Genomic DNA, 72,089 nt, shown 5'->3' with positions numbered 1-72,089 from the left:
AAGTAAAGACCGTATACCAAGTCCAAGATCCCATCTTTTTCTTGAGTACTCATTCAAATTGAGGAAGATCAATGTATGTTGCTCAGCATTTAATTGATTTTCTGTTAATATATTTCAATATATTTTCATGTATTTCATTGTATTCATTGTCTTTTTTTCATTGTAATTCAATGTATCTCGTTGTATTCCATGTATTTCATTGTATTCACTGTCTTTTTTTTTATTGTATTTCAATGTATCCCGCTGTATTTTATGTATTTCATTATATTCACTGTCTCGCTATATGCCATGAATGTATTCATATGTTTTTTTTAATTAATATAATTTATGTATTCAGATGTATTATATAATTTCTCTGAAGATTGCTATATTTTTGGGGTATTTTTCGATTGAGAATCTTTTTTATAACCGAATATACAAAATTTGTGTGTTATAATTGAGTTTGTTGAGTTATATTAGGAGTCTATTATGTTAATTGATTCACTTTCCGTTTTAAAACAGTGTAATCCCCTATTTCACGTCGTGAATACAGTTGAATACAATAATCTGTCCAGCTGTAATCCCATGTTTCACTCCATAAATACAGTCGAATACACTCGAATACAACAACTGATTAGCTGGACTTCCCTGATTCACGCCTATTTTTGCTACTGTATTCATGAATATAATAGCTTAAATACATCAAATACATCTTATAACCACACAAAAGGTATCTATAATCCGTAATATAATATAGATGGCTAATTACTACCAAAAGATAGTGCTTTATGAAATTTTCTCTTTTTTCTAACCATTTGGCCCAAAATTCGTGCATACAAGCCCAACTCCTCTACTACTTCTTTGCTAGCCCGCTAGTTGGATGATGCCTCCATAAATAAAGGGAGTTTTTCTACCCACCAAATTAATTATCTTTTTTACCCATTGCAATTTTTGTAGGTAATATTATTAGTGAAAGGTGAAAGGGTAATCGTGATTGTGGCTATACTTTCAAAAAGTTAAATGGAAAGTCATAAGAGGCAATTGTTAAACCGTGACGTTAAATTGTGCCCAATAATTTATTCTTGACACATTACCTAAGGAGGAGGGAAGCGAGAACTTGAGAAACACAACAAGAGGTGAAATCGTAGGCTGCCCATATAAGTTAAGTATCGAGAAGAGAGAAATAATTATTATTTCCATCATATACTTTTAATACAATAAATAACATCTCCATGGAATTCCATCTAACACCTCTTTTAAGCAAAAAATTTGTAAAAAATGAGAACTTTATTAAAATATTTAAAAAGGATCCAGTTAAAAATTTTAAAAAATAAAAAGATAATCCAATTATAACATCTTATTGTATATTATAATAAAATATTATTATAGTAAACTATATACTATTGAATTATATATTATATACCAAAATAGCATACAATATATGAAAATGATGTTTTATGTTCTTTATTCAACATTATACTATTACATTAAAACAGTATAGTATTATGGTATATCGTATACCATTACAGCATATTGTTGTAGTATATTGCACATTATTAAAATATATCGTTATGGTATATTATATACTATAATAGTATACAGTTGCATTGTAGCTATATACTCCTACAATATATTGTATAACGTAATGGTATATTGTTAGGTAACTGTGTTCTTCTTCGATTATTATAGTATACCCTTGCAGTATATAGTATACTATAATAGTATATTGTTGCAATATAGCTATATACTCATACAACATATTGCATACCGTAGTCGTATACTATTAGGTAACTGTGTTCTTCTTTGATTTTCAGCTGAAAGATTCGATCTCAATCACCTCAAATCAACTTCAAATGTGATCAAATTTCTGTATGAACTTCTAGAAGGTACTACAAGCAATATTTAAGAGTTCGAAACCTAAATATTATTTTTTGGGACTCAAAATACATTAATAAGTGTAAAAAAAGTTACCTTTCTATGTATAGCGTCTAAATACAAGACGCTATACCTTAACGGTAACTTTTGCCGTTAAGGTATAGCTTCTTGTTTTTAGACGCTATACCGCCTGACGATAAGACTGTCATATATAGCGTCTTCATTTCATACGCTATACATAGCGTATGAAATGAAGACGCTATACCCCTAATTAAATAACGCCCTTCGTCTTCTTCCCCGACCAGAAACTCTTTCCCCCATTTTTTTANGCCCGGACAGATCCGTACCCGGATCGCCTAATATTTCTTCGGGACATCATATAAGATCTATGGAACCATTGTCACTGCCCCGCCATGCGTCACACAAAAGGTGAAGAACGTAGGTCCCACATCGTACTGGAGCATTGTATTATTGTGATTTAACTCCACCGTCTTCAATTTTTCACACAAAACACTCACTACATCGAGGTATTTCGATTTATTTTATGTCGAAACTTGTATAATAATGTATATTAGTTAATTGAATGTGTTTCCATGCCGTTTTGTGTTTTATTTGTGAAACTAGTATGTTATATTTATCCGGACTTAGATTAATGTGTTCTAAAATAAATGTAAAATTGAGATTTAATTTTTTTTTATGTTATTATCCGAATTTAGATATTAGCGTTTCCATGTCGTTTGTGTATTATTTGCGAAACTAGTATGTTATATGTATTTTTGTGAATGTTATGTAATTAAAATGTATTTGTTGTTTACATTTAGTTTATTTATTAGCGTAGTAAAATGTAGAAACTTTTAGCGTAGTAAACTGTATAGTATTTTAGCATAGAATCTCTCTAGTTTAAGTATTTCTTACACTGATAGATGAAGATATATACTTTGTACAGTTAAATAATCAAAATATTGAATTTGACACACATAAATATTCATGATAATTTGGTGCTACTGGGCCTCAAATATCGAGCCTGGAACCCAATAGGTATATATATTTAAGAATTTAAATTATAAAAAAAACACACACAAAATAATCAAAATATTGAATTTGACACACATAAATATTCATGACATTTTGGTGCTACTGGGCCTCAAATATCGAGCCTGGAACCCAATAGGTATATATATTTAAGAATTTAAATTATAAAACAAACACACACAAAATAATCAAAATATTGAATTTGACACACATAAATATTCATGATAGTTTGGTGCTACTGGGCCTCAAATATCGAGCCTGGAACCCAATAGGTATATATATTTAAGAATTTAGACTATAAAACAAACACACACAAAATAATCAAAATATTGAATTTGACACACATAAATATTCATGATAGTTTGGTGCTACTGGGCCTCAACTATCGAGCCTGGAACCCAAATAAATATATTTTGTATAATTAAATAATAAACATACAATTAATGTTGTTTAATTTACAGTTAACGACATGGACATGCCGCCTATACATCCCGGCCCTTACTCTCGTGTGACGACCCAAAGGGTCATCACCTTTATTCCTACTCACTCTGTATCTCTGAGGCCGTGAAAACCTCACTTGGGGGTTGCCTCGAATTTGTGTGCGCAGTCCGGGCGCGTGGCCGGAACGTTTAAATATGATTTTTTGAGAAAAATAATAAAACTTTGATGTTTTAATTGATTAAGTTTGACTTCGGTCAACGTTTTGGACAAACGGACTCGGACTCGTGATTCGACAGTTCCGGAGGGTCCGTAGGAAAATATGAGACTTGGGGGTGTGCCCGGAATCAAATTTCGAGGTCCCGAGTCCGAGGAATGAATTTTTACGTGAAATTGTTTTCTAAAAATAATTAAAGAATTGAAAAGTGTTATTTGTTTAGTAGACTGTGCTGTTGGGCTCGTATTTTGTTTCCGACGCCCGGCACAAGTCTTAAATATGAGTTAAGCAATTGCTGTGAAGTTTGGTTAGATTTGGACGTCATTTGATGTGTTTTGAGCTAGAAGCAGTAAAAATTTGATGTTTCATGGAAATTGGAAGGAAATCATGGGTCTTGAGGCCTAATTCGATGTTGTTTTGGCGATTTGATCGCACGGATGAGTCCGTAGGATGTTGTTGGAGTTATGTGCATGTTTGGTTTGGAGCCCCGAGGGCTCGGGTGAGTTTTGAGTGGGTCCCAAGAGGGTCTTAGACTTAAAAGTATCAGAAATTTTGCAGGTCCAGGTGTTGCAGGCCCCAGCACGGCCGCGGCCATTTCCGCGCGGTCCGCGCTGGAAGCCGCGCGGCCGCGGTGCATTTCTGCGCGGTTCGCGTGGCTAGGTTCAGAGAGCCAGTAGTCCTAGGTCGCCCAGCGCGGCCGCGTGCCATATCAGCGCGGTCCGCGCTGGGAGATTCAGTGAGTGGGAATTTTGGTCCATTCCTCCAGCGCGGCCGCGCACCAAATCAGTGCGGTCCGCGCTGGGTAGGTTCAGAGAAGTCATTTTCTTCATTTCCTCGGCGCGGCCGTGAGGCATTTTTGTGCGGTCCGCGCCGGGTCTCCAGTACAGTATATAAAGTCGGGATTTTCAGTCATTTTTCACTTTTTCAAAACCCAAAACATAAGAGGCGATTTTCCAAACGATTCTACTTCTTCAAAACGATTGGTAAGTGATTTCTAACTTATTTGGTTTACTCCCTAACATCTTTAAACATAATTTCAACTTCAAAACAAAGATTTTAATGGGGGAATTTGAGAATTTAGGGTAGAACTAGGGTTCCTAAATTTGGGGGTTTTGGACCTCAATTTGAGGTCCGATTCCAAAATAACTTATATATTTGAGTTCATGGGGGAATGGGTAGTCGGGTTTTGGTTCGAACCTTGAGTTTTGACCACGTGGGCCCGGGGGCATTTTGGGAATTTTTGAACAAACTTTGGGAAATTTCATTTTCATGCATTCAAATTGATTCAAGTAGCATTTGTTAATACATTCAAGTAATTTGTGATTAGATTCGAGCGGTTTGGTGGTGGATTCGAGGGGTAAAGCTATATTAGAGGATTGAGTTGAGTTTGGAGCATTCGAGGTAAGTGTTTGTTCTAACTTTGGCTTGAGGGAATAGGATTAGGATATTATTTGCTACTTGCTAAATGTGGAGTACGGTGTATAGGCATGGTGACAGTTATCTATGCACCGGAGTCTAGCATGACCGTGAGTCTTAACTGCTTTTAATTCGAATGACGTGACACAATTTCCCGGTTAAATTGATAAATTTCATATAATGTGAACGGTTGAGGAAGAATTGTGATTGGTATATTTTGGAGCGTTGGCTCGAACAAGAATGTGATAGTTGAGAAGTGATTTAAAATAGGATGTGTTGTGATTATTCCCTTGCCGGGACGTGTAGACTATTATTATGTACTCTCCCTTGCCGGGATATTTGGGCTGTTAGCTGTACCCTTGCCGGGTTAAAGTGTTATGTTGTCGAATTCCCCAAATGGGGCCTCCTTTACAAAGCCCGACATTTTGAACTATGATATGGGATCGTGTGGCACGCCGACCACTTATATATTATGAAATGGGATCGCGTGGCACGCCGTCCACTTATATATCTATTATGAAACGGGATCGTGTGGCGCGCCGACCACTTATATATTATGAAAAAGGATCGAGTGGCACGCCGTCCACTTATGAATTAAGAAATGGGATCGTGTGGCGCGCCGACCACTTATATATGAGCTATGGTATTGAGATAGTTTCGTCGTTATATCCGTTGATCTGTTTTCGCTGTATTTTTTTTCTTTCCCGAGCATGCCCCCTTCCCCTTTTTAGTTGACATTCTCTGTTGTTATTTCTGTTGCCTTTGTATATATATATCTGTACAGGTTGTTTTTGGTAGGTCCTGTCTAGCCTCGTCACTACTTCGCCGGGGTTAGGCCAGGCACTTACCAGCACATGGGGTCGGTTGTGCTGATGCTACACTTCTGTGCTTTTTGCACAGATCATAGTACCGGAGCAGGAGCCTTTGGTCAGCAGTAGGAGCGTTGGGAGCTTACTTCAGTCCGGAGATTTTCGAGGTAGCTTGCTGGCATCCGCATGGCCCGGAGTCTCTCTTATCTCTGTCTTTCGTTTGATTTCCCTTGTATCGAATTAGACAGTACAGTATTCTTATTCAGACTTTGTTTTTAGCATTCAGTAGAAGTTCGTGAGTTAGTGACATCAGATCTGGGTAGAGGTGTATTTGAATTTCCGCACTTGGTTTCAGTTATTTATGTATCGAGACTTCCGCTTTTATATTAATTGCCTCGTTCTTCTTTATACTGTTAATGATGTTGAGAGAAATGTTAAACTAATTGGCTTGCCTAGCTCCTATTAGTAGGCGCCATCACGACTCCCGAGGGTGGGAAATCCGGGTCGTGACAAGTTGGTATCAGAGCCCTAGGTTACATAGGTCTCACAACTCATGGACAAACTCGGTAGAGTCTGAGGGATCGGTGCGGAGACGTCTGTATTTATCCTCCAGAGGCTACAGAGTTAGGAAAACTTCACTTCTGCTCTTTCTTGTCGTGCGAATCTGTTTCCCCAAATACTGATTGTCTTTCCACTCTGTTCTTTCGCAGATGGCGAGAACACGTGCTTCCTCTTCTACCGCGCAGCAGCCCGAGCCCCCAGCAGCAGCTCCTACGAGGGGCAGAGGGCGAGGGCGAGGCCGTGCCAGAGGCCGAGGCCGGGGCAGAGCTCAGCCCCGAGCAGCAGTCCCAGAGGTGGAGCCTCATGTTGATTATGATGAGGAGGTTCCAGCCCCAGCAGCTCCGGTGGGCCCAGCTCAGCTCCCAGATGGGTTCATAGCCACCCCAGTTCTTCAGGACGCTCTGGTCAGATTGGTAGGCTTTGTGGAGAGCGTCACTAGAGCGGGTTTGCTTCCAGTAGCACCAGCCACTTCTCAGGCTGGAGGAGGGGTTCAGACTCCTCCTACACGTACTCCGGAGCAGGTAGCTCCCAGGCACAGGTTCCCGTGGTTCAGCCAGCGGTGGGGTATGTCGATGTCCTCTTCGTTTTGGCGACACACAGTTCATATTTTGTTTACATTCATTCCTATATGATGAAGATAGGATCTACAAGGTAGTCGATTGTGGTAACATTTCCATAGAACAAAATTTTAATTTGTTGGGACAGTGAGTTTCCAGATCCAACTAAAGATTTTGGAAGGAGTGTAGTTGGGTTCAATGAGGTTGTAACAAGAAGCTGTAGAGAATAAACCATTACTATTGGGGTCCCAAGTCAAAAAGTCATAATTTCTTTCTAGTGGTAAGATGATGGAGTGAATTTTTTCAACTAAGTTGTTAGGCAAATTTATTGAGATTTTACTAAGGACCAAGTGTTATGAGTGATGAGGTCTTTAATAGTAAGAGAGCAATCTTTTTTTGTAAGAGGGCCCTCAATGATATTTCTAAGGCAGGGGCTTTTAGGAATCCATTTTGTATCCAAAATGCCAAGGGAGGAGTTATGTCCTATATACCACAAACAACCTTTTATACAATAGTCCCAACCTTTTAGGATATTTTTCCAACAAAAAGATTGACATTTACTAGGGGAGGATATATATCATTGTCTGAGAACTTTGGCCCAAGGGGTGTGAGGATAGTTTAGGAATCTCCAAGCAAGGCCTGTTAGGAGGGCTATATTTTTTGATTTAGCTTTCCTAAGGCCAATGCCACCTTTGTTTTCTTCTAGGGTAATGCTGTTCCAATTGAGGAGGTGAAGTTTTCTTTTAGAATCATTTGGACCCAGATAAAATCTCTTTGATGTTTGTCAATGGTTTTAAGGATTTTTTTCGGGAGAAGGGTATATTGCATTACGTAATTAGGTATGCTAGCAAGGGTTGAAGAAGAAAGGGTGGTACGACCTGCCATGTTAATACAATTAATTTTCCAATTTGCTGGACGATTTCGCATATTATCAATATGAAGTGAAAGTCTTTGGATTTTGGAGCAGAATCTAGGATGGGGAATCCTAGGTATATTCCAAAAGAATCACTCCTCTTTACCAAGGAAATTAGCGGTAGCAATTTTAATATCTTTGGGGTTGTTCTTAGAATTTTTATTGATAGGTTGTGTTGGTTTATAAATTGCAACGTGTATGATTTCGTATGTTACAAAGCTAATTTTATTATTCAAATATTATTTTGTTATACTAGAGTTTCAAAAATTAATTTGTAAGCTCATTAATGAGTTAACTTGTATTTAGTTTCATTACAAAATGAACATAACTAATAAATGTTTTACTTAGTTTAGCAAAAAACTTGGTTAATAATCACTAATAATTAAAGATTCATATTTATTCTATTTTTTTGTCATAGTGTAAATTTGACTCAAAAGGTTCCCATCAAAGTTAGAAAAAGGAAAGTTTCCATTTCATAACACGCATTTTAAAGGACAAGAGTTTACAACAACAACAATTAGGCCTCAGTCCCAAAGTAGTTGGGATTGAGAATATGAATCTTCATTCCTTCCGTTAAGCTCCACTCATAAATTTATATTTATAATAATAGATTTCTGTTTGTTAAACTTGTCTATATCTTTTCTACCATCTTATTTAAAAGAAACTTTACAAGCATTTCAATATTAGAATCTTATTTTTAGATTGCCGGCGTTGTTTACATTTAGTTGAGTTCGTTGCTTATTGATTTATTGATGCAAGTAAATTGTAGCTTATTGTACTTTTGATTAGTCTAGAAAGAGTAGTTGAATCAATGTACATTTTAGTTTGGATTAGAAGAAATTTTCAGATAACATATTGAAACCGTAATTAAATAAAAGAGAAAAAGAAACTTTCTTGGAAAAATGCATAAGTAACCCCCAACTTATGACCAAAGTCCCAACTACATACTTTTCATTTTCGGGGAGGCTTCCTATTTAGTGTTCTGAAAAGCAAGCGCTTCGTCGCTCTAAGCGAGACGAAGCGAGAAGCTGTCGCCTTTTCCTTGCTGAAGTGACACGACCAGCAGAAGCGATCGCTTCAGCCAAAAATGCGAGAAGCGACCAGAAGCGAGAAGCGCTCGCTTCTGGTCAGAGGGGTCATTTTGAAAAAAAAAAGGGTTTGGATCTTTGTTTGTGTTAAATAGACCCAAAGTGAAAAGACCCTTATTTGTCTTGCCATATATTGAACGTTAGTAGCAACAACCAACTAGGTTCCAGTCTCCAAGTAATTTTTCTTCTTTTATTATTCTTCCTCCTCCTCCTCCTGCTTCTTCTTCTTCTTCTCCTTTTCTCTTCTCTTTTTTAGTTTTTCTCGTCCAGTGTCTGCGCTAGGGCAGGCATTGGTTCCCCCCCCCTCCCCTTTTATTCTTCTTATTCATTAATTTTAATATGTATTTTAGTTTATAAAATTAATTATTTTATATATATATATATATATATATATTTTATTCTTCTTATAAATATATATATTTATGTTTTCAGTTTATTTGACTTTTAATGTGTATTTCAGCTTATAAAATTAATTATTATATATATATATATATATGTTATACTTTCAGTTTATAAAATTTTATATGTATATATATATATATATATACTTTCAGTTTATAAAATTATATATATATATATATATATATATATATATATATATTTTAAGTTTATTTGAATTTTTTAATGTGTATTTCAGTTTATAAAATTAATTATTATATATTTTTTATATTTTCAGTTTATTTGATTATGTATTTTATTATATTAAAAGGGATTTAAAAATGTCCCAAAGTTTTTAAATTGAACTTTTTGATTATTTATATTTTGTCTTTGCAAGGTTTACATTATGTTTTTTAAAAATTGCGTTTCACTTCAATGAAGCGTGCGCTTCGCTTTTGAAGTGAGGCCAGCCCCTGTCGTTTTTTTGCACTTCTCGCTCTCAAAAACACTGGTCCTATTACTTCCCGAACTATTTTAAAACAGAATTGTTACACCCTTGAAAGGCCACAACCACATGATCGTTGAAGCCACGCGCCAAGTACATTTCATTAGGATTTTTTTTCTTATATTTTTTGATAATGTAACATGTATATTTGTATTAATCAATCTTCAGCACAAAGGTTGTGCTGGAAGCCAAAAGAAAGAGTTTACAAAAGCCTACAAAGCTCCCTATTATAATCCTTGCCCTTCTTACAAGGAATCTAGGACTTGTAAAATCGACTCTAAGTCGTCACTATATTCTGCTTTACACCAAAAATAAAAACGAAGAATACAAATCATCTTAATTTTCTAAATAGAGCTAATTGTATCCTCGAAGCATCTTGAGTTCCTCTCCTTCCATATTGTCTACCAAATAGTTGCAGGGACAATCTCCCTCCTGCAATCAGTTGCATAGCTTCAGCGTGTTAAAAAAGTTTGTTATTCTGGACAGCTCCCAATCATGTAAAGGTCTTCTGAAAGTGATATTCCATGCTTGTGCCCCCCGAAGTTCATATACTGTAACTTTATGTTGTTGATTCAGGGCATAAATGTGTGGAAAAAGATTCATAAGATAACCAATTCCTAACAAGTTATCTTCCCAAAAAAAAGTTTTCCTACCATCCCTTACTTTGAATTGAAGCTTGTCAGCAAAATTTGGCCACAGGTTCCTTATAGTTCTCCACAAGCTGGTACCATAAGCATTGTTTACCTGCTTAGTCATCCAGAATCCTTCCTTTCCATATTTAGCCTTTATAATCTTGCTCTACAAAGCTTGTTCCTTCCTAGTAAACCTCCAAAGCCACTTCATCAAATGACTTTTATTCTGCATTCTCAAGTTCCTGATCCCCAGACCTCCCAACTTTTTGCTGAGGGTCAAAGTTTTCCATTTGACTAGATGAAAGCCCTTCTTCTCTTTATTTCCATGCCAGAGGAAGTTTCTTCTCAAGGTGTCCAGTCTTTTCTCTACATTGGCGGGTATAGAAAATAGGGACAACATATATGTGGGGAGAGCATCTAGCACAGAATTAATGAGGACCAATCTACCACCCAAAGAAATGTAGTTTGATTTCCATCTTGCTAGATTTTCTTACATTTTTTCAGGACTCCATTCCAGATATCCTTGGACTTGCTCTTAGCTCCCAGAGGCATCCCCAAATAAGTGGTTGGGATAGAGCCAATTTCACCTCCCAGAATTCCTGCCAGCAACTGAATATTAGATACCTCATTAACTGGAAAGATCTGATTTTTCCTCCAGTTGATGTGAAGCCCAGAGATGGCTTCGAAAATTATAAGAATCACTCTTAAATACTTTACTTGGATCTCATCAGCATCATAGAAAATGAGGGTATCATCTGCATATTGAAGATGAGTAACCTCCAACCTGTCGGTTTGGTTCCTGCCACATTGAAGCCCTTAATCCATCCATTGCCCTGTGATGTTTTTAACATATTGTTTAACCCTTCCATGCCAAGTATGAATAAGAAAGGGGATAAGGGATCTCCCTATCTCAAGCCCCTTTCCGAAGGAAAAAAGCCTTCAGGAGCTCCATTGATCAAGATGGAGAACCTGGCAGTGCTTATACAGAATCTGATCCAGTTGATCCATTTCCTACCAAAACCAATCTTCCGGAGAGTTCCAAGCAAAAATTCTCAATTGACATGGTCAAATGCCTTTTCAATATCTAACTTGCATATAATTCCTGGTCTCTTCTCCTTGAGTCTGGAATCTACACACTCATTTGCAATCAAAACTGCATCTGTGATTTGTCTTCCTTTAATAAATGCCATTTACTGTGAGTCTACCAATTTGTGCATCACCCTTTTCAATCTTTCAGTGAGTAACTTGGAGATCAATTTATAAATGTTGCATATGAGACTGATAGGCCTCAAATCCCGTAACTCCTTGGCACCACTCTTCTTAGGCACCACATAAGTGGCATTGAAGCTCTTTTCAAAGAACTCTGAGAATGAAAGTTCTGGATAGTAGCCATTATGTCCGATTTTACCACGTTCCAGCATTTGATAAAAAACCCATAGTGTACCCATCCGGAACCATTTTGGAGTGTCTGTACTTCAACTTCGTTCTCCTCAAAAGCATTTTGGAGTGTCTGTACTTCAACTTCAGAAATAGAGGGGCAATTGTTCATGTTGTAGGTAGGTCTCCATACTTCTGTTTCAGAGTACAATTTCTAATAGAAAGCAATAATCTCCCTTTTGATCTCAGCCGGTTCTTCAATACTCTCCCCATCCACCTCTAATTTGCTATTGTTATTGAATCTTTTATGTACATTGGCAGTTCTTTGGAAGAACTTGGTGTTCCTGTCTCCTTGTTTGAGCCATAGTGCCCTAGATCTTTGCCTCCAAGCTATTTCTTCCTTTGTAGCAAATTCTTCGAATTCAAAGGAGAGATTTGCTCTCCTGGACATCTCCTCCTCATTAAGGTTCCTCCGTTGTTGGATAGCTTCCAACTCCGCAATTTGGTTCAATATAAGGCTTTTCCCCCTCTCCAGGTTGCCATAGCTATTCGAGCTCCATTCTCTCAATTTTCCTTTTAGGGCTTTTAGTTTGCAAGCAAGTATGAAATCTAGTCTTCCTTCAAAAATGAAGGATGACCACCAGCTCTGGACTCTGTCAGTAAAGCTTTCAGTCTCCAACCACCAGTTTTCAAACTTGAAGTACGATTTAGTGTGCTCCCAGCTGCCACACTGTAACATTAAGGGGGTGTGATCAGAATAAACTCTAAGAAGAATTTCTTGTTTGATATTTTTAAAGCACTCATTCCACTCCATCGAAACCAGGAACCTATCAATCTTTGAGATGGTCTCCTAACTGTTCCCTCTAGCCCATGTATAGATGCCCTTTCTAATGGAAGATCAACCAAGTCCATGTCTTCTATGAATTTAGAAAATTTTGTCATCGATTTGGTAATTCTGCTGCAATTCCTCTTTTCAGAGGGAAATCTGATTGTGTTAAAGTCTCCAGGAACTACCCAAGGCCCTGTGAACAGACCTCAAGTACCCCTATTTCCCACCACACTTCCCTTCTTTCTCTTCTGCAATTAGGGGCATAAACTCCTGTCATGTACCAATTAAAGTCTTGTGAATGTGACTCAAATTTGCAAGTCAATAAGTGAGCATCCGTGGCTACTACCTCCCTTTTCCAAACTTTACTATCCCATAGCATTAGGATACCACCTCAAGTGACACTAGCCTCCAATTGCTCATATTTTATACCCCTGACCCCCCAAATTTCTTTGACAATCCCTTCTATATCCCCTTCTATTTTCGTTTCTTGGAAACAGTATACATCAGCTTTCCAGTCAAGAATCAAGCTACTAATCACCCTTCTCTTCTTCCTACGATTCAATCCCCTCACATTCCATGAAATAATTTTCACATTCATTGACCAATGATTGAGATTTCTTTCCCCCTATTCCTTGCCCCAGAACTTTTGAACTTCATGTCGAAAACCAGGCCCTTTAACTCTTGGCTTCCTTTCCTTTTAGGAGTCACCATATTTAATGCTTCTGCTTGTGCTTCTTGCCTCTTCGCATGTCTGCATCTGTCAATCTTCTGAAATAAAGCCAAGGCATCCTCTTCACATCCCTGGAAGTCAACCCCAAATTGTTTGCTGAGTTTAATTACATCTGATGAACCCTTAAGGTTGCGTCCATCTCCCCCTCTATAATAGTCACTTTGCAATTGTATCTTCAGAGGTTCAGCTTCCTTAATTGCCCAGTTATCAGATTCAGTTTGCACTATCATTTGCATGTCCTTGCTGCCTCTCACCCCATCAATTTGAATACCTTCACCGTCGATATTAGTCATAACATCCTCATATTTATCACCATCTTCATGATGCATCTGTTGCTCTCTCTCCTGTATGATAGAGAAAGGGATTTCTCTTTCTTCGTTCTTTTCCACTTCAGAAGTTTGAGCAGTGTTAAGTGGGAAGAAAGAGATTCATTCGATTTCATCGACTAAGGGATCCATTTTATTCCAATTGGGTGTAGTGAAATGGGCCAATATTAGAAATTGGGCCTCCTCACTTATAATAGAGTCGAAAGGCTTCTTCTGAAGATTAGGCTTTGGGGGATAGGTAGGTTTGTGGGCCAGAACTCTTTGGGCCCCTTCACGTAACCCTTCCACTTTATCAAATTTTGAAATTGGCACATTTCTTGATGTTCCCACGTGACCGACCCTATCATTAATACCCTTGTACGCCTTTTGTACTTCATGATAGGGTTTTATTGCCCAGCGGTCAATACACTGCTTACTTCTCACATCATCATCTTCTTCATCGTCTTCTCCGGCACCCACCCTTGTTGGAGATTCACACCAGATCGGAATAGTAAAGTTTATTCCCTGGTCAACTATTACCACTTCCTTCGATGCTTTCTCCCCATCACCTCTAATTTTAATCCTTGCTCATTTGAGATGGTTCTTTAAGGAAGTTTCTTCCTCAGTTTCTAGCCAACCACCACAAAGATCTCCAATAGCTTTGAATATTTTCTCAGTCCAGAAGTGCTTCGGGGGACCCATAGCTCTAATCCATGTCCAGTCTCTTATTTGGTTGATTGAGCAACAGCCGGCCGTCGGCGACCACCATTCCAGATGAATTTTTGCTCGCTTCCACCTCCATTCCCCTTTAAGGATGTGTTCTGCCATGTACTTGTTAGGAAATTAAAAAAGAAAATTGGGTCCGGTCATTTCGTAGACATCGACTCCAAAGGCTTTCTTCCAAGTGTTCACTAACCATCGCCGGATGTCGGCAAGGGTTGGTTTTTCGTCCAAGCCCTCGTCAAAACTCTAACAATGCACCTGCTCAGCAAACCATCATTTGTGTTGATATCACCATCAGAGATTAATATTTGTTGTTGGGACCATGTGTAACGTGGACTTCATCGCACTCCGTTGACTGCCATTTGCTGACTTTAACGGACGAAGCATAGGAAATTTTTGGATCTGCCTTCTTGGGACCATTTGTAATAAATGGCCTTTTATTTTCATTAATGAAGTTCCTGATCTTAAATGCGATTTCATTCCATCCCGCATTAAATGTAACTTCTGGAATAATGGTTCCCTTATTTTTTTTGTTTTATCATTCTATTCTTTTTTTTCTTTCTTTTTCTTTCCCTTCTCTTCCTCCAATTACGTACCTTCCCAAAACGTGACCACCCCCACTCCCACAAAATTCTTTCTAGATTTTCTTTTTTTTTCTGTCAATTTTCTTTTTTCAAATCTGAAATTATTGTTTAGTTTGTGGTTATGCAAGACGAATATAATCATAAATGGTGGGATCTGCTGTTAATATGATGGACCGTTTGATGAAAGTTCTACAAAATTTGGCTGGAAAAAATAGATTTCGATGATCGAAAAACTTTCCAGCGAAGGACTTCTTCACAGCGTGGTTATTTTTCTTGCAATGTTATTTTCCGATAATAGGAAAATTTTCTACAACCACGAATCCTTCACAGATTTGTTTACTTCTCAATTCATTTAGAATGAATATGCAATTACCGAGTTGTTTAAAATTTTTATCTTCTTAAAAAGCTAGTTACACTATCTTCAACTGTTGGAATAAATGGATCTATGATCTATAAGGAGAAAGCTTGTGGAAAAGAAAGCATTTTGCAGAAGATGGATGATGAATAAGAAAAGCTAAGGTTGAAGACGGACAAAACTAAGCTAAGACACAATCCTAATTTTGACTACACTAAGGCAGTCAATGAGCCACGTCATCTGTACAAGGACCCTCTATTTATATACATGTATTTCTAGAAAAGAAACAAAAGGAATAAAAGAATGGCCTATGAAATTTGTACACTTGTCCTAATATTACTTGTGTGTGTCTAACAAAATAACTAACACATCATTCCTTCTTTAAATGACACATTACGTGCATGTGAGAATCTTCCAGATTTTGAGTGTAATTTGGACGGACCAGATTTAATCTATCAACATAACTTTGAGCAGCTGAGATGAAGCCACGTGGCTCATTGACTGCCTTAGTGTAGTCAAAATTAGGATTGTGTCTTAGCTTAGTTTTGTCCGTCTTCAACCTTAGCTTTTCTTCTTCATCATCCATCTTCTGCAAAATGCTTTCTTTTCCACAAGCTTTCTCCTTATAGATCATAGATCCATTTATTCCGACACCCCCCCTCAAGTTGGAGGGGGTAGAAGACACACCCAACCTTCCAAGAATTGTTTTGTGAGCAGGCCCTGGTAAGGGTTTGGTGAATAAATCAGCAAGTTGCAATTTTGAGGGAACAAAAGATAGAGAGATGAGACCGGAGAGAAATTGTTACCGCACAAAGTGGAAATCGAGCTCGACGTGTTTAGTCCGTTCGTGAAACACGGGATTCCGGGCAATATGGATGGCAGCTTGACTATCGGAGAAAATAGGCACAGGAATCGAAGGAGGAACTGAGAGATCTGTGAGCAAACGAGTCAACCAGGTGAGTTCTGCAACCAAACGCTGCATGGAGCGATATTCCGCTTCTGCGAAAGAGAGAGAGATAAAAGCTTGTTTCTTGGATTTCCAAGACACAGGAGAACCACCTAAACTGATAAAGAAGCCACTAACAGAGCGGCGACTATCCCTGCAAGAGGCCTAGTCGGCATCACAGAAAGCCAAGAGGTCCAAAGAGGGATTAGCATTGAGAAATAGTCCTTGGCCGGAGGTGGAGTTAATGTAACGAAGAACACGCAAGACGGCAGTGAAATGACCAAGGCAAGGTCTTTGCATGAACTGACTGAGAGTGAGGACAGCAAAAGAGAGATCTGGGCGTGTGTGAGTCAAATAGTTGAGCTTACCCACTAAGCGACGATAAAGAGAAGCATCAGCTAATGGAGGACCAGAATCAGCAATCAATTTGGAAGAGGGATCCAGTGGTGAAGAAACTGAAGGGAGATTGGAGCAGTCAAACTCGTGGAGCAAATCAAAGGTAAATTTCCTTTGAGTAACAATCATTCCCTTGTCTTCTCGCAAAATTTCCATCCCTAAAAAATAATGAAGTGGTCCAAGATCCTTCATTTTGAACTCAGAATGTAAAAATATTTTGAGGTCTGTTAATTCAGCTAGATTATCTCCTGTAAGTAGTATATCATCAACGTATACTGCAACAATGGAGATAAGATGACTTGTTCTCTTAAAGAACAGAGAATAGTCATTAAGAGAAGCAGAAAAACCTTTGAAACTGAGTGCCCCTGCAAGCCTGGCATACCACTGCCTGGAGGCTTGTTTTAAACCATAAAGAGACCTCTTAAGTCGACAAACATGGTTGGGACTTGGGGAAGGTAAACCAGCAGGAAACCTCATATAAACTTCTTCTTGTAATTCCCCATGTAAGAAAGCATTGCTCACATCAAATTGAGAGATAGACCAACCTTTCTTGACAGCAATAGAAAGCAAACATCTGATTGTGGTCATCTTGACAACTGGAGAGAAGGTTTCTGTGTAATCAATACCTTCTCTCTGAACATCACCCCTTATAACCAATCGTGCCTCGAGTCTTTCAATAGATCCATCAGCATTGTGTTTGACTTTATAGACCCATTTGTAGGGTAAAGTCTTTTTCCCAGTAGGCAAAAGCACCACATCCCAGGTAAGATTCTCTTCTAGAGCCTTAAGTTCTGAATTCATAGCTTGCACCCAACCAGGGTGAGAACAAGCCTGGGAGTAGGAGGTAGGTTCTGTAATAGAAGATACTGATTGGAAGAGGTGTTGATTAGAGCTAGTGAGAGCAGAGAAAGCAAAGGGAGAGGGGGAACAAGGAGAGGTGAGACAGGAAGTGGTGACATCAGTGAGGTAGATGTTGTTGCAGACATAATCCTTAAGATAACTAGGTAGAGTGCCTATGTTATCCCTATTAGATCTCCTAAGTGGAACAGGAGGAGAAGGAGGTATAAGTGAAATGGAAGAAGTCGGAACAGGGGAAGTATCCTGGTGAGAAGAGGAACTAGGTGAAACATCAGGTGTAGGGCAATCTTGTGGGACAGGGGAGTTAAGTTGTGAGGGAGTATCTGAGGTGGAAGAGGGTATAGGAAAAATAGGATTAGGGTATGTAGAGGGATTGTCTTGAGGCATATGGGAGAAGGGAAAGATGTGTTCAATGAAATGAACATCCCTGGAGACAAACAAGTTCCTGGTGGTGAGATTTAACAATTTATATCCCTTTTGACTAGCAGGATAGCCCATGAATACACATGCCATGGCCCTAGGATCAAACTTTCCTCTGTTATGTGACAAGGTAGAAGCATAACAAAGACAACCAAAACTTCTTAAGAAAGAATAAGAAGGTGCTTTACCAAACAGTAGATGATAGGGAGTATGTCCTTTGAGCCTCTAGATGGAAATCTGTTGATAAGAAATGTAGCTGTTAGGATGCATTCTCCCCAATAACAAAGAGGCACCTTAGATTGAAAAAGTAAAGCTCTAGCAATTTCTAACAGATGTCTATGTTTCCTCTCCACAATGCCATTTTGCTGAGGAGTTCCCACACATGAAGTCTGATGCAAAATACCTTGTGACAGTAAGAACAATGAAGCTGCAGTACTGCTTCCCAATTCTAGAGCATTATCTGACCTGATAATCTTGACCTTAGAATTAAATTGCCTTTCCACCATACTCAAAAAATATTTTAGAACTGAAAATGCACTACCCTTTGTGCTCAGTAGATAAGTCCAAGTGGCTCTACTGAAATCATCCACAATAGTGAGAAAATACTTGTATCCATTATGAGTAGGAGTTCTATAAGGACCCCATGTGTCAATATGTATTAATTCAAAAGGTTGTTTTGTTTTGATATGACTGAGTGGAAATCGTAATCTAGACTGTCTTGCTAATGGACAAACATCACAATGATAACTAGAGTTAGAAACAAATGAAATGGAACTGATATATTTCATTGCATTGAAAGGCAAGTGCCCCAATCTTACATGCCATAGTTTTACATCAGATTCTGATTTTGCTAAAATAGGAAAAGGAAAAGAAGCTGAAATAGAATTAGAAAAAGATGCAGGCAACAATCTATTAGCTGAACTAGAAAAAGAAGTTGCAATGTTGGAAGACAGGGTTCTAGGTTCTGTGACACTAGGCTTCAATNTCGATATTGGCAACGTTTTTAGGGAGCTCTTTGGGAGCGAAATGACTGACGCGCTAGGAGTGGTCTTTAAGAGCCTGCTTTCGAGTCACCCGGTGAATTTACCAACCCTGTTCGACTTCATCGCTACGCCCCTTACCTCTTCATTGGGAGCAGGTTGACTACAGAGGGTTCCCCCCTAATTGAACTCAAGCTTCTTTTTATGCTATTTGGAGCGAAATTCACTAGAACTAGAAGGAGTGAATAGCTACAATTGCTTTAGTGAGTCTTAGGCCCCTAACCGGAAATACGCTATTTGGACTACAATGACTTTTGCACCAACTCTTCTGGAAGCAGGGGCCGAAACAATGCTTTAGCGGTAGGAGCGGAATCCCCTTTTGGTTTGGAAGGTTGATATAGCAGAAATTAAAGTTTTAGACCCCTCCCTATCAGTCCCAGAAACAGGCCTTCAAACGCGTTTTTATGGCCAATGCTGAGATTCTTTAGTTCGACGACCCAGGCTTTGTCTCGGAATGCTAAGATTGAGAACACTCCTAGCCCCACAGCTCTTTGACCTTCCCTCTGTTAAACAGCTCAGCGACTTGGGAAAGAGCTTGCCCACTGCACACTGATTGATCCGATAAAGCAAAGCAACCTGGCCCACAGCTCTTTGTGTTGGGGCTTGATTCCCAGCCGAGATAACCATTTCATACCTCCCCTGATCCTTGAAATTGCCAGTTGCCAAGGTTTGCTTGCTTGCCTTCTACAGCTTAATCCGCAGGCGAAGGAGCAGCAGAAAGAGCTTTTGCGGCAGCAGGTCTCAAGGGAGACTAGCTCTACAGAGCCTTACTGCTTGGGATACTGTGCCATAAATGGGAATAGGTCCATACGATCGAATAGGGTCTCTGCCAACCAGTGAGGAGGGCTTTACGCCTGTCCTTGAAGGTTTTCAGTGCCAGTAAGGAAAATGACCTTCACGTTTGCGTCGCCCTTTAGAGAAATAATTACCTTTAGGTTAGCTTTCTTTCTCTGCTCTCATTGCCCCTCTTCTTATTTGTAAAGTGCCATTCTTTCCTCAGCGCAGTCTGGGCCTTTCTGAGTTAGGGAGGTTTCTTTCTCTCTCTTCGAAAAGAGTGTCTACTTCATCCCATAGTCGTTTCATTCTAGTGAAATAAGTAGCAATGTCAGCAGTTCCTTGTACTAAATCAGCAAGTTCCTTTTGCAGGTGGTATAGCTTGGCACCATTAGGTTGCCCAAATCTGTGCTCCAGATCTAACCAAAGGTCCTTAGCAGTTTTTGAGTAGAGAACACTGTCACCAATGACCTTGGTGAGGTAATTCAATAACCAAGAGGTTACCATGTGGTTGCATCTGCTCCAGATTGAGTGATTAGGATCTGTAAGAGGTGGCATAGGGCATGAGCTATCAATGAAGCCCAATTTGTTCTTAGCTGACAATGAGATGAGGATGGATCTACTCCAACCAGCATAGCCACGACCATCAAATGGTGTGTTCGCCAGTATCATACTTGGTGCATCAGAAGCATGAAGGAAGAAAGGATGAGTAGAATCAATGGAGTTTCCATTGCCTGTTGTTGTTGAAGAAGAAGGGGTGTGTGTGAGTGGAGTTTCATTGACATCTGAACCAGGAGCCATAGTTGAAGAAGAAGATCAGAAAATCTGGAGAAAGAAAAGAAGAAGACGAGGAAGAAGAGCTACTGCTCTGATACCATGAAAAAAATTGAGAGTATAATTAGAGAACTTTTCTGTATTTCTGAATAGTATCATCTGTACAAGGACCCTCTATTTATATACATGTATTTCTAGAAAAGAAACAAAAGGAATAAAAGAATGGCCTATGAAATTTGTACACTTGTCCTAATACTACTTGTGTGTGTCTAACAAAATAACTAACACATCATTCCTTCTTTAAATGACACATTACGTGCATGTGAGAATCTTCCAGATTTTGAGTGTAATTTGGACGGACCGGATTTAATCTATCAACATAACTTTGAGCAGCTGAGATGAAGCCACGTGGCTCATTGACTGCCTTAGTGTAGTCAAAATTAGGATTGTGTCTTAGTTTTGTCCGTCTTCAACCTTAGCTTTTCTTCTTCATCATCCATCTTCTGCAAAATGCTTTCTTTTCCACAAGCTTTCTCCTTATAGATCATAGATCCATTTATTCCAACATCAACTTGGTGCTTCAACGTTGTTTTGGTGGCTTACTGTTGATTTTGAAATTGGGTATAGGGTGGCCTCTTGATGGATTATTTTTTTTTTTGGGAGGGAGGGGGGGGGGGGGTTTGCTAAATACGGCTTGTGGTAGTGGCAGAGAAATTTGGAAGTTGCAACGCGGTGGTGCCATCGGCCATGTTGCTAGTCAGGTGGAGGAGGAAAAGAAATTAAAAAAGAGATAGAACAGAAAAGAAAAACTAAAAAGCTATATATATTTAATAAAAGGCATATTAAAAATAAAATTTTAATTTAGATACCTTTAGTTAGAATAGTTTTAGTTAAATAAGCAAAGAGGTAATTCCTAACTTACATTATTCAAAGACTATGAAAGTGTAAAGTAAAAAAGTACTTCCCACTATATTTATATTAAGTTGTTAAATGGGAAGGTCCTAGGAAAAGAAAAGAGAAACTTAAAAAGAAAGGAGAAAAACGAAAGTAAACTCCAAAAACAGAGAAGACATTGAGGAAGAATAAAAGGTGGAGCAACAAAAACTAAAAATAAATAAGGAAGGAATAACAGGAGAAAAAAAAGAGATGCTTCCATGATTAAAGCTACTGAAGTTTAAGTTCCTACTAAGTGCATTCAACATAAACTTTTGGAGGCTAGCAGCCTAGCTCATACCTACATAAAGGGGTTACATTCACAACAAGAAGAAGCAAGAGAGCGCCGAAGATAAAAATTTCAAGAATTTCTCTATAAGTTGCAACTATTGAAGCATTTTTACACAAGTTTCAAGTATTCGAAGATCAAGAACGAATACAAATCAAATTAGAGTATTCAAGATAAAAATTTCTTGTTAGTGGTGATGGTGATAATATAATCATAGTGCTCATATCAAATTCAAGATTAAGCATCAAGTAAAATATTGATCAATCAAACTCAAGAACAAACGATCATCCTTGAGCCTAAATATTAGGATCTGTTATATTTTTCTTATCTTTGATTTTGTCAGTCACGAGATTTATTGGTACACCTGTTTTCATCTAAGTTGCTCGGGTTCGGGTGCGAGTATCCGATACGGGGACGGATTCGAGTATCGGATTCGGCAAAATCTAAATTTAAAAGTCGGGGATGCGGATCCGAATATGAATACGAGTGCGGGGATTCGGCTAATAAAAAATAGAGCTATAAAAATATTGTAAATTTTGAGAGATATTTTGTGAAAAACTTACATGAATATTGTAGAATTCAATCTTTCATTCTCCAAGATGGACAAAAAAAAAAAAAAAGAAAAAGAAAAAAGATGGACATTATTCTTTCATTCCCCTAAATCTGTTTTATTTTTGATTTTGAAAAAGCAAAATCTCAATTTTTCTCCAAAATTTGTCGATGGACTCCGGTCAAAGTGTCCGAAGTCAGTTGACCGAATTCAGGACGTATCCCGCTCCCGTCCCCGTCTCGTATAGGGACGGGGACAACACCAAAATCAAAGAGTCCGCGCAACTTAGGTTTTCATCTCTTCCTCCAGAAAATGGTTTAGGAATTTCTTCACTAAATCATCCATCCTTCTTTAGTGCATTCTCTGTGAAGTAATCTATCAAATAGAATAAAAGCTTCTTCACTGCACCGGGTAACTAACTAGTTATGTGGATGGATAGATCAGTAGACTTGATCATACGAAAGATAAATTGGAAGTACTTTTTTCCTTTGTTACTGTTGAACTTGTTTCACCTTTATCTTGAATAAATAACATACACAAAGTAAACCATGCTTGATTTGTGATATAAGATGTAACTTCATGCCAAACATTTAGCTTATCCAGTAGGCTATTTTGAAGAGGGTCCTCTGCACTTATGTGTGTTGCCTAATAATTTTGAGTAAAATTGTCAAGGTAAATATGAGGCTTTGATAATTTGATACAACATTTGGTATTTTAGCAGGTTTCATTTGCTGAATTTCTCAAGGACATTCTCAATCTTTTGGATTTCATAGAAAGATTAAAGAATGGACGTGATCAAACTGCTCTTGACATGGACGAAATTGATAAGCTGACATATATGCCGGCATTTTTTCAGCTCTGTTATTTCATTTTGGATGGTTTTGATGCCGAAACGTCTTGCATGTCATATGAGGTTCATGAACTTGTTCAGTCACTACTTTTTCATCAGAGTGGAGATGACATGCAGGTTAAATTAAAGGATCATGTCATTCCTCGCCTCCTTGAAAACGTTCTAAGTTATGTCAGCTCAAATCTTTATTCTAAATCAAGTGCCACCATGACTGACGATCAGTTGGTTGAATTTTTGGATGCCCTCCTCGTGAATCTCCATTATATACCCAAGTGTTGTGCAGAGTTGATTTTCCCATTAATGTCTCAATATGAGGTTCTTCAGAATGTATGTGGTAATGTAAGAGATTTCCATGAACAGATCCAGTGGAGACGGGGTGGGGCCTGTAGCTCAGAGGATTAGAGCACGTGGCTACGAACCACGGTGTCGGGGGTTCTTGAAAGTAAATGGTTGCGTTGAGCATGAGATGGTTGAACATGTTTTACCTCAGTTTCAACTTATGGCTGAGAAAGTAGGACAATTTTGTTTGTATCTTTTGGTCAATTCATTTGGTGAACGATATGATTCTGACGAAACATATGATTCAGATGATTCTGATTTAACACTTGATGTAGCTCGAGTCAATTCCATGCTAGCTCATCTACTTGTGGAGATTATTCCTGCTGAACTGGAGGTTAGGCACATATGTTCTACAAATTTGAAAGCTCAAAGTCCGAAGAAGTTGGACGCTTCATTAAGCAGCTCATAGAAACCTCTCCAGACATTCTTAGAGAATATCTCTTTCATCTACAAGCGATGATGGTAATTTTTCTTACTGCTAGCACTTCAGCTCGAAATATTCATGTCATGATAGAGTTCCTATTGATTATACTAACTGATGTGCCCAAGGGTGTTATTCATCAAGACAAATTGTCTATCCTCTTGGCACGTGTTGGAGCACTTACCAGGAAGGTATCCGTTCTTGTTCGCGACTTAGAAGAGAACTCAAGGAATGAAGAGAATATGAATGAAATACACTGTGCATGTCTAGACTTCCTAGAAAATATTGAACTCCTGAAGGAAGATCTCAAGCACGTTTTCTTGAAAGCCCCTGTAGACTCATCTCAACTCTGCTTCCCCTTGAGTGATGGACCACTTTTCATGACTCTTCTACTTAGAAACTTAAATGACTTGCTCACTTCCAATGCTTGTTCAGTTTCTTTGATAAAGGAAGAAATTGGGCTAGTGAAAGAAGACCTAGAATTCATAAGATCGTTCTTCGGGAATGTTGAGCAAGAATTAAATAGAGATCTTTGGACTCGTGTTCTAGATGTGGCATATGAGGTGGAACATGCCATTAAATCAATTCTTGTTAGAGATCATGGTCTATTGCATATGATCTTCTTACTTCCCAATATCATAGAAAAGATCAAACTTATCAAAAAAAAAAAAAAAGTACCGGAGATGATCTCCAAGAACAGGGGTCTTATTGTTGTAAACTCTCCCAACAAGCCAGTTAAAACTAGCGAGTTATCAAGAGCTGGTCAAATAATTGTTGGTTTTGAGGAGGAGACAGAGTGGATAATTAAGAAGCTCACCGGTGGACTAGCTGAGGTAGATGTCATTTCCATAGTTGGTATGCCAGGCCTTGGGAAAACTACTTTGGCTTATAGAGTATATAATGATAAGTCTGTTGTTGATCATTTTGACGTACGTGCTTGGTGCTTAGTCGGCCAAGAACGTAATGTGAAAAAGTTGTTGCAAAAAATATTTAATCAGGTTATTGGTTTAAAAGAAAGATTCAGTGAAGATGGCATAGATGATGACATTGCTGAAAAGCTACAGACAGAACTCTTTAGAAAGAGGTACCTTATTGTCTTGGATGACTTGTGGGATACTATACAATGGGATAAGCTAATAATGGCTTTTCCTAAGGTTAAGAGAGGAAGTAGAATTATTCTAACAAGTCAAAAAAAGGAAGTGGCTTTGGAAGGAAAATGTTGCAGTGATCCTCTTTATCTTCGATTGCTTAGACTAGAAGAAAGCTGGGAGTTATTAGAGAAAAGGGTATTCGGAGAAGAAAGTTGCCCTGATGAACTATTGGAAATTGGAGAACGAATAGCCTTAAGGTGTGAAGGGCTCCCGTTGGTACTTGATCTGATCGGTCGAGTCATTGCAAGGAAGGAAAAGGATGAGATTTTGTGGTTTGAAATTCTAAATAATTTGAATTCCTTTATTTTTAAGGATGAAGAGGAAGTGATGAAGGTCATAGAATTAAGTTATGACCATTTAGCAGATCACCTCAAGCCGTGCTTGCTTTACCTTGCAAGCTATTCAAAGGACGAAGATCTTATAATCTCTGAATTGAAAGCTTTATGGAGTGCTGAAGGACTTGTGGAACAGACCGAGATGAAAAGTGTGGAAGAAGTAGTAGAGGTTTATTTGGATGAGTTAATTTCGAGTAGCTTGGTAATAGTTTTCGATGAGATAGATCAGTACCCGAGTTGCCACATTCATGATCTTGTGCATGATTTTTGTTTGAGAAAAGCTAAAAAGGAAAAGTTGTACAAGTTCAAGTGCTTCTTCTTCTTCTTCTTCTCTGATGCTACGTGCAATGACCATTCACTACAATCAACATCTCCATTCGAATAAAAACTTTGACCTGTTCTATCCAGGGAAAAAAAAATCCTTATGTTAAACACCTCCTCTCTTTGAAGGTAGTGGTGGATGATAATCTTTTCTACAACTGTCACCTAAGACACTTGAGGCTTCTTAAAAGTTTGGATCTGCGCGGAATGAGTTTGACAGATATTTTGCTGAATGAAATAAGCATGCTTGTTCATCTGAGGTGCTTAATGATTGAGACAGAGGTAGTTGCTCTCCCTCCATCATTTTCATACCTCTGGAATCTAGAAACTCTTCTGGTTACTAACCCGGGATCAAGTATGGTACTATCACCTAGTATTTGGAGTATTGCAAAGCTAGGAAATGTGATCATGAAAAGTTGTTCTATTTCTGATCTGTGCATCGACGAACCAACTGTGTTAGAAGGGGACTCAAAGTTGGAGAATTTAAGACTTTTATGGGGGCTCGTCTATTCCTATTCAAAACACACAGGGAGCTTTTTCAAAAGGTTTCCCAATCTTCGAAACCTTACATTCACCATTAATGAAGATCCAAAGGATTGTTCGGCAGAACAGATTTGTTATCCAAGATTGGATGTCCTTAATGAACTTGAAGAAGTTTCTGTATATTTTGATTGCCCTTGGCCCAATAAACATACAGATTTTCACTTCCCTTCCAGCTTGAAAATATTGAGGTTGACAAGGGTTTGATCTGACATCTGATTTACTGTCAAAAATTGCGCGACTGCCCAAACTTCAAAACCTGCAGCTAGAAGACGCAGTTATCCTGGGGAATGAATGGGACATGGAAGAAGTCACCTGTGAGAATCTCAAATTTCTAAGATTGTATAAGGTGTATTTTTCTGAATGGAAGGTTGGAGAGGAATCGTTTCCCATGCTCGAGGCATTACAAATACTAGCCTGTACTGAGCTTATGGAGATCCCAGACAGTTTTGGGGATATTGCTTCTTTAAAGTCTATCACACTCTGCTCCAGCCTCCAACTTGAGGATTCAGCCCTATATATTAAGGAATATGTGAAAGAAATAACGGGAGATGACAAGCTTATGTTATATCACTGTGAGTATATACGAATTTATTATTCATTAAGCTCCTTTTATATTTTCTTTTTCCAATTACTTTAACCTGTACAATTTTCTTTGCAGGGAATGTATAAAGATTGGCCAGCACATCAACCTGGAGAGGCTTCAAATGATGGACCTTTCCTCAGACATTTATGCCTTCTTTCTGTTGTTTTATTCCATTCTGGTTTAGCACTGATTTTTCGATTGGACATCTGTTCAAACTATCGTATTGATATCTTAAATATCCACTTTCCTTTGAGTTTAAGGTAGATCCAACAGAATGTTGATCATGATTTTGGAGCTTAGAAACAGGCACAGATTGATTTGTAACATGTGTATGTATATGTAGGGTAATGGCACAAGCCAATTCTCGTCTTCTAAAGTTTCACACTCTCTTTCTTAAGTTGGAAACAAATGTCAATACCACACAGATAAAACCAGTCAGTAAAGCCTTGGTATGCACCCCCATTTGCAGCACTTTATTCCTCCTTCTGATCATCCCAAATTCCCAATCATATGTTCGTTCCAATGAAACTGACTGGTGCCAAATTTGTAGGGAACTCAGCAGTTCAAATTTCCCAACTTCACTGATATAAATAAAAATTGGAAATTATAATACAAATCCAATGCACCACACAGTGCCTTATAAATTCACGAATAGATATTACAACTACATTAACTAGCTAACGCATTGAGATGAATGAACCAGCACTGCAACCGACATGGCTCCAGACCAACATTGATACTTGTATCGGAAATGACAGAATCCGAATGAAGAAATTGAAGAAGAAGAAGAAGAGAAAGAATCTGAGAGAGAGAAGAAATAGACAGAAGAGCACGAGGCAGTCAAGCGGCTTGAGTCAAGCCGTGTCTAAGTAAAGCTATGGCTCCTTGGTGTGAATGAAAAGGCGGTACTCCTATCACAACAAGGCAAGTTATGTTGGCGAACCACTTTATGCCGGGGGAGGAATCATTTTTGTAGTTAAAAAACCTTATGTACCTAGCTCACTGGAAGCTAAGAGTCTTATAGCTATAGCTCAAAAACGGGAATGGATGATTACCAGATTTTTCACACCTCCTGTTTCTCTTTTTGTTGTCATTTATAAGATGGGCACGAGCTAACACTGAGACATTGCTGAGCACGTGATTTCTCACCAATTCACGTACCAACAAGCATTGCAAATACTGCATTGGAGAAGGAGATACAATAAAAATTAGTATAGGACTCTAAAATCTCAATACAATCATTGTGACAAAAGAGGCCATAAAATGGATAGTTGCAAGTTTTATTACAGCACATGGGGTTCAAACAAGTCAAGCAACAAAATTAGGCAGCAACCTACACCTATGTTGTTCGGACTCTCCGAAAAATGTTGCCGGGTGCGTGTCCGATCCTCCAAAAATACGTGCCGGGTGCGTGTATTTTTGGAGGATCCGACGCGAGTGCAGCATCATTTTGGAGAGTCCGCGCAACATAGACCTACACATCGGAGGAGTCAAGGTAATTTTCAAAAATATTCTTCCATTAGCTAATGCTATATTTCAAGTACTATCAACAGCGCGAGCAAGCACTCTGGTAATTAGCATTGAGTTAGCCATTTCTAGCCATTGAGTTTGACGGATCATTACCCTTTCGTCACCGATACATAAATATTTTTATGTATATTTCTACATATTCATACCCCTTGGATTCATCGCAGGTTTACTTCTTTATATTTTGACCCCTTAGTGACCGGCTCTGCCACTGCTTCGGGTATGTGCGCATATAATGATAAGTCTAAAAAAGTAAACAGAAGAGGTATTAAGAGCACTAAAAATGACAAGTTGGGAATGGAAAATACAGGTAAAAAAAAAAGATTAAATAGACAAAATTAAGGGAATGCAAGGATCATCTTAATCATCTAGCTATTCCAGTTTTCACAAGCCAAGTCTGAAGTCCCTAATACATAACTGGGCAGTCCGGTACACGAAATATCCCGTGTTCACGCACGACTGACATCAATATTCTTCACAATTAAACGGTCTCGTCTGCACAAGAAGTATTTAGTTCCTATAAGAAACGTAACAAGAAAAATGCTACGATTTATCATTTTGGTCCAAGATTCTAATCATCACAAAGTTTCATCAAAGTTTTACTCGTAAAACGGTACAGTTTAATTTGTTACATGGTTTATAGACAAGCACACTAAATTGACCCAAAAATGACTAATAAATTAGATTAAAAATAAGAATTAGCGTTAAAACCAAAGCAAATGGCAAACCTGGCTCCTGGAGCGATGCTTCCGAGGATGAGAATAAGAACAATGTTAAACAGTAAGTAAAATTATTGTATTGAGCTAGAGAGTAAAATACAGCATAAGTCTTGCCAAGAGTTTCGTGTCCTTATAATGGTTGTTGAAATTACTATTTATAGCTAGGGTTTTACAAAGGAAACCTACAAGCTGCACCAAACCGACTATAATTTGGTTTGGTGTTAGAAAAAAAACCCGATCATAATTGGTTTTGTTTGGTTTTAACTAAAAAAAAGTCAAATCGAAACCAAACCAACCCGACATTACATATATACAAGTTTTAAAAATATTTTATACATAAATAATTATTCTAATGTAATTTATAAATAAAATTTAAACTCTTTAATAGTTCTCTCTTTTAATGTATTATTTCAAGCTTGTACTTAGAACTTTGGATGGTCAAATAATATGTTTTATAACCCATAAAAGTTAGTAACTCAAATAAAGCCCAAAGCAAAATCAAATCAATATTAATGTTAACAAAAAAATTCAATTTAATACTAGAAATGACAATAATATCGGAATATTTATTTTTTTAGTTTCGCATTGATTTAGATAGTGAAAATGCATAACTCACTTTATATATTATTTAGTCATGTAATTAATACTTAGTACTTATTAGCCATACCTATTTTAACATGACTTAATACTTTTAGATTATGTTTATTTTTATTATGACTTATTAATTAGCAATATTTATCTTACGCGATTTATTGAGTATTTTAGTTTAATTATGACTCATCTCATATTATTTTGTATTATTTTTTGGGTAACATCTTATATAGTTTTATCCTAATAGGACCTAAGAAATACTAGAGCACAAATTATAAATTTTATTCTATGAAGATTTTGTTCGGAAAAAATCCGAAAACCCGAGAAAACCGAAAAATTCGAGAAAAATTGTGATTGAAAAACCCGACTTCTGTTGGTTTGGTTTATAAATTTAAAAATTCGAGACAATTGGTTTGATTTGGAAATTGAAAAATCTGAACCAACCGACCTATGTACACCCCTATTTATAACTATACCTAAGAAACAAGATCCTAGGATCAAGCCCACTCTTAAATGATACTAAGGGGGCCGTTGATAAATATGTAACGGCAGACCATGAATGCCAACATTCTCTGCAACGGCCGCCTATTTAAAACTAGGGAATATTCTTCTCTATTTGGTAACAAACATTCGACCCGCTCTTCGGGGCCTATCCGATGTCAATTGTAGCTATTATTCCCGGCCTTGGTTCTTACTCGATCTGTCTTCCGTCTGCCTACGGTTCCACGTGTCATGCAATCATTTGATTTTATCCTATACAGATAGTCCCCTTACTTTCCGGTAGCATATCTTTGTGTCACCGGAAAATTGGTGAAGATCCCTTTCTTGGAGGGAAATCTTCTAAAAACCTTCTGAACAGTCTCTAACGCTTGACAAGACGTACGTCTTCTCTCATTTAATACCCCGCACGTGTTGCCCCACGATTCAATAGTATTTTTGCCGATTCTCGAGGTAATCATGACCATAATATTAACTGTCTATATATTTACTTATACTCATCATTTTACCTCTTTCACTTCTAAAATTTTCGTAAGTTCTTTATCCTCTTTGCACTTAACTTTCTTCTGCTTTTATCTCTCTGCGATTCTCTTCAAAAAAAAAAACTCTATCATCTTCTACCAATATGGCTTCTTTACCTAAATCTTTAATGAACTCTGGTCTTCTCTTTGGTGGAGGCCCGAAGAGAAGCAAAGATAAAGAGGTCGATGATGATCTAGACCAGGGGACGGTCTCCGATCAAGATTGATCCATCAGGGAAGTTCCTTTACCTCACATTTCTTTATTTTGTATGCCATGAGGACATGTCTTCTTTTTAAGTGTAGGGTGGGGGATACTTCGGTGTATGTGTATATATGTAAGAACATGATTGTTTTATGTTTTCTTTTGTTTTGTGGCTTTGAGTAGCAGTCGAATTAGGTGAGTCGACTTGTCCCGACGACGGATCTCATTCGACGGGTTTCTTGAGGGTCTAAGTCGACCTTTAAAAGAAAAACCAGAAATATGTTGGACTCTTCTTGATGACGGATCTTCTAGACAGTTTTCTTGAGGGAAGTAAGTCTAAAGAAAATACCAAAAAGATTTTCTGTTTTAGGTAGTGTAGTAACTCCCTCTTGGTTTTTCTTTGGGCCGCGGTTCTTTTCCAAGGGTTCTGCTTGAACCGGGTGTAGTTAGTTTTTATTTATTTTGTTTCTAGTTTTTATTTGGTACTTATGGGCTATGAGCTGAGATAGGAAGAGAATCCCTTAGCGTTGTTACACCTGAACACAATAGACACTAGAGTGTGACGCTTAGTCTCAGTTGTTGATTCTTGTTAAAGTGCCTTAAATTGTATGTTTATAACTGACTTGAGTACTCAAACGAGAGTGTTTTGATAGAGTGAGTCATGTGCCATGTGTGTGTGAGTTGTATTGTATTCTATGCTCTGCATTTGATGCCTAGAACTTGCCCTGTGTGTTTGCAAAGAGAAATAGTAGCTTTATTTAGTCTTAGAAGTGATATAGGCATTTCTTTGTTAAGCCAGATATATAAAGTAGACCCACCTAAATGCGATACATAGTAGTTAACCCCGTTGAGCCTATAAGCCTATTTCTTTGGCAACCACATTACAAACCTTATCCAATTGTTTGAAAGGCCCATCTGTTTGAACCCCTTTACCTCCCATGAGCACTTGAATGGTTATGAAATATGCAAAAGTTAAAGTGTGGGGTGGTGGTTTGGTTTTTGAGTGGAACCAATGAAATAGAGAAAAAAGGTGCAGTGTTTTGAAAAATGAAAGAATAAGCGCCACTTAAAAAAAAGAGAAAAGAAAATAAGTAAATGTAGTCCTTGATAAGTGGTGACTTGATACAATTGCACCTAAAGAAGTTGGGGTGTTATAAATAGAAGTGTGGTGGAATGTCTGGTCTGACATAAGTATGGTTCTGAATGCGAAAGTGATTGTATTAAAGGTGCTTAGGGAGGTTAGTCACTATATCCAAATATATCATACCCGTCCCGTAGCCTACATTACAACCAAATAAAGTTCTAATTGATCTGAGACTGAATGAGCTCGATTAGTAGAGTAGTACACTACGGGCAAGCCTATGGTGCATCTTTGTGGCATATGAATGTTCTTTCTAAGAGTGAGTGAATTTTGTCTATCTGAGTTCCTAATTCTTCTTACTATTATTACTTGTGGAACTACTCTCTTGTGTGATGTGAGGGCATTTGATTTACGAAGGAAAGGTAAGTCTTGACCTCTGTATAGAGTAAATTGAGTAAGTATGAATATTGCATGGCACGTGAGAGTCGACTCTTGAGGCAAATATGTTACACTACTAGACGCAACTTTGGTGATATGTTCTTGGTGTGATACGTTAGGGAAATTCTTAGTGAAGGAACCTTTGTAGAGTATGGTGGATTGCTCGGGGACTAGCAATGATTTAAGTGTAGGGTGTTGATAATAGGCTAGATTCATGTAGTTTGGCGACTGTTTATGCCCCAACTCGACTATGCTTCACTATTCTAGGAAGGTTAAATGACGATAAATGGCTCTAAGTGTGAATTTTATGTTTTGCAGGAGCAAGTCGTGCTTATGAGGACATAGGACAGTGTTTGGAGCTATATTACACTACTACAAAAAAGGTCTTTGGCTGCAATAAAAAACAGCATTGGCGGCAATAACAGTAGCCACTATATCATTTACCGGCAATTAATCTTTAGCTGGTGATGCCGGGGTCGGTAAAACCTTTAACGGCATTTCTGCCAAAAGCTAGTAAAAGGTATGACTTATTGCCGCTAAAACCCATCTGCTTTAACGGCAATTGTTTGCGGCAATTATTATGGCTGCTAAACCCATTCTAAAAACGACTGATGATGCACCTTTAACGTCCATTTTTATAGCCGCTAAATTCAAAATATTTGTCGCTAAAAGTCATACATTTAGCGGTAATTGTTTTGTGGAAATTAAAGTGGCAACAATATCTCTTCTANAAGTAATTCAACGCTCATACCTATTCAAGACATTTGAAACTCAAAGATAGTGAAGAGTCAAAGGAATGAATCTGACAACAAAAAGGAGCCCAGATACAACATTTAATGAGTATTAATTATTGGAAACGTTAGAAAATATGTATTTAATGTATAATTGTATAACGTAACATTTAAAGTCATTAATTGCCCATAATAGCATTATTAGGACAAAGGTAAGGCTCGTATCCCAAAAGAGCTATAAAAAGGGGAGAAACAAACAAATGTAAGGGGGGTGCCTATTGGAATATACTTTGATTTACCAGCTTTCATACTTGGTTATTCTAAAATTTCTTTCTTTATTTACTTTTTTGATTATCAGTAACCTGATTCTTCTAATTTCTAGCTTTGACTAAAAATTTATTTTTTGGTTAAACACAACATATATCCTTAACTGGTTTGGACTTTCAGGGGCAACTACACCATAACCCATCACCGATGGAATACAACTAGGATTGCAATTTGATCCCAATTAGGAAACAAAATTTATGCCGCCTTTCAACGTAATTGATCCCACATCGTAGGTAGCTTTTCAGATGCCATCTTTTATAAACCTATATAAACTCATTTGCTCGTAATTGTTGAGCATCAATTCGCAGTCTTCGCAAGCCACTTGAGTCTAGTTTTGCGGACTCGTAAGCATCAACGCGAAGGTAATTTCTTCTTCTTTTCTCTTAGCTTTTCTCCTTTGCTTTTTTGAGGTCAAATGAGAACACTACTACAAAAAAGGTCTTTGGCGGCAATAAAAAACAGCATTGGCGGCAACAAAAATAGCCGCTATATCTTTTACCGGCAATTGATCTTTAGCCGGTAATGCCGAGGTCGGTAAAGCCTTTAGCGGCATTTCTGCCAAAAGCTGGTAAAAGGTATGACTTATTGCCGCTAAAACCCATCTACTTTAACGGCAATTGTTTGCGGCAATTATTATGGCTGCTAAACTCATTCTAAAAATGACTAATGATGCACCTTTAACGTCCATTTTTATAGCCGCTAAATTCAAAATATTTATCGCTAAAAGTCCATACATTTAGTGGTAATTATTTTGTGGCAATTAAAGTGGCAACAATATCTCTTCTAAAAATATATTAGTATGCCCCTTTAACGTCCATTTTAATGGATAGTAAAGTCAATCAAATTGCTGCTAAAAATAATCTTTAATTGGAATATAATGGTTACAATATCCCTGTATAAACGTCTTAATCCTGTTAAATTAGCACTAAAATTCACAAGCTATAACGGTATGTTTAGCCACCATTAATAATAGCTACTACATTCGACCAAAAAATAATGCAAATAACAAAACATATTGATATTAATTCATAAAACTATAGTATATCTCGTTAAATATTAACAAATAAAAGGAAGTACTAATCCAAAATATTAATATCACAAAACCTTAAAAAATAACTCATATTGTTTGAAGTAAATAGCTAATGTCAGTATATAACTAATCTTAACGAATAACAATCTTCAAATAATCTCTGAAACTCTTCGTCATATTGAAATCTTCCACCTGCTAAACTGTATGACCTGAAATTATAAAATAACTATGTCAATAGGAAGTATGTTGCCAAACAACAAAGCTGATAATAGTTTGCGAGGTTATGAAACTAAAAGTCCATAACCAGAAAGGGACACAAGCAAAATTGCAAGAATCTGCTTCATTAATGTCCCAAAAGTATGTATAGTCTCATCTATGAAGTATTTTAGTATATCTGTAAATGCATATCATACAAGCAAACATACCAAATCATCCTTTTGAGCATTCTTCACCCAAAATTGCTTGAAAAAATATTGTTGAGAGAAGAATAGTCTGTCATTTGGATCATCACGTTTGAGAACAAATGCGCAATAGCAGATATCAAATTTCTAACTACTACACAAGATATCATATCTAACAGCTTATGACCAGCTTTGCCCCTCCGTTCAATCAAAATTTACAGTTGTTCGATTCTCCGACCTGGAGAGATTACTCTCAAAATGACCTGACTATCGGAGAGATTACTCTCAATGAGATTACTCTCAAAATGACCCGACTATCGAAGAGATTACTCTCAATGTGACCCGACTATCGGAGAGATAACTCTCAATGTGCCTCGACTATCAGAGAGATTACTCTCAATGAAAATCATAGTTCCTTTTAAGGACAAACCCACGAAGAGGCCAACTTAAGGTACAAAGGAACTTATGTGTCCACCTTAAGATTGGAAAGTTATAAAGCTTCAACTCGAAGACGACATCACTTGACGACATCGACTTGAACACTCGGAAAACTTTGAAGATTTGGCGGACTTTGCAGACTTCAACTCGAAGAGTGGTTGACTTTTAACATTCAACTTGAAAAATTAACAGACTTGAAGACTTCAACTTGAAGATTTGGAGGGCATAAATAATTCAACTTTAAGACCGGTGAATTTGAACACTGAAACTTGAAGACCGACGGACTTGAATGCTTCAACTTGGAGACTTGGGAATATTTCAACTTGAAGAGTGGCGTGAAGACTTCAACTTGAAACCGGCGGACTTGAAGACTTCAACTTGAACCGACGGACTTGAAGAATTCAACTTGGATTCCACCACGTAAAATAAGTAAAATATGTCCAAAACTTAGAATCAATAACCTTCATAATCGACCCAGATAATATTTTGAAACCAACTTTAGATTCCACCACGTAGAAAATTTTAGATTTGCGCAGTCTCACAAAAAAAATCTTGGTGTAGGAAAGTCATAATTACGAACTGTTTGATTTTTTGGAAACTTAACGTACAGATCTATAACATATCCAAAATGCAAAACTTAATGCCTTAAGGATAGTTTCAAATAATAGTTCGAAATCAATACCAAATTCTGACACGGTGACGATTTCAGATTTGCGCGACTTCACCAAAACTTTTGTATCTTGATGTAGGAATGTTGAAATCACGAACCATTTAATCTATTGGAAACTAAACTTAAAAATCTAAAACATATCCAAAACATAAAATTTAATACCTTAGGATAGTTTCAGATGAGAGTTCGAAGTCGACTTTGGTTTCTAATATGCCGACAGTTCCAAATTAGCGCGACTTCACCAAAAATTTTTGTATCTTGGTGTGGGAAGCCTCGAGATTGCAAGACCTTTTTAATTTCCAGAAGTTTAAATTCAAGAGCCTCATTCTCACCAAATGTCTTGGGTTCAAGTCTCACTGAATTTGAAACGTCGTGAAGGCTTGCCAAAAAATAACTTGAAGGTTTGGATAACATGAAGGCATAATGAATTCCTGGATTTCAATGCAAATGCTTGGCAGCCTCCTAAAAGATATTAATCATTTTATTGAAGATACCAATTTACTATAGTGGTTGCCCCCTTTAAATCAAATGGGATCCAAAGTTTAACAGAAGAATGGTATCTCAGCTCGATTTTCAAGTGCTGATTGAATGAATTACACTCCATCGTACTTCATTCGGACAACGATTGGGGGATTATGTATCTTCTAAACTTATGCCACTGAATTTAGAATGAAACTCTAAGCTGCCTACGTACATCGGTAAAGAGGATCAAGTCATACCGTAGTTCGGAATGGGTAACTTTTTTTATGTTCTTACTTTTGCCTAGGCTGCCTCTTTCGAGGTTTTCAACCTAGCGGGCCTCTTTTTTTTGTTTTTTTGGTGGTGGGCCGTACATAATTTAGACTCATGCGGGCCAGGAGTGTAGGAACATGCAGTTTAGGCTCATGCGTCAAGGAGCGTTCGAACATGCAATTTAGGCTCATGCATCAAGGAGCGTTGCAACTTCAAGGATAATACTTCTTCAAAACTTGCCATTGATAGGGCCGATTCTCATGCCATCTGCATCAACCAGCTTGTAAGCCCCATTTGAGTAAGCTTCTTGTACGACATATGGCCCATCCCATTTTGAACTGGACTTCCCTACAGGTTTATGGGAAGTAATAATGGGTCTTCATACGGCAAGGACTTGATCTCCTACTTGAAAGGATCTCGGGCGAACTCTTTTATTGAAGGAGCGAGACAATCGAGCTTGATAACATTCAAGTCTCTGTTGAGCTTCCAACCTTTTCTCATTAAGAGCCTCCAATTCTGCTAATCAAAGTCGAGCATTTTCTTCATCAGTGATGCCTTCTTGAATAGCTAATCGTAATGAAGGTATTTGACGCTCAAGTGTCAAGATGGCTTCAACTCCATAAACGAGTGCATAAGGGTTCGCGTTGTGTTGGCGTGCGGTGAGTTGTCCTATATGCCCACAGAGCTTCCTCCATACGGTCATGCCAATCCCGTTTGGATTTGGAGATGACTTTATTTAACAAGTTGCATAGAGTCTTGTTGAATGCCTCGGCTAGACCATTGACGGCAATATTGTATATAGAAGAGTTACGTTGCTTGAAGCCAAAGAGTTCACAAATCTTGTTCATCAACCTATTGTCGAACGACTTGCCATTATCCGTTATTATATAACGAGGAATGCCAAAGCGATAGATAATGTTTACTCGGATGAAACCTGCAACATTTTCCTTCTTTACTTCCTTAAGAGCAACAACTTCAGCCCATTTTGAGAAGTAGTCAGTTGCATCCAGGATGTATAGGTGCTCACCAGAGGACTTTGGCAGTGGTCCAACAACATTCAATCCCCAAGCGTCAAACGGTTAAGATGCAACAGTCAGGTGCAACACTTCAGGAGGTTGATGAATAAAATTCGCATGGAATTGACAAGCCTTGCATCTTCGAGCGTAGTCCAAGCAATCTTTTACCATCGTTGGCCAATAATATCCCATCCTTTTTATATGAAAGTGAAGCTTTGGTCCAGACTGGTATGACCCACATACCCCAGAATGTGCCTCTTGCAAAGCTTGGAGTGCTTCTTCTTCCCCTAAGCATCGCAAGAGTACTCCCTCGAATGACCTTCTGTATAGAGTATCTTTGTAGTAAAGGAAGCAAGGTGCACGACGACGGATTTCGATCCTTCTCCTTGGATTTTCTGGAAGTATCCTGTATCATAAGTAGTCGATAATGGGTTGTCGCCATTCGTCTTTCTCAACTTCAGAAACAGCGACAAGATGCTTGAGTTTATTTTCTTCACCTTTAGCCTCATTTGGCGGCGATGCTACCCATTTTTGGCAGACAGTAACTTGCACTTGATCAAGTAGGGTTAACGATGAAGCTAGGGCAGCTAAAGCATCAGCCTTCTTATTTTCTTTCCTTGGCACATGCTGAATAGTCACATCACCGAGCCACCCCATTAATTTTTTAGCGTAATCATGATATGGGCGTAGTTCGGGCTTCTTGACCTCGTAACTACCTAAAAGTTGATTGACCACTAACTGGGAGTCACCAAAGACTTGCAATTGCAATTGCTTCATATTAACGGCCATTTCAAGCCCAAGTATTAATGCTTGATACTCAGCAACATTGTTGGAACAGAGTTGTGTCAAGGTGAAGGAGTAGGGCAAGACTTCACCTTGGGAAGTGACAAATACTACACCAGCACAAGCTCCTCCACGATGCGCAGCACCATCAAAGCACATCTTCCATAGAGGTTGAACTTCAACGACCATTGCGTCCTCATCAAGTAATTCATCAGTTAGCTCCCAGTCATCAGGTATCGGATGATCTGCCAAGAAGTCTGCCAATGCATGTCCTTTTATAGCCTTTTGAGGGATGTACAAAATCTCGAATTGTTTAAATTGGAGGTACCATCTCACTAGTCGATCACTAAGAACAGGTTTTGACATCACGAACTTGATGAGATTTGCTTTAGAAACAAGACAGACAACATGAGCTTGTAAGTAGTGCTTCAACTTTTGGATTGAGAAAACTAACGCCAAACACAAATTTTCAATTGGCGAATAATTCAGCTCGATTGGTGTTATCATCCTGCTCAAGTAGTAAAGAGAGTTTCTTTCCTCTCACTATTTTCTTCGGCCAACAGTTCTCCAACAGACCTTTCTTGTGCCGCAATATATAGTATCAATGGCTTTCCAGGTATAGGAGCTGCTAAAACTGGAGGCTTCATCAAGTAGGTTTGATACTTTCAAAGGCATTGCTAAGAGCTTGGTCCCACTTGAAAGGAACACCTTTCTTCATGAGGCGACTAAATGGTTGGCACCTCCCAACTAGGTTCGAGATGAATCTTCTAAGGTATGCTATATTTCCTTGCAGACTTTTCAATTCATCAATATCCCGAGGCTCAGGCATTTTCAAAATTGCTTCTACTTTGGCTTGATCAATTTCAATCCCTCGATGTCGAACAATGAAACCACGGAACTTTCCGGAAGTAACTCCAGAGGCATATTTCAATGGATTCATCCTAAGTTGGTACCTTCGGAGCAACTCAAACACCACTCTCAAGTCTTTCAGGTGGTCGCCCTTCTCTCTTGATTTTACCACCAAGTCGTCAACATAGAATTCGACATTCTTGTAGAGAAGATCGTCAAAAATATTTTGCATAGCCCTTTGGTAAGTAGCGCCAGCGTTCTTCAAGCCAAAAGGCATTACCTTGTAGCAATAAATTCCCTAGGGGTGCGGAATGCGGTAAGCTCTTCATCTTTTAGTGCCATACAAATTTGGTTATAGCCTGATGAACCGTCCACATTGCCTCCTACCCAGTAGTAGCATCGATCATCAGCTCTAGAATAGGAAGCGGGAACTCATCTTCATATTGTTGAGATCCCTCAAGTCAACGCATACTCGAACCTGGCCATTTTTCTTCCTTACAAGGACAATGCTTGAAACCCATGTCGGGTATTTAACTTCACGAATAAAGCCAGCTTCGATGAGTTTGTTAATTTCGGTTTCAACTAAGGGAACAAGTTTGGCCTAAAGTGCCTTTGGGCTTGTTTAACAGGGCGGGCACCATTCTTGATGGCAAGGTGATGGACTTCTACTTTCGGGTCCAAGCCAGGTATCTCTTTGTAGCTCCAAGAAAAGATATCCCTGTACTACCTGAGTAACTCAGTATAAGTGCTTTGTTCATCAACTTCTAATAAAGCACTTAGGTATGTGGGTCTTGGTTCCTCATCGGTGCTAAGGTAAACTTCTTTTAAGTCGTCAACTGTAGTCCTCACTCCTTCTTCAAGTTCAGGTGGAGCATCTTCTGCATCTTCATCTTCTTGAGAGTCCCCATCGTTGAAGGATATGTGATAACACGGTGAAACATCGTCCAATTTCTCGTCATCCTCCATTAGAGATAAAACACCATGCTCGCTTTGTGCAGTAACATGATACGAAGAACCCACACTTTCTTTGTCTTCATCACGTTCTTTAGTGTAGAACACAGTGTATGGCTTCACCTTCAGTACTTCATCACACGAAACCATGACTTTTGTTTGTCGCTTCATTCTAGAAGGAACCAAACTTTGGAAATCTTTAGAGATCTTCTGAATTTTGGGTGAAGCGGGTGTTCTTGTATTTCGATAATTTATCTGGAACTTATTCCCCTTCTTTAATGGACCCATTCTCTCAGATACGGAAGTTCTCACAATTGATTTTCCAAGTCGATCAAAGACAGAAGGCCTGTTAGAAGTGGAAGATTCGTCTTCTACAGTGATATAATTGTTACTCGCCCTTTTTATTGAGATGTGCACTGGTGACAGTTGCTTGTATCCCAAACCTTCACGTGGTTGCCTTGTTGTAGCTTCTGATGGGAGCTTCCCTAGCTTTGACGGCTCATTGGGATTGTATCTAGCTTTTACAAATATCTTGTAAGCGTTAGGATCAAAACATTCATCTGTTCGCTTTGTAGGGAGTGCCACAATCTGCAAACAATTTTGGGCTACAAACACCTTCAAGCGGCTTCGAGGATAAATTTACTGCCTCAATTCATTTTACCAGAAGAGTTAACTCCTTTAGCGTGTCGGTTTGGAGCTTAGATGATTCGCCCTCGTCTTTCTTCCTTGTAGGGACATATTGGAGCGCGCGACTTACTATCTTTCCATAAGACTCAATATCCTCTCTATGAGATTTACTCGCGTTGGCGTGTACCTCCTCAGTATAGCTTTGGCTTTACCAATAGTCACCTCATCTCTTTTAGTTATGGGCTCGCCATTCCTGCTTTTCATTCCATCATCAACTTTTAGCTCTTTCACAATGCGGTTCTTCAAGTAGAACTTTGCATCGGCGAAGTGTGACTCTGCCTCGGTGAATGGCTCATCATCATCAACTATCTTCTTCTCGACTTCACCCTCGTAGTCTTTTAAACATTGATGGTAGGTAGATGGAACTACTTTATTCTCATGTATCCAAGGCCTTCCAAGCAAGATATTGTATAAAGTCTTCGTATCGATCACATGAAGCCATGCACTTGATTGCATATCTTGAATAGTGATTCCCAGCCTGATCGCGCCTATGACTCTTTGCCCCCCTTGGTTGAACCCTTGGATCATCACATGACTTTCTGAGAGTTCGTTCATGGGAATACCAAGTTCCTTCACAGTGCGAATTGGTAAAATGTTCACTGAGGATCCTCCATCAACCAAAATTCGATTTACCCTTTCATCACGTATATAGCCAACCAGGTACAATGGGCGATTATGAGGAGTGTCACCTAGCAGAAGATCGTCATTTGTGAACGTGACTTTTTCCTCACAAGCGTTAACTTCTTGAGGAGTGGACTCGATAAGCTTTTCCGAAGATGGTGCCAATGGTAGGTCATCACTCTTTTCTTTCCCTTCCTCAGTATGGAAACAAGAGGCATCAATACCCTCATGGGAAATCTTCGTGTGGAACCAACTTGGTAAAAACTCCTCTAAGTTCACCAGATGTCGTGGTTTTTGAGGGTGGTGCACCTCCACTTTCGCTTTCTTTACATACTTAAACTGATTCCATCTCCTAGGTCTTTTCACCATTACTTTCCTTGTTGGTTGTTCCATTGATCCTTTTCGTGGGCTCCTTTTGTGGCGCCTACGACGAGTCACCAACGTCCAACCTTCATCATCCTTAGGTTGACCGTCTTCAACTTTGTTATTCTCCAGTAACTCTTCATCTTTACTTTCTTTAAAACTATATAATTCGTCTGGACAGAATGAGCCAAATATGATAGAGACTTAGTTTGCACTTGCTTTCTCATCTTCAAGCACGATCTTCTTTTCGCGAGCCAAGTCCATAACTTTGTCCTTGAAGACAAAGCACTTCTCCAGAGGGTGGTCACAAGTCGATGGTATTTACAGTAATTTGGGTCATTTGTTTTCCCAGCTTCATTTGGTCGCTTCATCTCCGGAAGCTCGATGAGATTTAACTCGAGGAGTTCTTCAAAAATAGCTGGCACATCAGAATCCAGAAATGGGTACTCTTTCTCTTGCATTTTCTTTCCACTTGGCTTATCTTGAAACGAAGTGGATTTCATACTCTGATTCTTGCTCACTTTCGTCGTGAACTTCACAGGTGATGTGTTGACATTCATAGCTTCTTTATTTTCAGATCTTGGTACAAACTTGCTCCATTTCCTGACTTCGTGCTTGTCGTTCCCTTTGCGAGGCTTATAGATAGGCAACCTTTCATTTCTAGTGGAGGCCATGCTCAACTCCATGTCATGGGCACGAGTTCCGAGTTCTTCAAATGTGCCAGGCTTGGTACCTTGCAAGATGTAGCATAGTCCCCAATGCATGCCTTGGATGCACATCTCTATGACCGAAGCTTCACTAAGCCTATCTTTGCAGTTGAGGCTTGCATTCCTCCAACGATTGATAAAGTCGATAACTGGTTTACCCTTTCGTTGACGAGTATTTGTAAGTTCTATCATACTCACAGTACGTCTCGTGCTATAAAAGCGATTGAGGAATTCTTTCTCTAGTTGATCCCAGCTATCAACAGATCCAACCTCGAGGTTCGTGTACCAATCAAAAGCATTTCCTTTTAATGAGCGGACAAACTGCTTGATGAGGTAATCTCCATAAGTCCCAGCATTGTTGCATGTCTCAACGAAGTGTGCCACATGTTGCTTTGGATTGCCTTTGCCATCAAACTGTTGAAATTTTGGAGGTTAATAGCCAGCAGGCATCTTCAACATATCGATCCTTGAAGTGTACGACTTTGCGTAGGTAAAGGAGGACTTGGAAGCGACTTCATATTTGTTTTTTATATTCCCTTCAATGAACTTCTTTAGTTAATTGATTGGAATCATCCATTCCGAAGAGACTGGAGTTTCCTTAGTAGATGCAACTTGTCGTGGGGGATGATCAATCTCTTGCCAGGTGCATGAGTGGATTCTTCTTCCATCAAGATTCCTACCCTGTCTGTTAGCTTGTCAATTCTATCATCTTGATTTTGCATGTATTTGGTCAAGCCAGTGATTGCTTCCATCAAGTTTGCCAACTGCCCCTCCACAGATGAAGTGTTTGTCACCATGGCTTGCATGATTGTTGTGGACAATGGAGAGTAGCATGGATTGTCACACAGATTGATCCTTGATTGGCTCATGCTATGTGGTGTAAGTGGGGAGGATCCATCACTTGAAGCATCATCATCTTCCTTCACAGTAGAGTGCTTGGATCCGGAGAGGTCAAGCAGAGCAAGAGTTTTCTTGATCTTTTCAGCAACATCGCTTCCTCCTTCAGGTGCATTTGTGGAAGATCTTGCTCCTTTTGAGGATGAAGATCCTAAAATAGGGGTAGATGCGGACGACACTTGGGGTACTTGTTGTCCTAACGAGCTTGCTTTGCTCCTCGTAACTGGTCCAAAGGTAACTTCGAGTATGTTTTCCACATCAGCATAGAACCTGGAATTAGCAGCCTTGGTGGAAGTTGAACTGGAGTTGATTTTCTTTGAAGCCATTTCGATGTTCTTGAACTTTGGTGATTGAAAAGTTGAGATGAGAGGTAGAGATTGTCCCACTGGGCGTGCCAGAATTTGTTGACAATAAATTTGCAAAATAAAATCAGGACCGAAAAATATTGCAACAATCGTAGTATTTTATTTTAAATAATATGAGTGTACAATCTCTATGATTCCTCTTATCATACTTTTCTAGTATAAATTCAAGGGCCTTTGAGCTTGATCTTGAATTTGAATTTGATTTATCTGCAGCGAACACTTTGATTGTTTCCACGAATTGTATCACGAACAAGTAGCCTTGACCTTGAACGCCTTGTATTTAATTTGACATGCCACGTCATATGACACGTGGCACCAAACTGGGTGTGAGCACGTAATTTTTGCCTTATGTGAATTATTCCAAAAATTCAAACAAAATGATTTTCTTTCATTATTTTACAATTTTGTGAATTTTGTGTTATTTTCTGTTAATTGTTTGCATTTTTATTTGAGCATTTTAATTCATATGAAAAACATAAAAAAAAAATACGCTTGACATTTGCATTTAGGATCTAATTTCATATTTTAGGATTATTTAGTGGTTAAGTTATTTTTAGAACAAAATATAAAGAAAATAACAAAAATAGTTTGCTTTTGCATTCTTAATTGTTAATTGTTGAAATTGTCACGAATTAGGACTTAATCATTTTGAGGAAATAATTAGTATAATTTTGGGAGTAAATCAGGTCCTTAGTTTAATTTTGCATTTTACAAAAAAATCAGAAAAAATAATAAATAAATATCAAATATAAAAGGAGGGGAAATTGAAAGAAATTAAGTGGTCTTCATGTTACCCATTTTTGGGCCAAATCTGGTTGGAATTAGCCCAAATCCCCTCCAAACCCACTTCAAAGTCAGCCCAAACACGCCCCTACCCGGTCCGCATGACCCTGCCCCTGCTGACCAATAAAACGTCGTAGTATGAGAATGATACTACATCGTTTGAGTTAGTTAATGCCAAATCAATCCAAGCCGCCCATTCATTCTAATCCAACGGCTTTGGTTCAATCTCAGCTTTTAAATAAAATTGTCCAAATACCCTAGAGACAAAACCCTTCCTCCTCGTACCCTGTTCAACCCTACCGCCCTCCGCCGCAAGCTGCCGCCAGAAATCGCCCACGGCGGCGGCAGAGCTCCAAACGCCCCCAAAATTTCACCATAAGCTCCCCTTCCCCTCCTCTTTCCAACCCCCAAAACCATCTCCCTCGAATCATAACCCAGCCTCTCGAATATCATATCGAAAAGCTCCGGCCAAGACACAAACTCGTCCAAATTCGACCAAATTTACACCACTGAATCTCCTCAACTCCCTCAACCCAAATCCACAACCATTTTCCCTCAAATATCAGTTGAATGCTTCGAATTTCAAATCAAAAATTCCGGCCGAAACCTAATTTCTCCAAACTTCACCAAATCAACACCATATGGCTTCCTCATTCCCCTCATGGAGAATTTACTGTCGTTGATGTCCAAGTCACGCCCAAGGCGGTCAAATTTTGAATCAAAGAGTTCGAGTCAAGCCGTGAGTCCTCGTTTTTCATCTTTCTATGTCCCCTGCTTCTTCTTCTTTTTAAGAAAATGAATCTCTCTTAATTTTCTGATTAGTTTTGCTTTGGTTTAATTTCAATGATGTTTTGATTTTCTTTTTCTTTAGTTTAGTTTAATTTTGGCTTAATTGGTGTTTTGCTTTGATAGTTTGAACGTTAGCTTAATTAGTTCAGGCACTTTATTGTTAGTTTAGTCGAATTGTGGATAGTTTCTGTTTGGTTTAATTTTTTTTTTATAATCATAATTTGTTCGTTTGTTAGTCTAGATGATTATAATTGCTTTCATGATTTTTTGATTTTATTAGTATAATTGAGATTGATTTAGTAGTTGTTTCCTTTAGCTTAACTTTGCCTCTGTTCTGTCCTTTTATTCTGTGTTTAGTAGGTTTTTGTTTCAGCTTGATTTCGACTGATTTTAGGTGTTTGGTTATGGCTGAAGTGTTTTGTTAATCAACCTTTTGCAATTTGTAGTTGGGTAAGGAGTTAGTAATTTCAGGGGGTATTTTGGAGCACTTAAATAAGTAGTTGGCATAGGTAGTAATTTTCGTATAGGAAAGGGTAGTATAGGTATTCTTCAAATAGATAACAACAACAGAGTTCACTAGAATCTTCTAGAATGTGGCTGTAGTATAATTTCAGTAATTTTAGTGTATTAACTTGAGGAACAAGTCAATAAGTAAAGGACTATTTGTGAAAATAAAATAGGGACTAAAAAGAAAGCTGAAAATTGGAGGGCTGCCCTCATTTGGCCTATAAAAGGCACTCTTTAGTGCCTTAAGTCACAAGTTTTGAGCTCCAAAAGATTCCCCCCAAAAGTGCTCCCTAAGTTTCAGATCTGATTTTGAAATTCAACATTCAAAAAACCCAAAAACAATAGAAAACCTCTAGAAAAACCAAAAAAAGAAACACTGTTCCGTTAGGTTACTTACTAGATCTTAGTAATTGAAGCTCGTCAAAGTTTCTGAGTTAAATGTGAAGTTGCATTTAGTATATTCAGGTGGAATTCTGGTTTGTTGAGATTGTAAAAGGTCCTGGGTTCACTTGCGAGGTCGTTTATGCTTATTCACGTTGGTTTTGGTTTGAACTGTTAGCTCTATTCGATTTCAAACACTTCTGGACTGCTGAATTCATTTCTGGACCTTGTTGTGATCATTTGTTCCCTGTTTGTTCAACACTGCTGGTCGTTGTACATTGCTGCTGTTCATTACTGCCCTAGCTGACCTTTCTCCTCCATTTCTGTTTTATTTCCAGGTACACATTCTCGAGATTGACTTGATGTATCTTTCGAGTTGAAACACTGATATAAAGGCTCTCCTGTTTACCTCTTGAGATGTGTGTGTTCAAGTTGTCGTGCTAGAATAGATACTAATTGGTTTGCACTTGTTTAGGCTTACTTTAGATTTGTGTTTACATTGTACAATTGGACCAAAATTGAACTGTATAACTTGGACTATGGACGCTATTAGACTGTTAAACTTTGGATCTAATGTTTATTTTTTCTAAACTAGTAATCTCGACAAAGTGTGGTTGGATCTCTGTGGTCGCTGTAGTTTGGATTGGAAACTGAGTAAAAAAACAGTTAAAACATAGATTCCTGTTTATACTAAGTCCAGGCTCGATAAAATTTCCTCAAAGTAACAATTCCAGCAGTTCAGGTTTAGTAATGTTAGCTTAATTCAATCTGAAAATAAGTAGTAGGCCTTGTGTTATCAAAAGCAAGGTTTCCAGTTCGTCTACTTTAAATTGATACCTCCCTATCAATCATACTCATTCTAAACGTTTGCAGTAAGTATTAGGTATAATTTGAGCAATTTGAAATGAATGCTGCATTGTTCTTGTTAATTGAGGTTAATGTTCTAATAGATTAAGGCTTGATAGCATATCTCTGAATCATTTGGCTTCAATATCTGCTGATAGACAATTCCGTCCAGTGTTAGCCCGTTCCTCTTTGGGGCTGGCATTGGGCCTGAGTGCTTGAGCGGCCCTCATAAGCTAGGCTGCTTAATTTCTCCTTCTGTTTGGACTGATGGGCGGCCCAATGTGATAGGAATCCAATCCGCCATAGGTTCTGATAATTGAAAGATAGTATTGGACTGCTACACCATGCATTAGTGGGGTTAATTTGAATTGTAGAAATAACCATAGATAGAAGAATCATAAGACCTCTTAGGACATCCTTTTAAAATAAATGAAGTGCGCCCCAACAAACAAAACACATAAATTGCGGGGCTCTCAACAAATGTATACATTAAAATACTTAGACTTCGGGACGAGCCGTTTAGCGAATTTCACGGTTTTCCCCAAAGTTGATAATGCGTTAGCCTGTTTAAGCGCGTCTTTTAATAACATTATCTTCCTAAACTCGGGTGCGCATTTATGTGACCCAAATCCAAATCTCAACGAAGTCAAAATGTGTCAAAAATTGCGGGTGCATTTATGTGACGCGGTTCGAGACATATTTTAACGATGTTGCAATCCTCTTTAAAATAATAATAATAATAAAAGTGGTTAAAAAGCACATAGACTAAGACATGTTGTAAAATCAGGTAAATAAGCCAAACATGACAGTTGAGCGACCGTGCTAGAACCACGGAACTCGGGAATGCCTAACACCTTCTCTCGGGTTAACAGAATTCCTTACTCGGATTTCTGGTTCGCAGACTGTTAACAGAGTCATAATTTCCTCGGTTCGGGATTCAACCGGTGACTTGGGACACCATTAATCTCCCAAGTGGCGACTCTGAAATCTTAATAATAAATCCCGTACCGATTGTCCTTTAAGTAAAAAAACTCCTTTACGCCCTTTCCCGGGGTGTAGGAAAAAGGAGGTGTGACAGCTCTAGCGACTCTGCTGGGGACAAGAACCCAGAACTTCGGTTCAGGATTCAGAATTAGAGCTTAGATATATTGTTGTATTTGGCTTTATCTGTTATCTGATTTTACTACATGTTTGGACCTAATGTGCTGAATGCTTTACCGCTTTGATATTATCTGAACTGTATATATAAAACTGTTACGAAACCCTTCTCTTCTCACCTCCGGGGATGTGCTCACTGGTGGAGACTCCCTATTCTGTTAGTGTCATACCTTGAAATAAGAAAGAGGTCGGACAAGTTACTAAGCCGGATGGCCTTTTGGTTCCCGGTACGTAGCCCCCTCCTCGACTCGAGTTGTCCGCTCGGGTACACAGTCTAGAACATATACCCAGGTTTTGAACCTAGAATAAATTGACCTCATGCCGGATCCCTAGTAGGAACGCTTATCTGCATCACGTGCATTTTGACTTAGGGGACTCACCACAGAGGTTGGGTCCGTCTAGGACAGGTGTACCCTGAATAATGGACCATCCTGATGCATCCTACTTGTGCACTTATCTGTTTTGGACTCGCATGTTGACCGGCTTTGAATATCTGAGAAAATTGGAAAAAACAAAAAGAGAAAAAGAGAAAATAGCAGTGTGGAGAGTTAATTACCTATACTAGAAAAACCAATGTCCAAGTAGTGCCGAAATGCTGCCGGATTTTTGAGAAAATGAAAGTAAAAGAAGAAAAGTAGTTTTTTAGTTTGTTTTGTTTACCAATGGAAAAGAGAAACAAAAAGAGTTTTATTTTCAAATTAGTTTGTTTATTTGCCACTGAAAAAGAAAATATAAAAAAGAATCTTGCTTTCAGAAATAGTGTATTTGCCAACAAAAACAAAAAGAGTCTTGTTTTCAAAAATAGTTAGGTTTATTTGCCCGAACTACGCAGGTTTGATTCTCACCGGATGTGAGATACGTAGGCAACCCTCATGGGGTCCAACCTCCCCTTTTCAAAAATAGCCAAAAATGCCAAATTTTTTTAATTTCGTCATGAATAAGTCGGGTGCCGCCATTCTTGTCTAAAATAAGCCGATGTCCCCAAAAGGGCGCCGGAAGGCTGTTTTTGCAAGAACAGCCACCCTGAGTCAGTTTCAACGGTTAGCAGGCACAGTCTTACAATCTTCTCCCCGAAGTGCTGAAAGGCCGTAACTGCAAAACCGGCCGTTTGTTTTAAAATCGAAAATTTGAACAAAAATAGTGTCATTTTTTTTCCTTTTAGGTCAAAATAAGTGATTAAATCACCTTAATAAATGTGCAGGATGAGCACGGTTCAAAATAAGGGGAACTTGCATATAAGCCCGCGGCGAGACCGAACGATGTCCCGCGGGCACCAGGAGCTTTAATGTATTCATGATTGTCTTTTGAGTCTGCATTTCCTTTTCTACCAGAGTTTGTCTTTTGAGTCTGTATTTCCTTTTCTACTGGAGTTGGTCATTTGAGTCTGTATTTCCTTTTCTACTGGTGTCTGTATTTCCTTTTCGTTAAAAGTCAGTCAGTTGATTGAGTCTGTACTTTCAAAATAGAATAGGGATGGTGGAGTCTGTAGTTCTTTTCTGCATTAGAGTCTGTTAGTTGTTTAATCTGTCGGTTTTGAGTCTTTGTAATAGGCGTATTTGCTATCAATAAAATTAAAAATCCAACAAAAATATTTTGCTTCTACTTTACATTTATTCTGCAAGAACTACGCTTGGTCTGATTCACGCGGGGTCGTGATACGTAGGCAATCTCCATAGGATTCGACCGTAACTAAATGAAAAAGGAAAAACAAGAAAAGAATGAAAGGAAAGAGGTGGAAAACAAGAAAGGAAAGAAAAACACAAGCGGGAGAAAGAAAAAAAAAATAGGAAATCAAACAGAAGCAAAAAAGAGAAAAGAAAAAGGAGCGAAGGAAAGAAAAGAGCGGAAAAATAATTTTGAGGAAAGAAGGGAAAAGGAACAAGGAAAAACAAAGCAAAAGAAAAAGAAGAAAAGAGGGAAAATAAGAGAGAAAAGCAAAAGAGGGAAAGGCAAGAAACAAACAATGGAAAACACGAGGGAAGAATGAGAGGAAAGGCATGGCAAATAAAGAAAAATGAAAAAGCCGGGATGACGCATGCGACCGATCAAAAGCATAATAGGAACTGTTAACTGCCAAGGTGCATTCACTCCCCAAATGTGCGGGTACCAATATGTTAAATGCCCTAACACTAACGTGATGGTTTCATTTTGTCATGTCATTCCAGAAAGGTGGTTGGTTTGTGGTTTGAAAGTGGTAACTCTTCGTTACAACACAAGGACAAAAGGCAATGGCAAACAACAAGAGAGCAGAGTTGGTTGATATTGGTGCTCGACAACAGTTGGTGAAACGGGATAATGGGTTGGTTGAAGAGGTAAAGATGTTGAGACAACACGTGACAAACATGTATCGGGCATGGATGACTGGGAAGGCACCACCCCTGCCCCCACCCAGCCTCCTAGACGTTGTCCTTACCCAAACTCCGGACACAATGCCAGTCGATCCTCCACCCTCTCCATACTTACCCGCTTATCACAGCTTTCCCAGCCACCCTAGTAACTTTATCACTCGTCATCCAACTATCTTTTCCAGAAGTGCCCTCCGGTCACATCCACAGTTCTCAACAATGAACACCCGCCCAAAGCTCATAACGCCCAATATTATCCCTCCGAGGTTGCTCACGATGAGGTGTTAAGAATGGGGGAGCTAGTAGAAAAGGCAATCAAGTCGGGCAAGCTCATGAGTTGCTCGAAAGACATTCTGAATATCCCAGCAAGCTTGGGTGGGGGAAGGGGAAGCAGAAAAGGTGATCCGATGGGTTTTCCTGATCAACACTCCCGGCCCCGACATCGTCCCCGTGGACATCCTTGTATGCCAGGTGACCCTTCCCAATGCTACTTCTCTTCACATAACTCCCAGAGTCATACACCACTTTTCCGGTACCCGGCTCCACAAAATGCTTACCCACCCCCAAGAGCCTACAAGAATCTCCCTGGAGCAAGGGCACAGAAGCAGGAAACTTTCACCCCCTTGGGAGAGTCATATGCAGACTTGTTTGAGAAGCTAAAGCAATATAACCTGATTGCACCCATTCCTCCGAATCATGTGGACAAGCGTGCAAGGAGCTTTGACCCTTCTAAAAGGTGTGGATACCATTCCAATGCCCAGGGGCACGATGTCGAAAGTTGCCGGGATTTGAAAAGAGAGATAAAAAGAATGATTCAGGAAGGGATAATTACAGTCAAGGACAGTGCCACTCAGAACATTGCACAGAATCCTTTGCCTGCACATGATGATGCACATTTTGTGGGAAAGATCCATGACGACAGGGAGTACGAGAATCCTCTCGAAAACTCGTTGAATGAAGTTAATGATATTGAAATTGGTGACGGTCCCAGCAATTTTGATGAGCAATCCAGTGGCTAAGGTGTCGAGTTTGGTGATTGGAAAGACGCTCCAACTCTTGGTTAGCTAGAGTGGAGTTTTGGTGGTTTATTTTGTTGTCATTTCTGTTGTCTGGGTTATTTTCAGGGTTGTAATCCGGATATTGTCTTGTGACTCAAACCCTTCTATCTTTTCACTTTGCCGTAATAGCTTGTTTAGTGCTGTCTAGGTTTGTCTGTTTGTTCTGTTGTTTAAACCCTTTCACCGTCAGTCTAATGCAATCTCCTGTTTCCTGCCATTTCTAGTCATTTTGTTTAGTTTTCTTCTCCTTCTACAAGTCTTTTCATGCTGGTTCTGGTGACATGACATGCACGCATAATTCTCAGCCTGGTTTTAAAAGTCAGTTTAGTAAGGAAGCAATAAGACAATGTTGAAGATGTAAGGACAGTCGAGGGATTTTGAAATCTCTTCGAGCCCAAATTGTGTGAAACTGGGTCAGATCGGTTTGAAACTAAAGGCAAGTTTGCCCCAAGTCTACAGGGGCCGTTCGTGGTACCGAGATTGTTGTCCAATGGTGCTGGGGTAATTGACAAATATAGAAGGCAAATGTGCAGATATGGTTAGTAATTTTGGTGCAATCAAAAGATGTTATGTATGTTTTCCTCATATTCATATTGTGTAGTTTGTACTTGGCATGTTTTGGAGATTGGAATGACGAAGGCATTTTGTTCTGCTATCCAAACACTTTATCATTTGCTACCCCTTTGAGCCTCGGTTATTTTCTTGCATACCCTTCTTTCAGAATCGATAACAAAACTCAGAAGCCCGAGCGGGGAAAATAAGTGGAGAAACAAGAGGAAAAAGGAGAAGGAGAAGAGAAGAAAAGAGAAAAGAAAAGAAAGAGAAAAACAGTGAAATAGAAAAGGAAAAAAAGAAAAAGAAAAGAAAAGAAAAGCAAAAAAAAGAGAAAAGAAAAATAAAAGAGAAAAAAAGAAAAAGAAAAGAAAAGAAAAGAGAAAGAAAAGAAATGAAAAGAAAGAAAAGGAAAAGTGAAAAAAAGGAAAGACCGCAACAACGAAGTAATTTCTATGACCTGAACTACGTTTGACTTGATCCCGAAAGGGTACGTAGGCAGCCTCTCTCTGAGGTTCAGTCATACCGAAATAAAAGTCCAAAAGTCCCCAAGAAAGAAACTGGGGCAGAAGTTGTGGTTGTTGTGAGAAATCTGATTCCGAAAGTTGTAATTTTGAACCCACGTTGAATTGTTTTGAGCCTTTGATACCCTTTCTTTCTCACCCTATCCCAAAGCCCACATTACGGTCCAAAGAAAGACCTTCCGATCAGTCTTCAAGAAGTGCCAAGACNGCAGACTGTTAACAGAGTCATAATTTCCTCGGTTCGGGATTCAACCGATGACTTGGGACACCATTAATCTCCCAAGTGGCGACTCTGAAATCTTAATAATAAATCCCGTTCCGATTGTCCTTTAAGTGGAAAAACTCCTTTACGCCCTTTCCCGGGGTGTAGGAAAAAGGAGGTGTGACACTGGGCCTCTAGGAAGATGGCATATTGGGCCTAAGGAAGTGGGCTCATTACCTTAGCCCAATAAATTAAGGATTATTTATTTGATCTATATATATTGGGCTTATAATTAATCCAATTATATTATCCCAATAAATTTATTTGCCCTAATATATGTTGAATTTTAAAATATAATCCCAGTTATTTTACAGATTTAATTCCAATAAAATTTATATGCCTACAATGGAAATAACACATAAATAGAGTAAATACTCAATGAAGAGAGATTATATCTTAAAGGCATTAACAAAGGTAAATAGTCTAAAATTTCTTCTAATTAATATTTTCTTAAGAAACATGACATATAATTTGAGACAGAGAATAACATTATTAACTAAAAATTTCTAATACTACATTTTAGTATAGAAAACATTATTAGGCAATCGAAACATTAGTTACCTTGATAAAAAAATATCAAAACATTGAAAAGTCTTACTGAAAACTCTTTTTTTATCAGTACTATGAAAATCTTAACAGTAAATGGTTGATAAAAGATCTATGCGAAAAAATAAAAAGAGTCACTACTTAACATATTTTTAGCATAAAAGTACATTGAACTTAGCATAAATACATAATTAAGGAAGATAAAGAAAGCGATTGGAGAATCCAAAGCAAGTAAGATTTGGAGAGTATAATTTTTTTAAGCGAGTGGTTACAGGTTAAGCACGTTGCAAAGACGTGCATTGTCCCCAGCCCAATGCTGAACGAGAAAGTTTCAATTTTTTTGTATTAAAATTAGATTTAAAACAAAAAATAGTTCAAAATTTATTAACTTTCATCAAGACATCAAATCTTTCCAAAAATATAATATTTTCTTTCACAATTTACCTGATCTTAGCTAGCGTTTGCACATAGATTTGGTTGAAACTTGAAAAAAAAGAGTTTTTGAAGTTGTATTAAAAAATAATTTTGAAAGTTAAAGTTGTTTTTGGGCATACCTTTCTTACTTGAAAAAAACTTGAAGTTTTGCGAGTGGAAGGAAAATTTTCACCCAAAAAATGGCTCAAACTAATTTTTGGAACTTGATTTTATTTAAAAAAAAAAATTTAAAAAAAAACTGATCAGAACCACGAACAAACAATATTTCTAATTTTCTTTTTGAAAAAAACTCCCAAAATCTATGCCCTAATGGGTCTAAACTTTCCTAAATGTTTGATATGATTTCACTAATATATTAGATTTGTACCTTTGATAGATTTTCAAAACTTAATCAAAATTTGAATTTTATATGATATTCTTCTGTTGAGCTAACTGCTCAACAATCGGTTGGCCCGAGCTTCCCTTGGTTGGCATACCTTGGTTACCATTACTAAAAAAAAGTAAATAGAAATTCGTCCACAAATAAATCTTTATAATTTTCTTCAACTCAAAATTATACTGTTCAAACTTCAATTTTAGTAAATGTATCACATAAGATGTTACTTCTACCATTCCAATTTATGTGATAATATTATCTTTTTCATCTATTCTAAGGAATGTCATAGTTTATTATATTTTTAAAAATTATATTTTAAATTTTTTATTTTATTTTTAATGAGATAATTTATAATTATATAAATATATATAATTCAATTAAATCACAAACCTTAAATTTTTCTTTCTAAAAATTGAAACAAAAGAAGTTTGACTATGAACAATGGGAAGAGAAATTGAAGGTTAAGAAATATAAATTCGAACCCAAATAAAAAATAAATGTGGGACCCGATTTTACTGCCAGGGAGTGGAAGCCCACATGTCCTCTATACACTCCAAGAAAGGACCATAGATGTTAGAAAAATATACACAGAAAAGAGAAAAACAGAAACAACACACTCTCTCTCTTTTCATCTCTCTTCACTGTATTGCCTTTCCTTTCTCCTCTCTCTCTCTCTCTCTCTCTCTCTCTCTCTCTCTTTCTTCATAGCATTTCTTCAGAGTATAGTTTGTGAAAGTACAGAGCTTTAGATCTCTGGTTTACATCATTTTCTCAAGGTAAAATGCCTTCTTTTTATTTTCTTGATTTGCTATTGTGTTTTGCTTTGAACTTTTGCTCATTATTGATACTCACTATGTGTTTGTCCGTAATATACTTATTCTGAGTTTAACTTCCTTGCATTGACTTTTAAGCTACTCAATCTCTTCATTTTTATTTTTTTTTTAATTTTATTCATGAGTTACTTTAAGTGCTTTAGGATTTGTACTAAAAATTGCAGCTTTTTAGGAAGTTGGGAGAAATAGTGACGGAATTTGAAATATAAATCCCACTTAGGAATCTCATTTTTTTCTTGAAACTTGTAATCTTTATTATTTTTGAATAATGGTGTTATGTTAAATGAAATGGATCTATGCTTGAACCGAGTATTTCTCCATTATTGTGTTTGGTTCATTGTATGATAAAAAGTTGATGGTTGGTCTTAGACTAGATGGTTTCATATCTCATTAAGGGGTGTGCAATTTTATAGGATGCAGGTACTCTACAATATCTGTAACTTTGATTAAACAGATTTGATGGCAAGAGTTACTTTTGTTATACATGGAATGTTGGACCTCAGACTATAGAAAATGCTTTATTGGGATCATAGAATTGGGATTATAGGAAGGGGAGCCTTCGAGCAACGGTCAGTTGTCTCCATGTGACCTATAGGTCACGGGTACTGATGCTTGCATCAGGCTACCTACATCACACCCCCTTTGGGTGCGGCCCTTCCCCGGACCCTGCGTGAACGCGAGATGCTTTGTGCACCGGGCTGCCCTTCTATAGAATTGGGATTATCTGCAAATGTTTTTGAAAATCCTTATCCAAGTTATTAATTTTTTTAGCTTTTCATTTGCATTCTCTGTTTTATGAAAAGCTTGTTCATTCATTTCTTTATTCTTGTGTTGTGGTCTAAGAGGTAATAGTATTTATTCTGGTTTAATATATGTATGAGTTTGATTAGTAAGGAAGATTGCTGGTGGTGCTTTGATTATTAATATAGAAGTTCAATTGTCTTTACAGGGTCAAGGATGGATATCGAAATGACAATCAAACCGGAGTTGATGGAGCTTAGAGATTTTGTGCGATGTGATGAATGATGCCACGGTCAGCATGGTGTTTGGCTTTTGAAAGATGGTTCAGATCAAGCTTCTGTGGTTTACCAATTTACTATGAAGTGCTGAGTGCTTGCTGATTTGTCTAATTACCAGCAAATAATGGGTTCATTTCGTGGCCATTGTGAAATTGTTGAATCAAAGGATGAGCATTCCAAAAAGTTTCATCAAGCACTCGAACCGGACAGAAAGCAGAAGCCACCTCTGGTTAGAAAAGGAGCCAGTAAATTCTTAGAAGATGATATCAATCAGCTCTTCGAAGCGATCAATGTAAGAACATCGAAGAGTCTGGATTTGACAGATAAAGTTAGAAGAGATGCCTCAAAAAGGCCAATGAGGGGTGGTGGATCTCATTCTCCAGTAACAGGGTTTTCTGATCCAGTTTCTCTAAAGCAGGCGCTTCGGGGTTTATGCATTTCTCAGGCAGCAGAAATGGCTGCAATGAAGCGATTATCAAAGCTGCCAGGTTCTCCTAGTGTTCTAGAAGCTGGACGGATTACATGCTCTTCACGGTTTGCAGATACAAGTGAAAGCATTTCTGGATCTCTCCACAAGGTGCTCCATAAACCCCAAGAACGATACGTGAAGTCAGCAAACCATAGTCCCCTTTCTTCTCCACGATTTGCCATTAAACCATTCATCGGTATGCACCATAATGGAAGAGTAGTACCAGCAGAAAGCACGTCTAGCTCTGTGCCTCATCAAATTCAAGAGGCCAGGCTAAAGTCACCAGGTCAAAGTGCGCTTTCTTCTCCACGATATGTTAGTAAACTGAGTATTAAAAGTACAGAGTCCACGTCCCGTCAGAAGGATTCTCCACAGCCTCCAGAAGCCAAGATGAGGCCAACCAGTCAAAGTGCTCTCCCTTCACCTCGAATTGGTGATAAACCGGTAATTAAGTATGCAGAATCAATTGTAGTGCAAAATGAGAAGACAGGACCCGAGGAAAGCATTTCAGGCTCTTTCGACGTGATGCCTCAGTACCTTAAAGAGCCCATGAATTCCTCAAACCAAGGTGTGATTTCTTCTCCTAGGTTGGTAGCTGCACAAGCTTTACAGATTACTACTCCCAGTCTCCAGGAAAATATGAATCAAGCAACAAACAACCATGAGATGAAACCACTAGGAACAGCATCAACTAAGGGAAAAAACCAAACTGCAGTTCCTTCCTCATCTTCATGTGAGTCTAGTAATGTTGTATTGATGTCTGGACCAAAAAGATCGCCAGATAATCTGAAGAGAAATGTGGTGACATCGTTTAGAGTAGCAAATAAAGCAGCTCTAAAGCTGAGACGGAAAGGCAGGTCGCAGGCGGTGTCTTCGTCAAATGTAACAAGAGGCAACAAGGAGACCAAATCGACAAAAAGCACCACTCGTTCCGTAAAGCCTCCAGTTAAAAGCAAATATCTTGTGAAGAAGAAATTGAAAGAGGAGGCAGCACTAGCATCTGGCACTTTTAATCTATGCTATGAAATAAATGATTCCACAGAATCACCTAGTCAACTTATCTGCCAGAGATGTCAGTGCACTCTTGAGGGTGCGGGGAAGGAATCCAATAAAGAACCCGCAAAGCAAATCTCTGGATGTATGACTGTCGCAGCCAGTGAAAATAGTATTAGCTGTGCTGCTAATGACTATGACAATGTCGGTATTCCTGTCTTGAAATTCAACAAGACATCAAAATCTAGGGAGCAAGGGGAATTCTCTCAAAGCTCAAAGAGTAGTATTGGTGATTATAGTACTAGCACAACCATCAGTGAAGAGAGCAACCTAAGCGGATCCTTTTCTGGGAACAGACCGCACATGTCTAAGGATGGCAGGTGGGAGGCTATCAATCAGGTGAGGAAACAATATGGATTCTTAGGGTTAAGTCACTTCAACTTATTGAAGAAGCTTGGTTGCGGAGACATTGGCACGGTCTATCTTGCTGAGCTGCTAGAAACTAACTGCTTGTTTGCAATAAAAGTTATGGATAATGAATATCTGGCAAGAAGGAAAAAGATGCCGAGGGCCCAAACTGAAAGAGAGATTCTGCGAATCCTGGATCATCCTTTCCTGCCAACACTCTATGCGCAGTTCACTTCAGACAATTTATCATGTTTAGTTATGGAGTTCTGCTCAGGTGGTGATTTGCATGTCCTCCGACAGAAGCAGCCAAGCCGATACTTTTCTGAGCCAGCAGCAAGGTATGATGTGCTCCAATGCAGTAGATCTTACTTAACGTTAATCATATTTGTCGATGAAGCTTTCTGGGAAATACCTGTGAAAAATGAAGCTTTCTTTGGAAATGACTTAGTTCGCCATAAACATACCATTTAAAGACTTCTCTTTCTTTTGATCTGCAAAATTCATTAGTTTAAATAGATTGCTGTATGGGAGAGTGTTTATGCATTCATTTCTTATATGAAATGCCTATTCACTCTTGATTATCGCCCATCTATAAGATATTGGCTTCCCGTAATTCATCCACCTCTAAGTCTCGGGTGAGCTTAACTTGGACTTGCTAGTTACTTTATTGACTTGAACAAATAAAGGCTAGGTAATGCATGACCATAGGACCTATCTATATGTTGTAGCAACGAGATAAGACAAATTCTTTTAATACGCATGCATTTTTTGATTAGGTATATCCTCTTTCCCTCACCAATCAAACCCTCCCTCCTTCCCAAAGGAAGTGAAACTTTAAAAGAATACACTTGTGTCAGAATTGTTGCTTTTAAAGGCTGAATGGAACTTATTTCACTGGACTTCTGTTTGTGGTTCTCTAGGTTTTGTTTAAATTTTGTTGATGCAGTGTCAAAATCTGGATTCTGCAAAAAATTGATCAATAGTTTCGGCAAAGACATGGTAATTTTTACATGGAAATGAAGAACTTTGGGCTGCTGTTTAAAAATATTGGCTTAGTTTGGTAGCTGTCTTTATATACTGTTGGAAAGATTAAAAATTCTGACTTGCTTTGGTAGCTTTGTTTTTAACAGTACGAAAGTTGAACCAGCTCTGTCTTCAGCATAAAAGACCCTTCATGTATCACCAGACTACTAGCTTAGCGTATAACTTTAATTCTTCTATGGCCCAGGATTTTTCTCACTAGTTGCATTAGACACGTAGTACTGAGTTTAGGTTCTCTTATGCATGAGATATCAAATAGCTTCTCTGTTTACTGGATGCTACTTGTTTTATTGCCATGTAGATCTATCTATCGACAAGTCGGCATGTCAACATCTTAAAAGACAGATGGCTCCCCCCCTCCCCCCTCCCTGCTATTCATTATCATGACCTAGTGGTTGTGCTTTTCCTAACTCCGCTGAATGTACATCTCAGTTTCCGAGTTTTTATGGCAGCTAGTAATTCTATTCCGCATTATGAATATTTATCTTTAATATTTAAGCATAGATGAATTGTACATCTTTAAGAGAAGCTAGTAACTTTGTTCTGCGATATTCAAACTTAGATGAATGATACATCATCTTATTAATCATTTGGCTTCCACATCCGTGTATTCGCAAGTCATTGAGATCGTTCTAACTCAATGTAATTGCAGGTTTTATGTTGCTGAGGTCCTCCTTGCGCTGGAGTATTTGCATATGCTAGGAGTTGTTTACCGTGATTTGAAACCAGAAAACATTCTAGTCCGAGAAGATGGTCACATCATGCTTACTGATTTTGACCTCTCACTCAGATGTTCGGTCAATCCCACTCTTCTTCAATCATCCTCATTGGGAATAGAAGCTCCAAGGATTTCTGGTCCATGTGCAGGATCCAACTGCATTGATCCTTTTTGTGCGGGACCATCATGTCAAGTTTCTTGCTTTAGCCCCAGAATTTTTCCCGGTTCTGCAAGAGTAAGAAAGCTAAAAGCTGAAGCTGCCTCTCTTAACAGATCATTGCCTCAGCTCGTGGTGGAGCCAACAGAAGCTCGGTCCAACTCATTTGTCGGTACACATGAATACTTGGCTCCTGAGATCATTAAAGGAGAGGGCCATGGGAGTGCTGTTGACTGGTGGACTCTCGGTGTTTTTCTTTACGAGCTTCTATACGGGAAGACACCTTTTAAAGGTGCTGGAAATGAAGAAACTTTGGCGAATGTGGTTATGCAGAACCTCAGATTTCCTGATAGTCCGATTGTCAGTTTTCAAGCGAGGGATCTTATCAGAGGGTTGTTAGTAAAGGAGCCTGAGAATCGATTGGGAACAGAGACGGGAGCTGCTGAGATTAAAAGACACCCTTTCTTTGATGGCCTGAATTGGGCACTGATACGCTGCGCCATTCCACCTCAAGTACCTGGAGTTTCAAAAGTAGCTTTTCAGGAAAAGAGCAAAAAGTTTCTGGAGTATAGTTCAACAGGAGAACATCTAGAATTTGAGCTGTTCTAGCGAAGACTGGTGTTTACTGTCTGGTTGTGATGTATCCTTTGCTCCTGCCCCTTGTTGAAACAGATATCTAATTTATAATGTAAATTGCCAAGAACAACAAGTGGTTCTTATCTACATCACGAAAAAATTTTGCTCAGTGAAAATTACGTAGCATGTTGGATGCTGTAGTATGCTTTATTATGCCATATCAGTCAGACCTCTCTATAACATCATTCATATATAATAGTGATTCACTATAAAAGTCCTGTATAACAATACTTCTGTATAACAATACTTCACTGTAGCAACCAAAGAAGAAACAAACAAAATTGTTATAGAAAGCTTTGATTGTATTTGGATTTGTTTAGCTGATGTGCCTGGGAAAAATTTAAGAACCACACTAGGAGGCTGAGCAATAAATACACCAAGTCACCTTTGAGAGCCTAATGGAATAGAGAATAGAGGATATGCCCTCATTCCCCCACGCCCCCCCCCCCCCCCCCCCAACCCCAAACTTCACATTACAAAGGTTTTGGCCTAATTCCCTTATGTATGCCCTATTGTTTCTAATAATAAAAAATATATATAAAAATAATGTTCGTGACATATGATTACTGTAGAAGGTTACGGTGCGTATAGGAATAGTCTACTGATATTATATTTACGCATAGAAGGTTAGCAATATTGTTTGAGCAATTTAAATGCTAAACCAATTAATGATTGGTATGGTTGTCAAGATGTGACGTCACTTCCACGTGCGTCATCATTATGCATCTTCCCGAGACAGTCTGTGTGCTCGTCGCTTCGGTTTTAGCGCCATTGACAATCTTTTGCTTCGATTCTCGTGCCACCCAGCCCTATAAATAGGTGAGGATTTTGTTTTTTCCATAAATTTTCGCCATTTCCTTCCTTGTATGCACATTATTCTCCTTTGATCATCTTCATCAGTTCTTAGCTCCGTTTCAGCAATTCTGTTTCTCATCTTCCTGTTTAGTCATTGTCTCTCCCTTTAGGTTTACTAGCACATCTTCTGTTATCGAGATGTCTCGAACCCTTCGCGCACATGACGAAGTTTCCGACGCCACTCCGTGGTCAGTGACTCCCCCTTCCAGTGGCGAGGATATCGCGGCTGAGGAGGGTGATAGTTTTCCTACCGTGGAAGAGACACTACCCAGAAATCCTTTATCCAGAAACGACTTCCATAAGGAGCATGCTCCTTCCCCTGTTCCGGTGATCTCTGAAACCGGGCCATCTCATATAGATGAACTCCGGCCTACATACCGTATTCCTTCTCACATCGAGATGGTTCCAACTGGGGGGGGGGGGGGGACACATTATAGAGGTCCACAGACCTGTATATTGTGTTTTTTACGTGTATCCTTTCGTCATTGGTTATACTCTCCCTCTTCTCCCGCTAGCGAAGGAGTTCTGTCGGTTTTACGAAGTCTGCCCGGCACAGCTATCTCCGTATTTGTATAAAATTTTCCTGATGCTGACGAAGTGCACGGAGTTGGCTTGGTGTGAGATTGAAATCCACCACCTTTTACATTTGTTTTCCCCAAGCTTTCATAGAGCTACCATGATCCATCTGCGACATCGCGGGACCAGGGGGCTAGTGGTTGGAACGGATGACAGGGCGAGTCGGAAGTTTTGGCACAAGTATTTTTTTATCAAAACGGAGCACTTGGTGTCGGACCCTACTAGATTTCCTGAGCAGTGGAATCATCACCGTAGGTGTCGATGACGTACGCTTGTTATCTGCTTTCGTTTTTTCTGACTTTAATTCATCTGTGATTTTTCCGTGCAGCTGAGAGGCGTGCAACCTTTCGCGTCGTCGGCATTGAGGATTGGGTAGCTCGCGTGCTACCTTACATGGCGGGGATCCGAGATTGGGCCGTTTTCTTCAAACGCTTTGGACCGAAGGTTTCGTCTGGTAAGTTAGTTTTTCTCCGACCTTCGGCTGTCTGTTATCGCTTATTGATACGACCTCTATGTGGTGACAGCTCGACGGACTTCCAAAAAGAAGGCTCCAGTCCCGGCATTTCGCCAGGCATTGCATCGGCAAGGATGCAATTTACTTTGTCCGAGGCCGCCCGTGGGGCTCGTACTCAGACTTTGTCAACAAGGGACCCTTCTCGGGATGTCACGGTACGGGACGAGATCTTCTATCGTCCACTCAGTGGCTTCCACGATGTCGGGATCCTTGATGACATCTGTCTGTGCGTCGGATTCGGTTCCCGATAGTGTTAATTGCTATGCTTCCGCTTTTGCTCCCTTTAGTTGTTGGGTGTACGTGCAATCCTGGGTGATGCTATAGCATTCTTGAGCAGTGCGTTGTTCGCCTCAGATGCAGAATATTCCCCATGGGGTAGGGAACTTGATTACTTGATATAGGCTTGACGGGATGGCCCTCATGGCGTGCATCTATGGCCGTCCTATGATGGCGTTGTAGGCTGTATATTGGTCCATGATACGAAACGTTGTTTCGAGGGTGACTCCCCCCGACTACACTGGGTAGCGTTATTTCTCCAGAAGTTCGCTCAACTGCATTATTAAAACCCGTTAGTGTTATGCAACGCGGTACTATCTTGTTCTTGAGTCTCATCTGTACGAGGACCCGAGGGTGGATAATACACGCGCCGCTTCCATTGTCTACCATTATTCTTTTCACATCGGTATCTGAAATACGTAAAGTAATAACAAGAGCATCGAAATGAGGGAAAGTCAAACCGTCGGTATCCGACTTGTCGAAGATGATACTGTCTTCGAGGTCAACATACTGTTCGTGAGTGATCGACCGCTTGAGTTTGTGTGTAGTGGTGAATTTCACATGGTTGATCGCTGCCTCGTTGCCTGCACTAACGATCATTTGGATTGTACGAGCGGGGGAGGGGGCTTTGGAGGTCCCTGGTGCTGTTCACGTCCACGACCAAAGTTGGCCCGTCCCCGGTCGCTCATTAGTTCCCTCAGGTGCCCTTGGTTCAACATTTTTACTACCTCTTGCCGTAGAGCTATGCAATCCTCAGTTTTATGACCCCGCTCCAGGTGAAATTCACAGAGGACATTCGGCTTTCTCATGCTGGGGTCGGACTTCATCTTCTGTGGCCATTTCACCTTTGTGCTGAGCTTCTCCAGTGCGTACACTATTTCTGAAGGGGAAACACAAAAATTGGGAGCGGATAAGAGTGGAGGCACAGCTCTCATTCTGCTGAGTCCCTGTGTGTGGCCTGGGCGGCCCTTCTGCATGTCGGGGAGACGGTGGGACGACTGTTCTGACGTAGGGCTGATGTCTTTCTCGATTGATAGGGGGACCTGGTTGATCTCTTAGACCGTCGTTACGACGATCTTTCCTCGGCTCTGTTTGAACTGATGTCAGCTGTTGGGTCGGACCATTAAGGTCATCCTCGTCGGCTCTTACCTCGGCGCAATATGCATTGTGAATTTCTTCTCAAGTGGTGGGAGGGTATTTCATGAGCCTGCTTAACAGTTTTCTGGTTGCCCTCGACCCGTTATCTGGAAAGCCGCTACAGTCATCCCTTCTGATACATTTGGTAAGCTCATTCTCACCCCGTTAAACCGGGCGAGGAAGTCCTTGAGTCTCTCGCCGGGCGATTGCCTAACGGCGAATATGTCGTTCACCCTAGCTTCTGCCTTCTTATCCCCTGGATGGGCGGTGACAAACTTGTCGGCTATTTCCTCGAACGTTGCTATCGACCGCGCCGGCAGTTGTGAATACCAGGTTAGGGCTCCCCCCGTTAAGGTTTCACCAAACTTCTTTAATAACACTGATGGTACTTTCTCCATTGAAAGATTGTTGCCCTTCACCGCTATGACATAATGGACGATGTGATCTTCGGGGACTGTAGTGCCATCGTATATCTTCAGGTACGGTGGCACCTTGAAGGTTTTGGGAATGGCATGTGGAGCCGCTTCCTCGCTGTACGGCTGTTCGACGAATCGACCAACATCTTGTTTTGGCAGTAATTTTGGGGCGCCTGGTATATTATCGACCCTTTCTTGATGCTCCATCATCTGGTCGCTGTCACACCTCCTTTTTACTACACTCCCAGAAGAGGGTATAAAAGAGAGTTTTTCCAATTAAAGGACTATCGAAACGGGATTATTTGTTTATTAAAAGATTCAGAGTCACCACTTGGGAGATTTATGGTGTCCCAAGTCACCGGTTCAAATCCCGAATCGAGGAAAAGATTGACTCTGTATTACAGTCCGCGAACTAGAAATCCGGGTAAGGAATTCTGTTAACTCGGGAGAAGAGGTTAGGCATTCCCGAGTTCCGTGGTTCTAGCACGGTCGCTCAACTGTTATTATTGGCCTATTATCTAATTTTAGAACACTTTTGAACCTATGTGCATTTTTAACTTTAACCGCTTTTAATTATTTTTAAAGAAAAATTTGCAACGTCATTTAAAATATGTCTTGAACCACGTCACATAAATGCACCCGCGGTCTGCAACACATTCTATATAACATTGTTGAGATCTGGATTTGGGTCACATAAATGCGCACCCGAGTTTAGGAAGGTAAATTATTAAAATAACGCGCCTAAAGCAACTACGCGTTTGCAACTTTGCGAAGGCCATGAAAATTCGCTATATGGCACACCTCAATTTCTAAGGATAAACAAGATTAATTAAGCGAGGGACATGCAATTTAAGGTTTTATTTGGCATGGCACGCCTCAATTATTCTAATTAAAGTGTTTCTAAACTAACTCATGAGGGCCCTAAGTTGTTATTGGTTTTGAATGGCACACCTCATATCAAAAGAATCTAATTAACTAAGAACAATTGTGGGCTTCTACTTGCCTAAACAGAATCGGAATCCCACTAATTAGCAACCACAAATTAAAGGGCCATAATTATTAATTAGCTAATGTAGCAACCTTAGCCCATTTTTAAAAAAAAACACTAACCAACAAAAACTTCTAAAAAACAACGCGGATTAATTAAAAGCACGCCAGGGCAGATTCTAGGCTTGCACTAAGCCCAGAAATGATGATGTATTGAGAGGGAATTTGGGGCTCGAAGTGAAACCCAGCAACGCAGGCGGATCGACGATGGGCATGGGCCATTTACGCAGCCCAGTTGTATTTCCCTTTTTGTTTGACAACTTAACGACAGAAACCAATTGCAATCAGATCATGCATGCTGGACAAAATCAATAATGAAATTAATCTACACTTTGAGCCTAATCCCTCATGAATGTCCTTTATTACTGATGTCAACAAAACATTTAAGGGAAAAAAACGAGCTAGAACCATAATAGAGATGTGCTACAAATTTCTCGACAAGACATAATGAGATTTATTTAACACCTGTTTTACTCCTCTTCTAAGTTAGCAACTAACTATCAGATTCACGAATCATCCATGTTATCATGCCTAGAGACTGCATATCTCGAAAAATAAACAAATTCAAAGCCTTATCGAATTCGCAGAGGGCTCAATTAACAGTATGGCAGGAACTGAGAGCACACTTTGTTTCATCTCATACACTGTCAAATTCTCATATTGTCAAACCATGAAATATTTATCCACACCAAGCAACTTTAACCGTTTAAACTAATAAACTCAGTCCATTGTTAATACATACACAATCGGTTAATATCCTTGACTCAAATGCATTCAGAAGAATCCAAATCTAAAATGATGATAACAAATCCTACTTCAAATATCTCCTTACATGAGTAGCAAACAAATGTAATACCAAACTTTCCATTAAAGATAGGAATGCTTCTTCAGTTCTACAGGCTAAGATTCAGAACAAAAACAAAAACGGAGGGACTAAGCAATGATTAGCAAACTGAAACCAAGTTCTGCGATCCATCTTTATTCCAACATTCAAACCAAACATTCACATGATACAAGTTTCGAGCATGTACCTGAAAACTAAAAACAAAATACGAGATGAACAATCAGCAATAAGCAGCAGCAGAGAACAGTCCCAGATTCAACCAATTTTTTTCAGTGAAATCAACTCATAAACCAATGAAACAGTAGCTTAACCACAGAATCTACCTAGACTTTTCAAAATGAACCAAGTTCAAGCCATTTCAGGACACTCAAATATGATCAACTATCGTTCAGAAATGAGAAACTTCAAAATTCAAAGTAGAAATCTTAATGGAACAGCATTTTCCAATTTTTAGCTGTCATTGATTTTTTCAGAATTTTCTGCCTCTTAATCCCTTAGGTCTGCCTTGAGAGGCAAGATTGAGATGCCTTTTAAAGGCAAGCAATAGGGCAACTATCAGATTTTATTTTTTTTAATTCTAGTCCCTTTATAATTCTTATTTTTGCTACTTGATCCCTCAAATTTTGGCTTGCCTGCCAAGCAAAGCCCTTTTCCAGCTTCCAAGAAGCTTCCATTTCAGTTACACCCTAGATTCCTTAAATCAATTTCCTGAATTACCCTTTATCCTTCTGAAAATTACCTTAGGAATTCAAACGGGTCGGACTGACCCCAACTATATAGACCAAACTAAACGGGCCACACCTGCCAAATGGGTCAACAACAAACTAGAGCCCAAATCGTGCATTAAAAATCCCTAGATTCTATAAGCTTTTGAAAGACAAACAATACAAGTACTGGAATAATTTCATAACTAGAACCCTAAACTAAATTACTAAATTACTACTAATTGACAAAAGAGAATTAACCAAGTTGTTAGACGAACTAACTAATTAAGCAGGAGCCCGAATTAATCAAGCATGAATAACAGAAACCTCGGACAACTAAAAAACAAGAAGGGGAGATGAAGAGAAACACAGAAGAAAAGATAGATAAACAAACAAAAAATGAACAAAGAAGATACCTAAAAAGACTAGCCAAGATCCGATTCGACAAACTTTGGCGGACTTCTTCAAATTATTGACCGGAATAGCCCTTAATCGTGTGTTTTCATGTGAAAACACACGAATAAGGGCCATTACAGTCCAAAATCTTCAGAAAACCCGCTGATTTGGGCTTTGTGTTTTTAGGGTTCTCATCTTCAAATCAAGATTCGAGAAGATACGGGAAGATTCGAAGGAAATGAAGTAGATTTTTGGAGTGAGGGGGAGACGGGGGTTCAGGGTTGTTAGTTTGGTGGGGATTGGGACTGGTGCCGCCATTGGCGGCGGTGGGGAATAAGGGTGGCTGGCTAGGGTTTGGAATTGGTTGGAGTCTCTGAAGAATGAGAGAGACGAGATGGGGGGTGGGTTTTCAGACATTTTTATATTCATTGGAACCCACTTCAGGGCTGTTGGATCAAAGATCCTCGACGGCTGGGATCGACTGGGGGGAAAGGAGGTCGTTTTGATAAGAAGGAGGGGCTGGACCGGTTCAGGGGTGGGTTTGGGCCAAACATCTGGGCGGTTTAAGGGGTAAAGCTTTGGGCCTGGAGAAATTATCCAGACAGCCCAAATTTGCTCTCTTCTCTTTTATCTTCATCTCTTTTCAATTCTTTCTTTTTTTCTTCTTTTTTTCAGATTTTGTTAGATACAAATTAAAATAAAAAGAAGACCTGATTTAATTCCAACACTAAACTAATTGCTTCCTCAAAATTAATTAAGTAACACTAAACTAATTGCTTCCTCAAAATTAATTAAGTCCTAAATTAAAAAGAAAACTATAATAAATTCGACAATTAAAAAGTCAAAAATGCAAAATGAACTATTTTTGTGATTTTTTTCATATTTTGCCATAATTAATTAACTAATTATCCTAAAAATAATATAAAATAGGGCCCTAAATGCAAATGCACATATATTTTTGTATTTTTCATTAATTAAAATGCACAGACAAAATGCAAACAATTAACAGAAAATGCTACAAAAATCCACGAAATTGCAAACACTAAAAGAAATTATTTTGTTTTGAATTTATGGGAGTAATTTGTATAGGGCAAAATCACGTGCTCACAGCTGCCCCTCTTTGCTCGGAAACACAAAGGGTTTTCGTGCAAAGATAAAGTGAGCGCATACGAGCGATTTTTTCCTGTTTGAATACTCTGTGGGAAGCATTTTTGAAAGATTTGACCGCACCATGCTTCTGAGGTTGCCTACATATCCTTGGCTAAAAAGGAATCAGGTCAGTGTAGTTCCGAAATGTTTGGTAGCTGGGACTACCCTGAAGCTGTGATTTCATTGTTGTTGCTGCTGCTGCTACTGCTTACTGAACCCCTTATTACACCATGACAAAATAAAAAGAGGCTATACTAAACTATGATCTATGAATTACAAAACCTATCTATATCTTCAAACTTGATCCTGCAGCTCTTGTTGCCATGCTGACTTGTATTCTCCTAGTGAAATTCCTCCGTTGTCGACTTGAATTGAAATCTGAGATGTTTTCCCTTTCTTCAGGTGGACGCCTGACTGCCAAAACTTGAACTACATTCTGAGATGCTTTCCTTTTCTCCAGGTGGACGCCTGACTGCTGAACTTGAATTGTATTCCCCTGCTCTCCAGGCGGGCTCCTGACTGCTGAACTTGAAATGTATTCCCATGCTCTCCAGGCGGGCTCCGACTGCTAAACTTGAAATGTGTTCCCATGCTCTCCAGGCGGGCTCCTGACTGCTAAACTTGAAATGTATCCCAATGCTCTCCAGGCGGGCTCCTGACTGCTGAACTTGAAATGTATTCCCATGCTCTCCAGGCGGGCTCCTGACTGCTGAACTTGAAATGTATTCCCATGCTCTCCAGGCGGGCTCCTGATTGCTGAACTTGAACTATATTCCCTGCTTTCCAGGCGGGCTCCTGATTGCTAAACTTGAACTGCTTGTCCCTGTTCTCCAAGTGGGTACTTGATTTCAACAAAAATAGACAAAACAAAGAAAATTTTCTGCCCCAGTTTGGTAGCTGGGCACATAGGTGAGTGTTAAACTGAATTCTTCTACCAACTATTACTAAGAATTTGAAAGTTAGGTCCTATTATCCAGGGAGGTCCTGACAACTCTTAATTAAATGACAATTGTAAATCTAAGTTATATCTTCTACAGGTATTACTTCCGCTAAGTCCTGTTACCTAAGAGGGTCTTAAAACTACACCCCATTATCCAGGAGGGTCCTGAGAATTCTCAATTAAATAACAATTTTAAATCCAAGTTATATCTTCTAAAGGTGTGACTTCCGCTAAATCTTGTTATCTAAGAGGGTCTTAAAACTACATCCCATTATCCAGGAGGGTCCTGACAATTCCTAATTAAACAACAATTTTAAATCCAAGTTATATCTTCTAAAGGTGTGACTTCCGCTAAATCTTGTTATCTAAGAGGGTCTTAAAACTACATCCCATTATCCAGGAGGGTCCTGAAAACTCCTAGTTAAAAGACAGTTTTAATCTAAGTTATAGCTACTGAAGGTATGACTTCCACTATATCTTGTTATCTAAGCAGACCATAAAACTATGTCCCATTATCCAGGAAGGTCCTGAAAATTCTTAATTAAACAATAATTTTAAATCTAAGTTATATCTTCTAAAGGTATTATTTTCGCTACATCTTGTTATCTAACAGCAATCTTAAAGCTAGGTCCCATTATTCAGGAGGGTCCTGAAAACTCCTAATTGAATCCTATCTTCGAACATGCAGACTTTGAAACCAACTTATATTCCTTTGAGGTATATTTATGCTAAATTATGCTACTCATGATTGTTTTGAAATTTAAACTAGGTCCCATTTTCCAGGAGGGTCATGAAAGTTTACGATCAAACCTGTTTGGTGCTTGCTCTTCCCCTACGGAGAGTCCTTCGAAACAAACGAAATTTCCTGCCCCTGTTTCAATCAAAGGAAAATCTTGTCAGTTTGAAATGGTGGTTAGTTGATGGCATTCTTGCCGAAGTCCTTTCCGCTGCCGTTCTTTGTTTTGACCTGCTTCCCCTGAACTGTCCCTGGACCGCTTGACTTTCTGACTAACCTCAAACCTCATGACCCTCGATGACCCGAGTGTTCCATACTCAAACCGTTATTTTACCTCTCTGACCCCTTTTCTATGAACCTTTGCATCTCCCATGAAATTACCAAGTCATTCCACCGATGAAACTTCCGGTGACTCCTTATATCCCACTTTACATCATGCTATCTTTGGTATGTTCTGGCCACATTGTGCTTTGCAATTTTGGAAGCTGGTAGTGAGCTTTGAAATCCTTTCTTATTCGCTTTGAGCGAGACTGACATTGGGACATCTTAGAGAAACAAAACCCCAAAAGAAATGAAATGCAATGACCTTAAGAGTTAAGGATAAAGAAAATCCAAAACCGGACGACTTGCTAAAAAGAAAAAGGAAAAGAGACTTATCTGAGTGGAACAGTTCGTACCACTGATCATGACTTGCATTTCGGACTAATCGGCCCAATCTGTCCAACCAATCAACTTTCAGTTGTCATACTTTGTTGCCCTGGAATTCCATATCTTGATTTCTTCACCCAAACCTTAACCTTGTTCATCCTGCGGTGCCCTGAAAGGTTTTCACCAACAAACCTCTCTCATTTGTTCATCTCTCAACTCACTTTCGCCTCAAGGTGCCCGTGAGGGTTTTCACCAATAAGACTCTCTCATTTTTGATTTCTCTCAGCTCCCGTCGCCTTACGGTGCTCGTGAGAGTTTTCACCAATAAGACTCTCTCATTTTCATTATTTTTTCTGCTTGGACCGGAGTGTTTCCCCTGACATAAATTACCTCTACTTGCTCGACTTGGCATTTCTCGAAGACTGATCAGAAGGTCTTTCTTTGGACCGTAATGTGGGCTTTTGGATAGGGTTAGAAGAAAGGGTATTAAAAGGTTCAAAACAATTCAAATGGGTTCAAGATTACAACTTTCGGAATCACATTTGTTACAACAACCACAACTTCTGCCCCAGTTTCTTGCTTGGGGACTTTTGGATTTTTATTTTTGATGGGATCGAACCGTGAGGCTGCCTACGTATCCTTAAAAGGAATCAGGTCGAACGTAGTTCATGTCATAGAAATTGCTTTGTTGTTGTGATTTTCCTTTCTTTTTCTTCCACGTTCTCTTCTTTTCTTTTCTTTCTTCATTTTCTCTTTTTGTTGTTGTTTTTTTCTTTTCTTTTTCCCTTTTTTTTCTCTTTTTTTTCTTTTTCTTTTTCTCTCTCTTTTTTTCTTTACTTGTCTTTCACACTTGTGCTTCTAATCTTGCTACTGATTCCAAAAGAGGGGTATGAAAGGAAATAAACAAGGCTCAAAGGGAAAACAAATGATAAAGTGTTAGATAGCAGAACAAAATGCCTTTGTCATTCCAATCTTCAAAACATGCCAAGTACAAACAAACACAATTTAACCAAAGAAATCATACATAATATCTCTTGACCGCAT

At 38.9% G+C, this 72,089-nt stretch overlaps 2 protein-coding genes and 1 pseudogene across 2 annotated transcripts; 2 read left to right on the top strand and 1 right to left on the bottom strand.

Annotated features, from left to right (window-relative positions):
• On the bottom strand, nucleotides 19,960-20,538 carry LOC109225952. Its single transcript, XM_019390758.1, has one exon. It carries the CDS (start codon nucleotides 20,536-20,538, stop codon nucleotides 19,960-19,962), a length of 579 nt encoding a protein of 192 aa, XP_019246303.1.
• On the top strand, nucleotides 22,454-47,496 carry LOC109225951 (annotated as a pseudogene).
• On the top strand, nucleotides 55,120-60,987 carry LOC109225276 (serine/threonine-protein kinase KIPK2-like). The gene is made up of 3 exons (XM_019389885.1): nucleotides 55,120-55,309; nucleotides 56,316-58,593; nucleotides 59,949-60,987. The coding sequence occupies exons 2-3, from the start codon at nucleotides 56,510-56,512 to the stop codon at nucleotides 60,778-60,780; spliced, it is 2,916 nt and encodes a 971-aa protein (XP_019245430.1). The 5' UTR covers nucleotides 55,120-55,309; nucleotides 56,316-56,509; the 3' UTR covers nucleotides 60,781-60,987.

The sequence above is a fragment of the Nicotiana attenuata genome, chromosome 5 (genome assembly GCF_001879085.1).
Source record: "Nicotiana attenuata strain UT chromosome 5, NIATTr2, whole genome shotgun sequence".
In the NCBI taxonomy this organism is placed as follows: Eukaryota; Viridiplantae; Streptophyta; class Magnoliopsida; order Solanales; family Solanaceae; genus Nicotiana; species Nicotiana attenuata.
Note: the sequence above shows the minus strand (reverse complement) of the source record. Positions and strands in the feature narration are given on the sequence as shown.

Excerpts from the sequence above, each read along its gene's own strand:
- LOC109225952 (XM_019390758.1), bottom strand. The coding sequence starts at position 20,538 with ATGGCTCCTGGTTCAGATGTCAATGAAACTCCACTCACACACACCCCT.
- LOC109225276 (XM_019389885.1), top strand. The coding sequence starts at position 56,510 with ATGGGTTCATTTCGTGGCCATTGTGAAATTGTTGAATCAAAGGATGAG. Across the intron at positions 58,594-59,948 it reads TTTTCTGAGCCAGCAGCAAG|GTTTTATGTTGCTGAGGTCC; the intron begins GTATGATGTGCT and ends ATGTAATTGCAG.